Genomic DNA, 60730 nt, shown 5'->3' with positions numbered 1-60730 from the left:
TAAACAAGGCCAAAAACCAACATGAAGTTGATCCTAGGAACATCCCGTTTAGGACTTGCGAACGCCACCCTACGTGCCACCGGATCCTCCCCCCATTGTAAGGCCAAACTATTGCAGATATTAAACTAATCCTTGTAGAACAAGGAGCAATCGTAACGGACCAGCATCTACTAAATAATGATCAAGCGGGTGCCGCCCCACACCCGAGATAGGCGTGAGGACGGCTAGATATGCAAGGGTTGCACTACGTAAGCATGCTTAAACGAAGAACAATGCTAACCCTAACACATCTAATGATAACTACGTTGCTCGCCATCAAAAGCGCTTCAAGTACGAGCAACGCATGAACAACGTGGAGCTTGTGCTGCCTAGATCGCAAGATGCGATCTAGGCAGCATGTCGCTTACCTGATAGAAACCCTCGAGATGAAGGAGTTGGCGATGCGCCGAGATTGGTTTGTTTTTGGGGTTGAACGTGAGTTGTTGTTTATTCCATAAACCCTAGATACATATTTATAGTCCAGGGGACTTTCTAATGTGGGCGTGCACTAAACCGTGCACGGCTAAGATTCTATCTCTAAACCAAAATAGATCTAATATGTTACAGATACACGGGCAATTAAGCCCAACTTGGTATAACAGGCCGATTCACATAATTCTCCACGTATATTCCCTTAAGCCCATCTTGACTGCGGCCCACCTCTGACTCGGTTAAATTCTGGTGATAACACTTTGAGAAGTAGCATAATGAATTTTAAGCAATTGGATAATGAACATGTTGCCCAAGCATGGGAGAGAATGAAATCTTTGGTAAAGAATTGCCCTACCCATGGACTAACTACTTGGATGATCATCCAAACCTTTTATGCAGGATTAAATTTTTCTTCAAGGAACCTATTGGATTCAGACTGCTGGAGGTACTTTTATGTCCATCACTTTGGGTGCTGCAACAAAGCTTCTTGATGATATGATGATCAACTACTCTGAATGGCACACTCGAAAGGACTCCTCAAGGTAAGAAGGTAAATTCTGTTGAAGAAACCTCCTCCTTGAGTGATAAGATTGATGTTATTATGTCTATGCTTGTTAATGGTAGATCTAATGTTGATCCTAATAATGTTCCTTTAGCTTCATTGATTGCTCAAGAAGAGCATGTTGATGTTAACTTCATTAAAAATAGTAATTTCAACAACAATGCTTATAGGAATAATTTTGGTAACAACAACTATAGGCCATATCCTTCTAATAGTGGTAATTCTTATGGTAGATCTGTTTTGCCTAGTGAGGAAAAGATGCTAGAAATTGAAAGAGCTACTAAGAGCTTTATGCAATCACACTATAAGCAAAATCAAATGTTTACTAAAACTATGAATGAACAATCTGCCTTGTTCAAAAATATAGGGGATCAACTTGAAAATTTGAATATGAAAGTTTCTGGTTTGCAAACTAAGCTTTCAAATGCTGAAAACCGAATCTCATACATGTATGAGTCACAAGCTTCTTTAATTAATAAAATGGCCGCTAAACCTAAGGATAATGATAACAAAATTCTTACTACAGCAAACGCTATACAAGTTCGAATTAATGACAATATTAGAATGATGGCTGAATTGCATGCTAGGTGGGAAAGAGAAGAAAAACTTGCTAAAGAAAATAATGTAGCTAAAGTTTGGACTATTACCACCACTAGTAATGTTGATGCTTCACATGTTGCTAAACCTCCTACTATCAATGATAAAATAATTGGTGTTGGCAATATTTCTACTTCTAATACAAAGCATGCAAAATTGCCTGAAACTGCTGAAACTGTTTGTGATAAAAGTGCTGAAATTTTTCAGAGTATTGGGGACAATGATCCCATTGCTTTAGATCATAATGGTTTTGATTTTGATAAATTTCATATCTCTGAAGTTATTAAGTTCTTGCAAAAACTTGCTAGAAGTCCTAATGCTAGTGCTATAAACTTGGCCTGTACAAAACATGTTACAAATGCTCTCATTAAAGCTAGAGAAGAGGAATTAAAACTTGAAGCTTCTATTCCTAGGAAGTTGGAAGATGGTTGGGAGCCCATCATTAAAATGAAGGTCCATGATTTTGATTGTAATGCTTTAAGTGATCTTGGTGCAAGTATCTCTGTTATGTCTAAGAAACTCTATGATATGCTTGACTTGCCACCTTTGAAATATTGTTATTTGGATGTTAATCTTGCTGATAATTCTATAAAGAAACCTTTGGGGAGGATTGACAATGTTCACATTACGGTTAACAATAACCTTGTCCCCGTTGATTTTGTTGTCTTGGATATTGAATGCAATGCATCTTGTCCTATTATTTTGGGAAGACCCTTTCTTCGAACCGTTGGTGCTATTATTGATATGAAGGAAATATTAAATACCAATTCCCTCTTAAGAAAGGTATGGAACACTTCCCTAAAAAGAGAATTAAGTTGCATTTTGATTCTATTATTAGAACAAATTATGATGTTGATGCTTCTTCTCTTGATGTTACTTGATTTACACTTTCTGCGCCTAGCTGAAAGGCGTTAAAGAAAAGCGCTTATGGGAGACAACCCATTATTTTATTTCTGCAATTTTTGTTTTATATTTGAGTCAAGGTGCTTTTTACTACTGTAGCAATACCTTTGTATCTTTACTTTATTGCATTGTTGTGCCAAGTAAAGTCTTTGATAGAAGGTTGCTACTAGATTTGGATTTCACAGTGAAACAGATTTTTAGCTGTCACGAATTTGAGCTATTCTCTCTGTAGGAGAATCTAAAAATTCTGCAAAAATTCATGAGTAATCCTCAGATATGTACGCAACTTTCATTCAATTTGAGCTTCTTCATCTAAGCATGTTAAGTGCCTCGAAACAATTCGTCTTTATGGACTGTTCTGTTTTGACAGGTTCTGCCTTTTATTTCACATTGCCTCCTTTACTGTGTTTGAGTGGATTTGTTTGCTCCATTAAATTTCAGTAGCCTTGGGTAATGTCCAGAAGTGTTGGGAATGATTGTGTCCTCGCTGAACATGTGAATTTTTGATTATGCACTAATCCTCTAATGAGATTGTTTTGAGTCTGGTGTGAAGGAAGTTTTCAAGGATCAAGAGAGGAGGATGATATAATATGATCAAGAAGAGTGAAAAGTCTAAGCTTGGGGATGCTCCCGTGGTTCATCCCTGCATATTTCAAGAAGACTCAAGCATCTAAGCTTGGGTATGCCCAAGGCATCCCCTTTTTCATCAACAACTTATCAGGTCACCTCTAGTGAAACTATATTTTTATTCCGTCACATCTTATGTGCTTTACTTGGAACGTCTGTGTGCTTTTATTTTTGTTTGTGTTTGAATAAATTCGGATCCTAGCATTCCTTGTGTGGGAGAAAGACACGCTCCGATTTTTCATATTGAACACTGGTGTTCTTAGTTTTACTTTTAATGTTCATGGCGAAAGTTGAAAGCCGCTTCATTTATTGCTATTTGGTTGGAAACAGAAAATGCTTCATGTGGTAATTGATATATTGTCTTGAATAATTTGATACTTGGCAATTGTTTTGAGCTCTCAAGTAGATCATGTTTAAGCTCTTGCATCATGTGGTTTAAACCCATTAGTGGAGAACTACCGTAGAGCTTGTTGAAATTTGGTTTGCATGATTGGTCTCTCCAAAGTCTAGATATTTTCTCGTAAAAGTGTTTGAGCAACAAGGAAGACAGTGTAGAGTCTTATAATGCTTGCAATTTGCTGTACCGGTTCATACTTGTGTTTGCTTCAAACAACCTTGCTAGCCAAAGCCTTGTACTGAGAGGGAATGCTTCTCGTGCATCCAAAACCTTGAGCCAAAACCTATGCCATTTGTGTCCACCATAACTACCTACTATGTGGTATTTTTCTGCCGTTCCAAAGTAAATTGATTGCGTGCTACCTTTAAAAAATTCATTCCTTGTCTTTGCAATACATAGCTCATGGGAAAGTAGCCTAAAAAAACTATTGTGTAAAGAATATGTCGCTTATGTATCTTAGTTCTTATAAGTTGCTTGTTGAGCGGTAACCATGTTTCTGGGGACGCCATCAACCTGTCACACCTTTGTTGAATATCATGTGAGTTGTTATGCATGTTCGTCTTTTCTGAAGTAAGGGAGATTTGCCATGAGTTAAATGGTTTGAGTATGCATATTGTTAGAGAAGAACATTGGGCCGCCAACCAAAGCCATGTATCATGGTGGAAGTTTCAAGATGGACATTAATCCTCAAATCTCTTATGAGAATATTATCTGTTGTTGAATGCTTAAAGCATTAAAGAGGAGTCCATTATCTGTTTTTTATGTTGTCCCGGTATGGATGTCCTCAAGTTGAGATCAATTAAAATCGAGAAATCAATTGCGATTTATCTCCTTGGACCTTTGTACAGGTGGCATAGAGGTACCCCTTTGTGACACTTGGTTGAAACATATGTAATGCAATGATACTCCATGGAAATCCGAGCTAGTTAGGACAAGGAGCAGTGCACTATTAGTATTCGATGCATGAGGCTTGCAACTTATAGGAGGTTTTATGCATAACACATATGAATTATTACTACCGTTGACACAATTGTTTCCATGTTTTCAAAATAAAAAGCTCTAGCTTCCCTCTGCGAAGGGCCTTTCTTTTACTTTATGTTGAGTCAGTTTACCTACTTCTTTCTATCTTAGAAGCAAACACTTGTGTCAACTGTGTGCATTGATTCTTACATATTTGCTTATTTGCACTCATCATATTACTTTGTGTTGACAATTATCCATGAGATATACATGTTGAAAGTTGAAAGCAACTGCTGAAACTTAAATCTTCCTTTGTGTTGCTTCAAAACCTTCTATTAAGAATCTATTGCTTTATGAGTTAACTCTTATGCAAGACTTGTTGATGCTCGTCTTGAAAGTACTATTAATGAAAAGTCTTTGCTATATGATTCAATTGTTTAGTCATTATCTATTTGTTAACAAACTATAGACCATTGCTTTGAATCACTTCATTCATCTCATATGCTTTACAATATTATTGATCAAGATTATGATGGTAGCATGTCACTTCAGAAATTATCCTTTTTATCGTTTTCCTACTCGAGGGCGAGTAGGAACTAAGCTTCGGGATGCTTGATACGTCTCAAACGTATCTATAATTTCTTATGTTCAATGCTACTTTTATGACAATACCCACATGTTTTATATACACTTTATATCATTTTTATGCATTTTCCGGTACTAACCTATTAACAAGATGCCGAAGCGCCAGTTCCTGTTTTCTGCTGTTTTTGGTTTCAGAAATCCTACACAGGAAATATTCTCGGAATTGGACGAAACAAAAGCCCACGGCCTTATTTTCCACGGAGTCTTTCAGAACATCGAAGAGGAGACGAAGAGGGGCCACGAGGCGGCCACACCATAGGGGGGCGTGGCCCCACCCCTGGCCGCGCCGCCATATGGGGTGGGCCCATCGGGCGTCCCCCGACTCTGCCCCTTCGCCTATATAATCATTCCGTCGCGAAAACCCTAGTACCGAGAGCCACGATACGAGAAAAGTTACTGAGACGCCTGATGTCTACGGGAGCTTCTATTCTTGTAGACAGTGTTGGGCCTCCAAGAGCAGAGGTTTGTAGAACAGCAGCAAGTTTCGCTTAAGTGGATCACCCAAGGTTTATCGAACTCAGGGAGGAAGAGGTCAAAGATATCCCTCTCATGCAACCTCGCAACCACAAAGCAAGAAGTCTCTTGTGTCCCCAACACACCTAATAGGTGCACTAGTTCGGCGAAGAGATAGTGAAATACGAGTGGTATAAATAAGCGGTAGCAACGCAGCGAGTAGTAACGCAGTAAAACAAGTAAACAAGCAGACGATAGCAATATTTAGGAACAAGGCCTAGGGATTATACTTTCACTAGTGGACACTCTCAACTTTGATCACATAACGGAATAGATAAATGCATACTCTACACTCTCTTGTTGGATGATGAACACATTGCGTAGGATTACACGAACCCTCAATGCCGGAGTTAACAAGCTCCACAATTCAATGTTCATATTTAAATAACATTAGAGTGCATGAAAGATCAACACGACTAAACCAAGTACTAACATAGCATGCACACTCGTCACCTTCACACCATGTAGGAGGAATAGATCACATCAATACCATCATAGCAATAGTTAACTTCATAATCTACAAGAGATCATAATCATAGCCTACGCCAAGTACTAACACGGATGCACACACTGTCACCATTACACCGTGTCGGAGGAATAAACTACTTTAATAACATCACTAGAGTAGCACATAGATAAATTGTGATACAAAACACATTGCAATCATAAAGAGATATAAATAAGCACTTCACTACGCCATTCATAACTGTGAATAAGTACTCTGTGAAATATAGCCTAAGAGACCCACACGGTGCACACACTGTCACCTTTACACACGTGGGACAAGGAGTCTCCGGAGATCACATAAGTAAAACCCACTTGACTAGCATAATGACATCTAGATTACAAGCATCATCATATGAATCTCAATCATGTAAGGCAGCTCATGAGATTATTGTATTGAAGCACATAGGAGAGAGATTAACCACATAGCTACCGGTACAGCCCGAGCCTCGATGGAGAACTACTCCCTCCTCATGGGAGACAGCAGCGTTGATGAAGATGGCGGTGGTGTCGATGGAGGAGCCTTCCGGGGCACTTCCCCGTCCCGGCGGCGTGCCGGAACAGAGACTCCTGTCCCCCGGATCTTGGCTTCGCGATGGCGGCGGCTCCGGAAGGTTTCTCGTACCGTGGCTTTTTCGTATCGAGGTTTTAGGTCTGGGACCTTTATATAGGCGAAGAGGCGGCGTCAGAAGGTCGAAGGGGCGACGACACCATAGGGGGGCGCGGCCAAGGCCTGGGCCGCGCCACCCTGTCGTCTGGGGCCCACAGGGCCCTCCTCTGGCGGCTCTCGGGTGTTCTGGATGCTTCCGGGAAAAATAGGAACCTGGGCGTTGATTTCGTCCAATTCCGAGAATATTTCGTTACTAGGATTTCGAAACCAAAAACAGCAGAAAACGGAACCGGCACTTCGGCATCTTGTTAATAGGTTAGTTCCAGAAAATGCACGAATATGACATAAAATGTGCATATAACATGTAGATATCATCAATAATGTGGCATGGAACATAAGAAATTATCGATACGTCGGAGACGTATCAGCATCCCCAAGCTTAGTTCCTGCTCGTCCCGAGCAGGTAAACGATAACAAAGATAATTTCTGGAGTGACATGCCATCATAACCTTGATCATAATATTTTAAGCATATGTAATGAATGCAGCGATCAAAACAATGGTAATGACATGAGTAAACAAATGAATCATAAAGCAAAGACTTTTCATGAATAGCACTTCAAGACAAGCATCAATAAGTCTTGCATAAGAGTTAACTCATAAAGCAATAAATCAAAGTAAAGGTATTGAAGCAACACAAAAGAAGATTAAGTTTCAGCGGTTTCTTTCAACTTATAACATGTATATCTCATGGATAATTGTCAACATAGAGTAATATAACAAGTGCAATATGCAAGTATGTAGGAATCAATGCACAGTTCACACAAGTGTTTGCTTCTTGAGGTGGAGAGAAATAGGTGAACTGACTCAACATAAAAGTAAAAGAATGGCCCTTCGCAGAGGAAGCATTGATTGCTATATTTGTGCTAGAGCTTTGGTTTTGAAAACATAAAGAGAGCATAAAAGTAAAATTTTGAGAGGTGTTTGTTGTTGTCAACGAATGGTAGTGGGCACTCTAACCCCCTTGCCAGACAAACCTTCAAAGAGCGGCTCCCATGAATTATTTTTATTTTTGGGTGGCACTCCTTCCAACCTTTCTTTCACAAACCATGGCTAACCGAATCCTCGGGTTCCTGCCAACAATCTCATACCATGAAGGAGTGCCTTTTTATTTTAGTTTTATTATGATGACACTCCTCCCCACCTTTGCTTTCTCAAGCCATGGCTAACCGAATCCTGCGGGTGCCGTCCAACAATCACATACCATGGAGGAGTGTCTATTTAGGTTAATTAATTTGGGACTGGGAATCCCATTGCCAGCTCTTTTTGCAAAATTATTGGATAAGCGGATGAAGCCACTAGTCCATTGGTGAAAGTTGCCCAACAAGAATGAAAGATAAACACCACATACTTCCTCATGAGCTATAAAACATTGACACAAATCAGAGGTGATAAATTTTGAATTATTTAAAGGTAGCACTCAAGCAATTTACTTTGGAATGGCGGAGAAATACCATGTAGTAGGTAGGTATGGTGGACACAAATGGCATAGTGGTTGGCTCAAGGATTTTGGATGCATGAGAAGTATTCCCTCTCGATACAAGGCTTAGGCTAGCAAGGTTATTTGAAAAAAACACAAGGATGAACCGGTGCAGCAAAACTCACATAAAAGACATATTGTAAACATTATAAGACTCTACACCGTCTTCCTTGTTGTTCAAAACTCAATACTAGAAATTATCTAGACTTTAGAGAGACCAAATATGCAAACCAAATTTTAGCAAGCTCTATGTGTTTCTTCATTAATGGGTGCAAAGTATATGATGCAAGAGCTTAAACATGAGCACAACAATTGCCAAGTATCAAATTATTCAAGACATTCTACCAATTACTACATGTAGCATTTTCCGATTCCAACCATATAACAATTTAACGAAGCAGTTTCATCCTTCGCCATGAACACTAAAAGATAAAGCGAAGAACACATGTGTTCATATGAACCAGCGGAGCGTGTCTCTCTCCCACACAAGCATGTATTTATTCAGAGAATGAAAATAACAAAACAAAAATAAAAGCACACAGACGCTCCAAGTAAAGTACATAAGATGTGACCGAATAAAAATATAGTTTCAAGAGAAGGAACCCGATAATTTGTCGATGAAGAAGGGGATGCCTTGGGCATCCCCAAGCTTAGATGCTTGAGTCTTCTTGAAATATGCAGGGGTGAACCACCGGGGCATCCCCAAGCTTAGAGCTTTCACTCTCCTTGATCATATTGTATCATACTCCTCTCTTGATCCTTGAAAACTTCCTCCACACCAAACTCGAAACAACTCATTAGAGGGTTAGTGGACAATAAAAATTAACATGTTCAGAGGTGACACAATCATTCTTAACACTTCTGAACATTGCATAAAGCTACTGGACATTAATGGAACAAAGAAATTCATCCACCATAGCAAAAGAGGCAATGCGAAATAAAAGGCAGAATCTGTCAAAACAGAACAGTCCGTAAAGATGGATTTTATTGAGGCACCAGACTTGCTCAAATGAAAATGCCCAAATTGAATGAAAGTTGCGTACATATCTGAGGATCATGCACGTAAATTGGCTTAATTTTCTGAGCTACCTACAGGGAGGCAGGTCGAAATTCGTGACAACAAAGAAATCTGAAACTGCGCAGTAATCCAAATCTAGTATCAACCTTTCTATCAAAGACTTTACTTGGCACAACAATGCAATAAAATAAGATAAGGAGAGGTTGCTACAGTAGTAAACAACTTCCAAGACACAAATATAAAACAAAGTACTGTAGCAAAATAACACATGGGTTATCTCCCAAGAAGTTCTTTCTTTATAGCCGTTAAGATGGGCTCATCAGTTTTAATGATGCACTCGTAAGAAATAGTATTTGAAGCAAAAGAGAGCATCAAGAGGCAAATTCAAAACAAATTTAAGTCTAACATGCTTCCTATACATAGGAATCTTGTAAATAAACAAGTTCATGAAGAGCAAAGTAACAAGCATAGGAAGATAAAACAAGTGTAGCTTCAAAAATTTCAGCACATAGAGAGGTATTTTAGTAACATGAAAATTTCTACAACCATATTTTCCTCTCTCATAATAACTTTCAGTAGCATCATGAGCAAACTCAACAATATAACTATCACATAAAGCATTCTTATCATGAGTCTCATGCATAAAATTATTACTCTCCACATAAGCATAATCAATTTTATTAGTTGTAGTGGGAGCAAATTCAACAAAGTAGCTATCATTATTATTCTTATCAAGTGTAGGAGGCATAGCATAGTCACAACAAAATTTACTCTCCATAGTAGGTGGCACCAAAAGACCACTATCATTATAATCATCATAAATAGGAGGCAAAGTATCATCAAAGAAAATTTTCTCCTCAATGCTTGGGGGACTAAAAAGATCATGAAAACCAGCTTCCCCAAGCTTAGAACTTTCTATATCATTATCAACAATGGTGTTCAAAGCGTTCATACTAATATTACTACCGAGCATGCAAATAAGGTTCCATAGGTTTTTTAATTTTCGCATCAAACCATCCATGTCTTAAATCAGGAAATAGAATAAGAAGCTCATTGTCGTCCATTATGCCAAACTAGTGTAAACAAGAAACAAAAAGATGCAATTGCAGGATCTAAAGGAAATAGCTTCGAGTACTTACAACGGCGAAAATAGCTTAGTAGCCGAGATCCGGAGTGTGAGTACCTTTTACCTTTCCTCCCCGACAACGGCGCCGGAAAATAGCTTGATGTCTACGGGAGCTTCTATTCTTGTAGACAGTGTTGGGCCTCCAAGAGCGAGAGGTTTGTAGAACGAGCAGCAAGTTTCCCTTAAGTGGATCACCCAAGGTTTATCGAACTCAGGGAGGAAGAGGTCAAAGATATCCCTCTCATGCAACCCTGCAATCACAAAGCAAGAAGTCTCTTGTGTCCCCAACACACCTAATAGGTGCACTAGTTCGGCGAAGAGATAGTGAAATACAGGTGGTATAAATAAGCAGTAGCAACGCAGCAGTAGTAACGCAGTAAAACAGTAAACAAGCAGCGATAGCAGTATTTAGGAACAAGGCCTAGGGATTAGACTTTCACTAGTGGACACTCTCAACTTTGATCACATAACAGAATAGATAAATGCATACTCTACACTCTCTTGTTGGATGATGAACACATTGCGTAGGATTACACGAACCCTCAATGCCGGAGTTAACAAGCTCCACAATTCAATGTTCATATTTAAATAACCTTAGAGTGCATGAAAGATCAACACGACTAAACCAAGTACTAACATAGCATGCACACTCGTCACCTTCACACCATGTAGGAGGAATAGATCACATCAATACCATCATAGCAATAGTTAACTTCATAATCTACAAGAGATCATAATCATAGCCTACGCCAAGTACTAACACGGATGCACACACTCGTCACCATTACACCGTGCAGGAGGAATAAACTACTTTAATAACATCACTAGAGTAGCACATAGATAAATTGTGATACAAAACACATTGCAATCATAAAGAGATATAAATAAGCACTTCACTACGCCATTCATAACAGTGAATAAGTATTCTGTGAAATATAGCCTAAGAGACCCACACGGTGCACACACTGTCACCTTTACACACGTGGGACAAGGAGTCTCCGAAGATCACATAAGTAAAACCCACTTGACTAGCATAATGACATCTAGATTACAAGCATCATCATATGAATCTCAATCATGTAAGGCAGCTCATGAGATTATTGTATTGAAGCACATAGGAGAGAGATTAACCACATAGCTACCGGTACAGCCCCGAGGCTCGATGGAGAACTACTCCTCCTCATGGGAGACAACAACGTTGATGAAGATGGCGGTGGTGTCGATGGAGGAGCCTTCCAGGGGCACTTCCCCGTCCCGGCGGCGTGCGGAACGGAGACTCCTGTCCCCGGATCTTGGCTTCGCGATGGCGGCGGCTCTGGAAGGTTTCTCGTACCGTGGTTTTTTGTATCGAGGTTTTAGGTCTGGGACCTTTATATAGGCGAAGAGGCGGCGTCAGAAGGTCGAAGGGGCGACGACACCATAGGGGGGCGCGGCCAAGGCCTGGGCCGCGCCACCCTGTCGTCTGGGGCCCACAGGGCCCTCCTCTGGCGGCTCTCGGGTGTTCTGGATGCTTCCGGGCAAAATAGGAACTCGGGCGTTGATTTCGTCCAATTCCGAGAATATTTCGTTACTAGGATTTCGAAACCAAAAACAGCAGAAAACGGAACTGGCACTTCGGCATCTTGTTAATAGGTTAGTTCCAGAAAATGCACGAATATGACATAAAATGTGCATATAACATGTAGATATCATCAATAATGTGGCATGGAACATAAGAAATTATCGATACGTCGGAGACGTATCAACGCCGCCGCCGTCAACCCCATCTTGGGGGGTTCTGAAGATCGCCTCCGGCACCCTGCCGGAGAGGGGAATCATCACCGGAGGGCTCTACATCACCATGCCCGCCTCCGGACTGATGCGTGAGTAGTTCATCCTTGGACTATGAGTCCATAGCAGTAGCTAGATGGTTGTATTCTCCTATTGTGCCATCATGTTTAGATCTTGTGAGCTGCCTATCATGATCAAGATCATCTATTTGTAATGCTACATGTTGTGTTTGTTGGGATCCGATGAATATGGAATACTATGTCAAGTTGATTATCAATCTATCATATATGTGTTGTTTATGATCTTGCATGCTCTCCGTTGCTAGTAGAGGCTCTGGCCAAGTTGATACTTGTAACTCCAGGAGGGAGTATTTATGCTAGATAGTGGGTTCATGTCTCCATTGAATATGGGGGAGTGACAACAACCCCTAAAGTTATGGATGTGTTGTTGCCACTAGGGATAAAACATCAATGCTTTGTCTAAGGATATTTGTATTGTTTACATTACGCACAGTACTTAATGCAATTGTCTGTTGTTTGCAACTTAATACTGGAAGGGGTGCGGATGCTAACCCGAAGGTGGACTTTTTAGGCATAGATGCATGCTGGATAGCGGTCTATGTTCTTTGTCGTAATGCCCTAAGTAAATCTCATAGTAGTCATCATGATATGTATGTGCATTGTTATACCCTCTCTATTTGTCAATTGCCCAACTGTAATTTGTTCACCCAACATGTTATTTATCTTATTGGAGAGACACCACTAGTGAACTGTGGACCCCGGTCCATTCTTTTGCATCTGAAATACAACCTACTGCAATCATTGTTCTCTATTGTTCTTTGCAAGCAAACATCATTCTCCTCACCATACGTTTAATCCTTTGTTTACAGCAAGCCGGTGAGATTGACAACCTCACTGTTAAGTTGGGGCAAAGTATTTTGATTGTGTTGTGCAGGTTCCACGTTGGCGCCGGAATCCCTGGTGTTGCACCGCACTACACTCCTTCACCAACAACCTTCACGTGGCCTTCATCTCCTACTGGTTCGATAACCTTGGTTTCTTACTGAGGGAAAACTCGCTGTTTTACGCATGACACCTTCCTCTTGGGGTTCCCAACGGACGTGTGCTTCACGCGTTATCAAGCAACTTTTTCTGGCGCCGTTGCCGGGGTGGAATCAACACTCCATCAAGCCCCATCACGCGCCATCAAGGACTCTCCGCCCGATGGCCCCTACTTCTTCTTCCCTCCATGAGGATCCCTCCTATGGAGTATCGTCGAATAGGCAACGACAACCATAGAGAACCAAATTGACCAAGTGAATCGTAGATTCACAAATGATCCACAACAATAAATTAATCGCAGTTTTTATCAAACCACCCTCATTTATGAAGCAAAGTAAGGAAACTAGACAACAACAATAAACTAAAAAGTAATCCATGTCAAGATCAAACTCATTGGAGTAAAGCAAAAGGAAAACAGAGCAATGGAAAGTAACCTTGAGACTAACAGTCAAGACTAGTTGCAATAATCATAGGTTTCCATTCAAGATAAATAGTAAAAAAGTATAATGGCAGCAATACATAAATAGACAGTAATTGTATTTACACATCAAACAAAATAGGCTAGCCAGTGAAGCAAGTAATCAACCGAGCCAATCTACGCTTACTAATACGGAGAGGGTTCCGAATGATAAAGACCAATCCAAAATGATAAAGATCAATCAAAAAATTCTATGTTTCGTAAGGGGATACATACATAAATGGTGGAAACTTGAACCAAAGGAGGACCACATGGAAGCAACATAGTCACAATATGCATGCAGTGAGGTGTCAAGGCCAGAACAACAGTTAAAATGGTATAACGAGAAACAGTCGATAGCTGAACCAAAATAAGTACAATTTTCACCTATTACTTGTCAACCAAGGCAACCGGAGCACCAGAACCACTATTGGTTTACTCAAGAACACATCTCTAAATCTAGAGATTATTTCCCAAACACAGCTAGACCAAACAACCAACCAACATGGTTACATGGATCATAGCAGGTAAAGCGGCTAGGAGGAGCAGGCTATCCACAAGAAGCAGGTTTACTAGAGCCACAAGACTTGAGATTCTCTAAAAAAAAAAGGCATGTTGAACTCAATCTAATAGGAATAAAGGCCATGATGTTGATCAAATGGATCACACACCATGAAATAGAGGCATAGTACTTTTCCAACCTATCTGGTGGTTGGAGAGGTATTTTGTTAGCATCATTTGATCATAAGAATCAAAAGCAAAGCAATGCAATGCAAATAAAATCACCTACTAAAATTATTTAGTAAAGCACTAAAAGCTTGTAGCACATTATTCAAAGGCATCACAAGCAACGAAGCACCAAATATAAGAAAGGCACGACAAAAATATAAGCTAAGTTAAGTTTATCACCTTATAAATCATCAACAAGTTATTTCTTATCAACATGATTAAGCAAAGTTGTGTAAATATTTTATAGAGGCCTTGTAGAGTTGCTAATATTTGACAAAAGAATTTGCACCTAGTGAGAAAACCTCACTAGCACAAACACAAGTAAAAGGGGCACATGACAGTGAGCTAAGCAAGCTCAACATTTAAGGAAGTAATAGCACAGTAGGGCAAATCAAGATTTACAGTGACTGTGCATTCGAAGCTGTTGATCTGAACAGATAGGCAAAGGAAAGCTGGATAAAAGCATCACTAAATCAATTATGCAGCACTTCGGAGATGGAGATATACTAGATAGACAAGAGTTATCATATGAGCTTTAACCAGATGAATCAATGAAGCATATGATCAGCACCAAGAGCATAGAAGGAAATTAAAGCTAAGTAGGGAGCTCAGCATATAAGCATGAGTTAACTAACGAAACTGAAGAATTCACACTTGATGTAATGAACACATGGGGCCACTTGAGCACGTCATCAGTTCATCAAATGGAGGCACTAGGATAAATTAAGCAGAGAGGTAACACAAACCAATCAAAGAGACAAGGACAAGCATAAAATATAAGTTGTTGGTGCACATAGGTGAACCCTAGCTTACATGTTTTGTGATTGACAAATTAAATGCTAATTTTATTCTGCATTTGTTTAAGCCCATCTCGTAAAAGTTTTAAACCGCCTATTCACCATCGCCCCCTCTAGGTGGCATGTTTCTGTGTGTAATGTGGTTCTCCTCTTGTGTTGTTATATCTTAATTCCCATACTTTTTTTATAACTAGATCTTAATTTTCATACTTGGTAATTAACTACATATAGGGACTTTCATCATCAGGTTTTATTGTCATATATACAGATAATTGGGAGCATGGGCCTCAAAGACGACCATCTTGTTTTCGCTTTGGGGCCCATGGAGCCCCATAGAGTATGAGTTTATCAATGGCCCATAAAACAAACCATATCCCCACTCTCATTCCTATATAGTACAGGGAACACTGCCCCATGGCCACACTACCAATTGCCGCAATCTCCTCTTCCTCCTCTGATCCCTAGATCTCAGGCACTCATCTATCATCTTCAAACCGCACATATGTGTGGATATCCTCTCCTCTTAGTAGTATAGATATGCCCAAGCGGGCACTGGGAGGTCCCTAACACCCGATTTGCTAAAGATGCACAAGATACCTCCACCTCTCAGGTACATGTTCGTTAACCATCGTGTTTTTTGTTTCTTCTTTCATGTTTTAATCGCGCTTGTCTTTCTTTTAGATCCACCTAAACAAAGTTGGCACACCAAACCCCATAGCAAGTACAGTAGACCAAACCCCTGCATGAAGGACGACAAACCAAAGCCTGCACAAAGGACATCGGGTGGGTCATCGGTGAGATCATCAACTCATGTCAAGTTGAGAATGGCGGGCATAACTGCCTCACCGGGAAAAGCGGGCAGGTCGTCGGCCAGGTCATCAACGCATGGCAAGTTAAAGCTGGCAAGAAATAGAATAGGAACTAATATATATTCTAAAGAGGTTGTAGAAGATAGATAAGTTGATGCAGAAACATTCAGTTTAGTTTCATGTTTCAGTAGCTTAGCTACCCTATATTAAAGATTAACAGCATTTGGAGTGTATTGTAATGATTTTTGTGTAAATAAAATATATTTTCTTATCTAAATGACATGGAAATCAGGCGTGTGCCTCGGTGTTTAAAACCTCCTAGGTCGGCATGTGTTGTTATGTTATAGTGATCCATATCCATTGTAGAAAGTTAAAGAAGGGAGAATAAAAACACGTGGAAGATCGTTTTGCGATTAAGCCTAGTAGTTGGATAGGTAAGACTGATAATTATGTTATATTTTCTACAATTGCCTAATGGGTACGGAACAGATCAGATTTCTACAGGTCTTGCTTCTTTGGGCAAAGTGATGGCCACACAAAAAAGTACGTACATACTAAGTGAAACATCATTTATCGTTCTAAAGAGCAAGGAGGTTTGGGTATTTAAGTATTAGAGTTAAAATATAAATGCTCTCCAGGGCGACGCTAGGGGCTCCAAACCCTAGCGCCGCCAGCGCTTCCCCCGCGTCCTCTCTCCCTCCGATGCTGCCGTCGGTGCTATCCACGGTGGTGGCGGGACCCAGCACCAGGGGTGATGGAGGTAGCGACCGACGGTGGCGGTTGGGGTGGCGGCCACTGGCTTCGACGGGCTCTGCCTCTAGGGTGGCGACCCTGGACGAGCGGCGGCAGCTCCTCCTCCATGGCCTCCGGCAATGGATGGTGGCGTCGGTTGTTGGATGTTGTGCCCGCCGAGATCCATCGTTGGCTTCTGTTGGCGGCACGAGGAAGGGGCAGCGATTTGCGGGGCGAGGATGGTGTGGTTGCGGCGGCCATTGTCCACCGAGTCCTCATTCATCGTCGTTGGCCAGCGGAGCGGCGTGGGGGCATGTTCATCTGCTTCGGGTTTGAAGATGGTGGTTCTAGGGTTCTTCTTGTGCGAGGATGAAGACCTAACGGATGCCGGTCCTTTTTCATATAGCCGGAGTGTTGAGTTCCAGAAGGCTCCATCGGCGAATGGAACATCGCATCTTTTGCCTGGAGTTTGCTGAGTCGGGTGGCATTCGGTCGCGCCCACCCATGCTTTTATTCCGACCGTTTGGTTCTGGAGGGAGCGGCGCGAAGTTCTTTTCTGTGTTGACACCAAGTGACATTGGATCCATGGTGAAAGTCAGAAGAAGAAAATATCATGAAGGCCGGATGGGAGGACTAGCTAAGGGAGGTTCAAGTCTCCTCGTTGTTGAGTGGCTTGCTTGGTGTTCCGGGCTTCACAACAGTGGTATGAAAGTGGGGGCGACATCACATGTGAAGTTTAGAGTCTTACCTTTCAGGGTGAAGAGCGGGGACTGTCCAGGGTGAAAACCTAAGATTGTTGGTCGGGCGACGACGGTGTTGGAGCACTGTTTCCTTCTTGGAGACGCCGCTTTTGGAGAGTCTGTATTTCAGGTGTTATCTTGGTGGTGGATGTATTGCTGTTGTTAGGTCTAGGATACTGTAGCCAGACTTTTGTTTCTTAGTTTTCTTTTCTCTTTTTTTAGTTGTGTACATCCGTACTAACATTAGGGTGTTAGGTTATTGCAGAGGCTGGATGTAATTGATATCTATTTTAATATTAATATATTCTCTTTATCGAAAAACATCTCGTACAAAGCAAACACATGCGCTCGAAATCTCTATCTCAACTTACTACACAAGTACACAACCAACCGACTCACCTTTTTTTGGAAAGATCTAATAAAAGTAAAGGAAGATTTATCTAGAGATGCAAGTGGGATCCCGGCAAAACCTCACTTCTAGTTCATTTCGTGATGTTTTGTTCTAAAGTTTGTCCCGAATTTTAAACTAGAAAATACAAAATAAACTATAGGCGTGACGATGGTGATATCTCACTTGACACCTTAGACCACATACGAGGCCCGCCAAAATTGTCACACGACCTCGTTCAAGCGAGGGTGGAGGTGTCACATGCTTCAGTACTCGCCAACGATAATTGCATGCTGCAATTAGTTGCCCATTAAGTAAATCACGTGTAAACAACGCTGTATTTCCAGTTTCAGTTATGAGTGGATAATGACGAGGAACCTGCCTGCCCTGCAAAACCATGTACCGCTATGCTGGCAACATTTACTAGAACGGCAACGACACGATCCGGCCACCTTTGTACACAGATCCATGGCGCTGCTGCAGGTACACGTGCTCACTATGTTGCTAGCCTACACATAATACGCCACACGCGAGGACCAGCTGGTTGGATGTACATGGTCCCAAGCATGGCCACGTAATTCGTGGCATTACCGGCCATGATATCCATGATCCATGATTATACCGTACCGGACATCGCTCGCGTCTGGGTAAAGAGGCCAGATTTTCTTCGAGATCGACGCGTGCAACGCGATTTCTTCGGGAGCTGTTAGCCGTGCCGGCCGGACTCCCGTGTGCCAACGCCGAGAACTACCGGACGATCGGTCACGCGCATCGCCCGCCCGGGAAACGAGGACAATGCTCTTTCCAGGCAACGGAAACGGATCACACACAATAGCCTGGCCAGCTCCCGTGTGGGCAACCACACGTACGTCCTAGCCGTGATTATACCGTACAAACATATTTCAAAATTTTAGAAACGAAATAAATTGTGGATGTAGTCAACCACAAACATGCAAAATATTCTTTGAAAAATGCAAAATCTCAATGATAAATACTTTATATTCTATGTAAGACAAAAAAAAGACAAAATTGTGAATTCATTTTTTTTAAATAGTGCACATTCTAAAACTATAAGTTTCCTTATATATTTTTTTCGTTTTTTCTAGCCCTAATTATACAGATTTTCTTTGAGATATTGCATACTTGTAGGATACATCATTAATTAAATCCACATTTTTAGATTTTTTTAAATTGTAAATATTATTTTCATTTGAAAATGAAGGGCTCCTAGAGCTCGGCCTCCATTTATCAATTCTTTTAATAAGGTAATATGCATGTTATTCACGATCGTAGCAAGAGCTAAGAGAAAATCTAACATGGTCCCCTGAAAACAACCTCCAACAAAGTTTTTCAGTCAAGACCGGAAAATCCACTCGAAGAGGGGGATCCTCCCAAGCCCTACTTGGCCCATCTCCTTCCTCCATGACCTCCCAACGCTACCATACACCTTCCTCCCGCTTGCTCCCACACATATGCCTACCTCCCACCACCCGACCCTCTCCTTGGTGTCGAGCCACATATGTCCCCCTCCTATGCTTCTTGACCTCCCCGAATCCTTCGGCTACCCCACACGTCTCATGGGGCTCCCCTACTCTACGAGGCGACTGGCTAAGAGCTCTTATGAGGTGTTCTTTTTCCCCTTTTTCTTTTGAATCAAATTTGACATTTAATTTGTATGAACAATGTATGTTGTATGTCGATGAATGTGTAGGTTGTGCAGTTCTTAAAGTGAAATTTATGAAAATAATTTTTTTGTAATTTCATGCAATAGTATATTGTAAAGATGGTAATGCACTACAAGAAATTTGTTAACTAGTCACCCTTCATACTGGTTTCCATTTTTTGACCTTTTTGTGACCAAAAACAGTTGGCCACCAATCACTAGGAAGACTACAACAACCTTTTATTTTGAAATGGTCATAGACTATTATGACCAAAAGTTTAGTCACTGGCGATTTACCTTGTCCACGTCAATTCAAACATGGTAAATCCTACGTGGAAAATTTGTGACCAAATCAAATGATCTTAAATTAAAGTCAGCTCTATCCATCTGTAGGGTCTACATGGGAAAGCCCAACAGTTCCGACCTTTTATTTTTTAAGATTTGGCTTTACAATCCATTCATTTAGTGGGCCAATCCCGAAACTTTAGCCCATATATTTTTGGGTCATCACATTTTCTTGGGCCTAACATTTTTGTTTTTTCGTTTTTTACTTACAACATCTCCCACATGTCAGATGGTTCCTAGTTATAAATGTTGATTTCCTAGTGGTCCCACATGGCAGGTACAATTTTCTCATGGGTCCTACTCGTCAAAATTCGATTTCTAGGACTAATCGTCATATTTCAATTTCCCATATATCAATGTTGTTAAGTTTTACTGTAGTTTCCATGATTTGAAAGTAAATAACCAATAATTCAAATGTACAAAGAAAACATAAAAATAAATTTGAATAATAACAAATCAATGTATATTACATTCATTCGAGGGCTCCTGTCAATCACGGTACTGTTGCAACCTCTAAATATCTCTAAAAATACATTATATTTGTTGTGTGGCGCTACGGGCTTCTTCGAACTTCAGCCTTGAGTTCACATGGAAGAGGAACAACAATCCATATCTGGTAACAACAAAAGAATAAAGTACGAAAAGAACAATACAAGTACTCGAGAGTAAGATCTATGAGGAACAAAGTTCACAAAAATGAGTGGTGTATATGTTCATAATATATCCATAGTCCAAAGTTTTACCGAAATCACTTAAGAAAAAAAGATAGAAAAAATGAAGACTAAGGTTTTAGCTAAAGAGCATCAGCTGGCCTGAGTAAGATTGACAACAGAAAAATGAAGAGAGCACAAATGAAAACTTGAAAAGTTTAATCAAGATAAACTATTCTAGTTGGAATAATATACAATAACTGGTGAACGGCTCAATGTATGGGTTCATCTGTCAGTGGTAAGTCAAACCTAGCGCTATCTAGACACGTGAGAGGTAGTTGACACATGGACAACACGCATGCGAAACTACTGAGGTGGCCACCTATTCATTTCAGGTCATCAAAATCAGCAGTAACGACCATTTAAATTGTTCGTAATCGGTTAAATTTAAGGCTGTAAATTGTATCATCTATTTTATGACCATTTGTGTAATAAAATTACAACAATACTGACTAAAATGATTGTAATGATTTAGAGTTTGGACCCTTCCAAGCTGCTTATGATTGTTTGTTGCTAAATGATCATACATTTATGAACAATTCACTCACTCTCACTATAAAAAGGTCACTAGTTAACACATTTCTTGTAGTGATGTTCGACTATCTGACCACATTGAGCAATGTTGAGGAGGATTCTAGAGATAATGATTACTACATTTCATCTACTCTATTTTTAACATTGAGCAAAAGATGGGCAGAAGGAAGCTGAAAGGATCACGTGCGAATAGAGGGGGTCGAATGTGTGCTACCAAATTTTAAGTTCCTTCTCAACTTAAGGCTTTGACAAGAATATAGATTGTCTAGATATGCAACAATATGGACAATCCTATATGGAAAGATACAAGCAAGCAAGTAAATAACAAGATACAAGAAATTAAGGACGGTAAAGAATAGAGGTAACATGTAAAGCACAAGGAGACACAAGGGTTAATTCCCATAGTTTCTTCCTTTTTAGGGAAAGTATGTCTAAGTTGAAGGGGTGTGGTGACACGAAGGCCAATCAACACCACAAAGATCTCACCCTATTCTCCAGTGAGCATTCCACAGAGGTGAACTCACGCTCCACTACACGATGACATTTAAGGTGGAAACCAAAACCTTTACACAAGGTCGAGGCAATCTCCATAACTCAATTGGAGGCTCCCAACAAAGACCACAAAACTTTACAACCAAGCTCAAGCTTCAGGGAGACCTCTTCCATCTAGGGCACCAAGGCACCCAAGAGTGAAAAGATAGACAATGAATTCAGATGGAGTTTAGTAGGATTATATATCAGGGGCTTTTCCCTCACCTCTCAAAGATTCAAGGTGTTTGGGTCGCTAGGGAGAAAGATTTACAAGCTTTGGGTGGTGTATTATTGGAGGAGGGAGGTAGGCAAGGTAGTCAGAATCCCGATCCTACTACCGAAATCCTATGATTTGACGATCTTACATCACCGTATCGATCCAAATTCCACTATGAATCCCAATCACGTAGAATCCATGTTGAGTCCCGATCCAAATCATAGAATCCTTTAGAATAATGTAGAATCTCGATTCCTTTTGTGGATTTTTCCGATTCTACTAACTCATTATTTTCCCATCCGCAAAACCATACAAGGATACTACTTAAACATCTCTAGCCCTTTTCACTTGATTTACTACCTTTTATTTACCTACCAAATCTCAAATGATCTATTGCTAGAACATTATTGCTAGAAACTTTATGTATTATAATTTTTTATCTCCATTATACTATTACACAAACTTTCTGTGTGATATAAAGATCTTCTCTGAGTAAGTATGTTAGGATCCCAAATTCCACGATTCGATACTACGACTCGATTCTGCCTGACGAAAATCAATCCGAATCCGAATCCCAACTCTGACTACCTTGGAGGTAGGTAGGTTGTCCAATTCGAAATGGGGAAGAAGGAGAATGTTAGTTATAGGTGGAGGCAACTACTAGCCATTAGGAGGCAAAACAAGATTTTTCTCGATGCCCAGACTGGCCGACCTGGCAAGAACACTCCATCTAGGATAGTCTGGCTGGTGGGTAATGTACCTGGCTAGCCTTGACCACTCCGACGGGTGTTCCATGGGAAGGCAGGGGTGGCAAACCCTAGTCAGAGGTAGCCCATACTGGGGTTGGACCTCTCTGGCTAGGCCAGACTGGTTAGCCTTGGTCGGACCACTCTGGTGGCAGGAAAGCGACCTTCCTAAAAAACATATTTCGCGACGCCCAACAACATGAAATCGCGTTAGACTTTTTGTGTGGTGGCAAAAAGAGTATATAAGATTTTTACCGATCATGAACCAGCATCCCAAAACCTTTATGCGACCTTCTTAATAGTACGGGAAACCTAGGTACAAACCCATAAGAAAAACATTGGGCTTCCTTCTTCATTTCTTCTCAACTTAGGAGATCCTCCATTCCATTTGCTATTTTAAGATCAGTCTATGGCACGCTGGCAAACAATTATTATCCAAGTGTTGTTATTAAATACCAAAACAAGATTAGGGGACAAAATGCCCTTTTATAAGTGTATGGATCAGTCTATTGAGTACATATAGTTTGAAGGGGCATGTTTGATGATAGTCAGCACTTTATGGATAATTAATTTGCAAGATCGTCCTATGTAACCATCAAAATACTTTCACGTGAGGTCCGTGAAAAGAGAGAGGAATGCGGTTGGGAGAGCATCCGGTGTTTTACAAGCTTGCTTTGCAAAGGTGAGAGTTCTTGCAAGATTTTGGAATAAAGAGATCCTAGACTGTACATAATGAAAACTTGTGTTGTCTGAACAACATGATCACTTAGAAGGAGTGAAGTGCCAAGGAAGGACGACAACCAAAAATGCAATCCACTTCCTTCACAAGAGTTCCTTCAGATACATCAATGTATTGAAAGTAGGCAGGCACATGAGCAACTTCGAGATGATCATGTGGACTATTTTATGGTGCTTAGTAGTTTGTTTATTTGCATCTTGCATGAACTATTTGTCTTGAACATCTTGTTGGTCATTTCCATTTTAACAATACCATAACATTAAGCAAGCTCTTAACGACTGCCTTCGAGCAGCCATCCAACATCAAGATCATTTTAATACGAGTGGAGACTTTTGTTTCACTAAACCACTGATATGGGGGGATCATGCGTAGTAGATCCAGGATTTAGTTATGGGAGGTGCATATATACTTCTCACACACATTTTGTTGGAAGGGCGGCAGATTTTGATGGGTTCTACAAAATTTAGGGAGCCACACGTACACTTTAGGACCTAAAGTACTAAACATGTGGCACCTCACAAGCTAAGGTACCATGAATGGCCAACCTAAATGCATTTTTATGCTTATAAAATACCACATCAGTTTCTAAAACAAGGCGTATAATTTTTTTCCCGAAGTCAAACCATGTAAAATATGATTAAATTTATAGAAAAAATTATCAACACCTATGACACTATATAGATATAGTATGAAAACATAGTTGTCGTGGTTTTAGTTCAGATTTCGGTATGTTTAAACTAAAACTATGACATTTATTATGGATCGGAGGTAATGCTACTTTACAAGAAAACGCCCCGCTGAAGCAGTCAATCACTCAATAACGGACCACCCATATAATTCAGTTGAGTCAGTTGGTTTTTGGGGACATGGTATTATTTCTCCACGTGTTCTCAACTAGTTTTCGTGATTGTGTATTTGTTATTGAGATGTTGGGCTAGATTAAACCAAGCATACACGAGTATACACGAATTAGTAAATTTCATTTTGCAGACTGTATGGACCACGTTGAGCAGGAAGGCCCGACGATCTGCTCTGATCGATCTAGGCATCTTGCCTTGCTAGCCAGGCAGTCAGATCTCTGTAGAAAGTAGTAAGCAGTTTATGTCTGCGGCCGATCGATAAAAGGATGAACCAACCAATCGATCAAATGGTTGGCATTTTGCCGGCATGTAAGACCATAATACTGGGTGTTTGCCCCGGATCGAACTCCATTCCACTCATTTTCCTGCAGACCACAGGTACAGCAACAGTCGCTTCTTTGTCCCCGTGGATTAGATTAGCCCACAATTCTCCTCAACATTTTAGTACTGCTCCTATATGAGGAAGTTAGTTGGGGATATTGGCAGTTGTTGACTCCCTTGCTGTCTTGGCTTTGCTGCATCTGCAGGCCACTGCCCTGGATCATAAAATCCTACCCAGAAATCTTAGCAACGCCACACACATGTTGCAGTCCATAATTCAGGGACTTCGAGGGTGGTGCTTTATGGGCATTGAATCGGAGCACTGCAAAGTCTGCAATTGCATCGCAAGGACAGGTTGCAGCTGCATTGCTTGTGCACCTGCTTTCTTCTGCACCCATTTAACCACGGTGGCAAGCTTTGCCTTGAATGCACCTGATCGACTCAACCAAAGAGGAGAAAAATAACTCTTGACTTGACTTGTCGTCCGTCGACTGCTTGCGGCCATTTGCTGGTGCTTACAACCATTGCATTGACCTCACAATTGCACTGGCTTTCATTGTGTGTAGTGATTTCATCACAAACCTAACCTATGAACTATTCAGGTAGCCAAAAAATGTAAGACTAACCGAAATGAATTGAACTAAATTTAGGTAGCCAAAGATTTTGCTCAAATGTTGGCAAGAAGAATGAGGTAAAGTGAGCAGGGTGACATATGTATGACCAAACTTCGGCAATGAAAATGTATATTTAGTAGGTTGATTTTGGACACCAACCAAACATAAGCTCAAAAGCCCCTTTCCTTTAGGTAATAATAATTCAGGCATATTGAAACTGGTGTGTGTGAATTGTGAGCATGGTGCATGGCTTTGCTCTCCTTTTCTCCCCTGCCAACGCATGGAGGTGTTTTTAGGACTATTCTTCTCTAGCACATCTGCGAGCAACCTGCTGATACTGCTACGTTTCCTCCCGGTCGTTCTCACGGCATTGATGCGCCGCTAGAGCACATCGCCCTCACGCCTCTTTCCACAAAAGCAGAGGAGAAAAGGATGGCTCTTAATTCCTCCTGAGAGATGGAAAAGAATATTTCTTTTTTTGGATCACAGAACGGTGTTAATGTCACGAGCATGCAGATGGCATATCACTGTGACCGCTCAGTGTAGCGTACGTCCGATGAAACGGACTGAGAGTGATTGGAGAAACTGGTAACCTAAGTAAGCTCTGATGCCTCAGCATCATGGGATCATGTTATAGAGAGGCAGCTGGATCTCCAACCACTGGGCAGTTAACAATCTCTGTAAGCCTTTTACAGGAGCTGGACTGGTGACATGAGTATTCAGCTTCACTAGTTTCATTCGTCAGTTATGTCAGCTGTAACAAAAACACGTGGGTGCTCACGATCTCGAGTTTGGAATCAGCCTGAAAAATCATATTAGTAAGTTTCAGAAAATTTTGAGATAAATCAAGCAGATAAATTATGCATACCAATTTTCAAGGGAAAATATTATGTATCTGGCTTCCACAAAAGAAGAGAAATTGAAAAACTTGCACTGTAAAATCCTTTAACTTGGATTGTTCATCTGCTACTTTATCTTTTTTACCTGTAACTTTTGAATTTAAGCTTGTAACTTGGTACGCACATACCTACATACATCCTCTACATGCAAAAATTGATTCCGTATTTTTCTTATTTTATTTAGTATCTGTTTCATTTTTACTATTCATGCACGTACCTATGTTCCAAATATTCCTTCTCAAGAAACAGCAGTTTTCAGTTTTTTTTTAAGAAAGGCAAAAGCTTTACTCAATTGTATTACTCCCTTCGTCTATAAAACGATGTCGAAGATTTGTTTAAATTTGAATGAATTTATACACCAAAGAGTGTCCAGATATATTTAAATTTAGAGAAATTTCCGACATCCTTTATGGACAGAGGTAGTAATTAAATTAAGGAGTTCTCAGTTTCGAAGCTCTGATGGAAGTAACTGCGAGGCAAACCAGCGCAGAAAAAGACGTTCGATCAAGCTCAGCAACATGTCACGGGATCATGCTATAGAGAGGCAACTGGATCTGCAACCACTGCTGACGAACAATCTGCGGGGCCTTTTTAGCAGGTTGGTGTACCTTGGGCGACCTACAATTAAAGCGGTGTGTCACGTTGATTATGCATGAATACGTTGTCTGAAGCATAAATATCTGGATGTGCACAATAACACGTGTACCTTTTCTCGAGAGCACAGTATTTTTTTAAAATTACAGTATATCCTTCTTATAAATCTTGATTATGTGTTGAGGTTCAGGTTCATGAGTACATTCAGGTTCAACGCCAGAAAGCATTTGGTTAGTCCGTCAGAAGTAGTGTGTCATGCCGATTCTGATGGATGAGCACAATAACATATACCTTCTCTACCGACAAGAGCAGAATGCAGTATTTAAATTACAACATAAGTTTCTTATAAATCTTGGTTATGCATTGAGATTCAGGTTCAAGACCAGAAAGCCCCTGGTTCGTTCATCAGTAGTGATGCTGCCATGTCGACTATAAGAAACAGCAGTTCTCAGTTTCCAAGAGCTTTGATGAAACTGCAACTAGCAAAGGGCACAGACAGCTCTCGCAAAAGAGTAAAAACACCTTATAATTCTTGTACTTTACTTGTATACAGTTACTAGGGATAAAGTAAAATTAAACAAGGGGTAAGGACCGGACCGAGAATTATGGAATGGGGCTGGATGGCTTTTATTCTACCCCAATTACCCACACTGACCAATTGCCATTTCCATTGGGCAGCTCCAGCATGGTGCGATTCTATATGACATAAAAACTACGAAGCATGGTCCTTTCAATCCCCTGAAGTAATCCCAGAAAAATTATATCGCCGAAAAATTGGACTTGTGCAGTTTGAATATAGAATGTATTTTTACTGTCTGGTGGGCTGTTACTGTACCATTCCATCGGTCACCAGTTGTTGCAAACCCCGCCTTAGCCTCTCGCCAGCGAGCTTCGTCTCTGCCTCCTTCAGCCCACCAAAGGAAACACGGATGAACCCAGGACCTCCGCTGGCGCTCCCAGGGATCACAGCGACCCCGTGCTTATTTGCGAGCCATCTGACAACTTCAAAATCATCTGAACAGTTGTCTGGTAGTTTAGCCCAGAGGTAGATGGCACCCTCCCCACCCCTGACAGCATCCTCACCAAGAGGAGACATTGCCTCCACAAGCAACTCGCGGTTTTTCACTAGATCTTTCACCCTTTCTCTGATCCACTCTGGGCCGGCCTCTAATGAGTAGAGCGCCAGGTGCTGCCCAATGATGGAAGCACATATAGGGATGTTGTCTTGCACTTTGAGGAGCTGCGCATGGAAACCATCGACTTCACTTGGATACGCAATCTGCAGCAGTCAAACTGATTAGCTCTTAAAAGACTAACTAATCATCTCCTTACTTCCATAGAGTGCACTCACTGGTCCAGAAGTATTTAGAGCAATATCAATTAAAGTGTATGGGGGAGATATATGAACCGAAAGGTTTCAGTAGTGAGCGTGAAACCAGCAATTGAAGCTTAAGCAAAAGATAGACAACGAGCATGACACACTTACATATCCTACCCGCCACCCCATCATTCCATAAGCCTTTGAGAATGAAAAAAGGTTGACAATGTGACTATCCTCTAAGCAGTAGTGCTCCATTCCATCATACATAAAGTATCTGAAAAACACCAAACAATTTTGCAACTCAGTTCAAGATCAAAGTCATACAAAAGCCAAACTGTAGATACGATAACTCAATTACGAGCATAATGCATAAAGAATTTAGAAGATCAGCCATTTTCTGTGCATTAATGAGTCCAACCATTGCAAGAGATAACATGTTTCGATTACATTATTTGCTATCGTTTTTAATTTCCATATTTGTATATCAGACGTTACAGGGTACAGATGTCAACCTCTTCAGTAAACGAAAATACAAATTTCAATCAGAAACGTTTTAATGTGCATGGAATACAAGCACTGTATAATATAACTTGTCCAAAAAAAAGGAGAGCAGAATTTTTCCATACGAAACGTTTTCTGTATATCAGAATATACAGAATACAGATGCCAACCTCTTATGCAATTAAAATATAATGGTGGTGTATTAACATATGGCAGTTCATGCATATTTTACTTGTTATCAGTTGAGGAGGAAGAATCTTTAACATCAACAGGGAAATGGCAAGCAAAACCAAGGATAATTTTCGTTAGTCAACTACTCAAGCCACTCAAGTAAAGCAATTGACATGATATGCAATGTAAAAAGGGACAGATGGATTGACAAGCACAGGGCTAAAAAAAGTTCATGTTCCTTCCAGTGCCACTTGGTGGTTACCATGCTGCTCGAAACTAAGTCTAATCTCGGATCACTTTCTGGAAGCTGAAAGATGAAGTCCTATATTAATCGCTCAATATTGTACTCAGGTTCAACCCCTCAAATTTTTGAATGCCACGCTGTAGGTTAACTTATTCTCCACTCCACCTTTAAGTGATTTACTGGGGCCTATTTCGGGTACTCCCATATTCGAGAGCGGTAAAAGAGACTTTCAAATGCTAGACAGGCTGAAATGGACCCACACCTAAAGTTGAGGACAAAAGCAGGAGTTTCCAAAGCTTATGAGCAGGAGAATATAATTAAATTTGACAAGCCATTGCACAAGATAGATTTCCCTTCTCTTAGCAGGTCCAGACTCTGTTGATCTGTTCTTCAACACTACAATTACCCAGAGATTTTACCAATAAAGTTTACAGTTAATTAGTCTGTGTATAAAATGCCATTTACAATCTGATTTTAATTTCTGGCGTATCCCAAAACGCCCTAATGCTTGGATGTATTCTATAACTCATCTCTGTATAAGCTATCAGCGGGATGCCATGTTGGAGTGAATTTCAACAAGCCGGTTATCAGTTGCTGATAATAACCTGTCTTCCTAAACTCTAACCATGATTTAAGGTTTTCGCCCCTGCCGTCGCCCGCGGGAGCGACGCGCAGGAGCCACCCACCTTGTATCGGTTCGGCCGTTGTGGCTTTATTTATAAAGCGGGGCGAAAGCCTATTTCGAGGAACCATGATTTAAGGTGACCATGTCCATGTGTGGTTCTTTGTTAGTTCCATGTCTGCACTTCCTTAAATAAAATGTGAGAGAGGATTGAAGACATTTAGAAGGAAAAAAAGGGAAATGGTCGCAAGTATAGCATTATGATAAGTACCGTATTAACTTACTCATAGGTATTGTCAACCACAAGCCATGAACCAGCACTCTTGCATAGGTCTGAAATTCTCTGAAATGATAATCCAATATTAGGAAATAGTCAACGCCAACTCCATGTGTAGGTGTGTGTGCGTGTACAAGAGAGGCCGGGTGAGCAAATGAGAGAGGAGGGACAGATGACCTGGAGCATTGGCTTTGGAACAAAAGATCCAGAGGGGTTTCCCGGATTTACAACAGTAACAAGTTTAGGGATAGGGCCATTTCCTTTCAGGACCTTCTCCAACCAATCTGCAATTTTAGGCATAATGTAAAATATGCTTCCAAAATGGGTTAATTTGCCAATTGACCTGTATAAAATTTCCTAGACCACATGTATAGGTCATAACAGAGGAAAGACATATGGATGGAATCATCACTTAATCTAACAAACTAAAGACATATTGACCTCGTATACTAAGCATGGAAATTTATTTTTGATTATGGATGTTAGTCATATTACCAACATCAGGATGAAGAGTCTTTGGATTGCTAGCACCAACTAATATGTCAGTGACACCTGTCATCTGGAATGACATGTAGGCATTGAAGTAGTATGGTGCAAACATGACAACAGAGTCCCCAGCATCACAAAGGGTGAGAACCAGGTTTACAAAGGCCTGCCAACATAAGTCGATGTAAGAGATCACTTCATTTGACAAACCTATTTGTGAACAAGATTTTGGTGTAGCAGTCATACAGGGAACTAAGTAAGAAGGTTTTTCACAGAACACAAAACACAGATAAATTGGGAGGATAACCTAGTCTGAAAGCTAAATAACGCAAAATGAGTAGAGGCACAATAAACTGAAAACTCATAATAACTCCCAAGCTCCAGGGACCTCTTAAAAGATCCAAGACAATCATAATGAAATCTCAAAAAAATCCGAATTAACTATAAATGTACATATATAGGTGTGATATATACATAGAAATTTTCATCAACATATCTTTTCACCTGTGATCTAAGACAAACATGTGGAGCAAAATAGATTATTATTTTTTGCCTCTGGAGCAAAAAAATTGTCTTCTTCGACAAAAATATCCTTTTGTGTGTATGCTACAATTTAATGTAATATTTAACAAAAAATTACAGATATGTAGGAGACATCTATATGTTCAATTTATTTTATTTTAAAATTTTATATTTTGATAAAATCTGGGCTCACTTTGCCCAGGAGCCAAAATGAGGCACTTCACAAAATAGCTGTAGTAAACCAGCTGAAAAGTATGTACCTGATTTGCGCCAGCGGTCACCATAACTGATGACTTGGTTAGCTTATTCTCTCTCTGAAGCTGCAAACAACTTTTAAATATCAGCAAAGGATATGCTAGTCATTCATAATTCCAAGAAAAAAATAAAGAGAAGTCAAGGATTGTGTTAATGTGATTCAAGTTAAATTATAGAAATGCTTCTAAATTTTCATATACAAAACTTATCCCAATAATCAACAACAATGAAATGAACTCTGAAGATATCTCCACAAAGGGAACAATTTGGCTAGTGGGTATCATAGAGGAACTCGGGATGAAGAGTGCCATGCTTTCGTTTGAAAAAGATAAAATGGTAGCATTGCATTCGAAGTCCATTTGATACTGTATAGACCTCAACTCCATGATTTAACGTATCATACTTTCATCTGGATCATCTATAATCAATTGATCTCTTTTGATTCACACAAATAGTCATCCTATACACAATACTTAGTGAGAGGATGTAGCTCACCCTCCAATCCGCTGTAATGAGAAGACAAACGTACATTTCGAAACCTGCTGCTTGATAAAGGCTAGACATAGCATCGGTTACATGCAATTCATTATATTACTCCCAGCACTACGATTAAACATCTCTAGTAAAAAATGGTCACATGCACATGGGTGGTGATGGCATTGTGGTAAGGCTTGCTAGCATGGCATCATGATCTAATGTAAGATATTCAACCCGAGATGAAAAGATGTACCTTCTCGAGAAGGGCTTCTCGAAGTTCGGGGAGGCCATCATCAGCGCCATATTTACTGCAAGATGGTTCCCGTACGATTTTTTCGACCTTGCTCAGAGCTGCCTCAGGAGGTTGCCAATAAACAACTCCCTGCATTCAAGATTTAGCATAAGCATCGTTTTAGGACATCCAACCTGGGGAACTCCTGAAAAGTATTTAGCATCTACTCCCTGCTCGATAGACAGCCAATCTATGGTTGTTAATATAGTAAGTTAATTCACATGTACCGCAGTCCTGAACTAAATTGCAGGTTGGACGAGTTAAAGATGCCAAATGGGGCAATTCTCAACAGAAATGACGACGAATTCACTTATCTTTGAAATGCAGAGAAATATTACTGCCACTAACATACAAACTCAATGAACAGGTCAAACCAAGAATCGCAGGCAGTCAGTTTTACCTGCGCAAGCGACATCACATCCGTGGCCCCTCGAAGCAGTTCTTGTATCTGGAAGACGGGGAAAGAAGGGCACCAGATTAGACCGGGAAATTAGGGAGAAGAGAAAGAGTCCGACGAGGTGGGAAGTGGGAACGGTAGCAGGGGCTGTATCACCTTGACCATGACCGGCGCCTCCGTCTCCAGGGCCCTCCTGGCCAGCTTCGCGATGCTGCCCATGTCTTCCTCCTCTCCTCCTCCAAGAACCTAGAACTGGAGAAGAGGGAGACAAATTTGAGGCGGAGATCCAAGAAGACCAGAGAACAGCGGGAGGGGTGAAGCCTAAATAATTCCCGGACAACAACCTCAGAAGGGAAGTCGCCAACTGATCCCGAGCTCACCAACCCTTGTCACTCACACGACCCCAGAGCCAAGAGAGAGCCCAAGACACGGGAAAAACTAGTGGAAGATTCGACGGGGAGTATACTATTTTCCGGTTCTTTTTCTCTGTCTCTTTCTCTGGGCTTTTTTGGCTTACGTTACAGGACGAGGACGTGGTGGGGCCGCTAATCTGGAGCGAGAGGATAAACATTGAGCTCTCTCACTACAAGGACTAAAATTATAGAGCAAATTATAGAGCTTTTTTTTTTTTCTAAAGAGCCTTAAAAAGACAGGAACTTGTGGACACAATTGTATTTTTAGCACCGGTTTTTATTTACTGTTTTGCTATCTTAGTTCTTAGTTGACTTCTAAACCATAAAATTGCATCGTGATACGTACTAGTATGAGTTGCAACTGAAATTTTTCTATCCAAAAATGGGTTAAAAGTTTAGAAAAAGTATCGTGTCAGATTGTCTTGTGATTTGTGCTAATTCTGAGTTGTTGCAACTATCCCGACCATTGAATTGCTTCCTAATTTGTGCTACATATGGCACCAGCAGCGGTGGCGTAGCTGTCCCATGTAAAAAAGTTATCAGAAGTAGTATGATTAATTTTATCTCTCCGATAAAAACTGCAACTTCACACAAAAAAAGGATCACACATATAGAGCAACGCATGCATGCTATGTAGTATCTCTTTCTTTCTCCAAAACCATGCCTATTCTTGGAGAGGAGGCTGCCTCCTCATCCAAGCCTACCAGTTGCAACTAACATTCGATGATATCATAAAATTAGCTCCATTGTCAGTTAAGTGAGAATGAGTCACAACTTTTTATATAATCTAATATCAAACTAATAAGAGGTCGGCCACCGGGCACCCGCTGCTTCAAGATCCCAGGGTACCGCGTGCATTAATAGACGAGTAAACTTTTTCAGTCATCCAAGTAGCGTCTGGCCTGTATCCTCCGACTAGTGCGGCTAATGTCTTTGGCAATTGGTTTCACGGTATCGATTCAAGGTTCAAGTTGCTTCTTAGGGTGGGGACGCTAGCAGTTATCTGGGCGCTTTGGCTAAGTAGAAATGGTAAGATTTTTAACGATAAAAATTGCTCTTTGTTGCAGGTCATCTACAGATGTACATGTATTCTCCGTTTGTGGTTACCTCTTCGGCGAGTGGAGAACCGAGATCTATTTATGGAGGTCTGTACACGGTTGGAGGCTACGGCGAGGGATATTTTTTTCCCACATGGGTGGCAGTATAGTCTACGGATTGAAGCCCCACTCACTCCTTAGGCGTTATATGTTTCATCGCTTCGATATGTATTTCGCCTTGTTTTTTATCCTTCTTTGGACTTGAGACACTTAAAACGGTTGTGTGCATCATGGTTATGTATGCAGAGGCTGGATGTAATTGCTCTCAAATTAATAAAATATCCTTTATCGAAAAAAGATAAGGGCCCAGTTTGGTGGTCGGAGGCGTTTCTGATCGGGACGGAACGAATGGTCGACCGACAGCACGACGAGATGAGGTTCTCCGTTCGAAGAACCTTTCCTCGGGGTGTGAACGTGTGATGAACGAAGAGGTCAAAAAGAAGTAGAACCCAAGAAGAGAAGTGTACTGGCGCTAGATCTCTGGTGAGGGCTTCCAGTTTCCAATGGAAAACGCAGGAGTAGACTAATTAATCCAGGTGCGAACATAAAAATAGCTCGGGAACGGAGGCGGAAACCACTCCGATCTGGGATCAGATCCCCACGCACGCGCTCGCATCCACTAGCCCACGCGACGACACACGAGTAGAACGAGGGTGGAGTGTTCTGGTTCGCGGGGGCTCTTACCGCGCGCGGGCCACACCGGGAGCCAGGTGCCAGGTCAGGTGACGACGACGCCGCCGTTCGTCCAGGTCGGCGGTCTCCCCTCTCGGCTGCGGCTGCCTGCCTTGCTCGCTCGTCTGCCTTTTGTAGTCGACCTTGGATCGGGTCCCTGTCGCTGCGGTAGTGTGCATGAATCGAGCTGTCTCGGAGGCAGCGGTGACAGCACGACGACGGGCACATGATGCGGCACGAAACTAGAGGTTGGAGAAGTGTGGCGAAATGGCTTGGAATTTGAGGTTCAAGCAATGTTTTCTACTCCAAGAATCAATGTGAACCCTTTTTTTCTCCATGGAATTAGAGGTTGGAACCACGGAAAGTGCTTCTAGCTCCCGAGCTCTAGTAATCTCCTCATTTTCAAATAAATTAAAAATGTTTCACAATTTATCAAAAAATATGAAAATAATTTCGAAGATTGTCAGTGATACATCCCGCACTCATGGAAAATCTCAACTGAAATTCTTTTTATTTTGTGCTGGACAAAAACGACAAAATCTAATATGTTTTGGAGATTTGAAAATGACTACTCCTACACTTTTATCATTTTTTTGTAGCTCAAAATATAAAGTATTTTAGATTGTTTTTGTTGAAATACTGCGCAGCTGAATCCAAAGTTCCAAAGGTCTGCAGAGGCCAGAGAAAATCTTGTCGTGTATGAACTGCGTTGTCTATGAGGGATTTCAATTATTGGCACGAACAGTGAGAACATGTATAAGATGCGATGCAATATCAAAGGATGGTGATTTTTTGGGATCAAGCCTCGTTTCCTTATAAGAGTGAAACTATGACCTCAGTCTATTAATTAAGTATAAGAAAATTATCCACTTAGTTAGCACGACACAATGGCGAAAGCCACTGCAAATCTACAATAGGGAAGTTATTAGAATCCTAGTACAAAACCCTCTCCAAGTTGTTGTTATTGTAATACATGATAGCATCGGTTGAACTAAATACATGATGTCTAGAAGAAGACAACAGTTGCTTCCGCGACGGTCTCTTCATTTTTCTTTTCCTCTTCAATTTCATTAATTGGAGACGACCAACTCAATTTAGTCTTCACAACAACAAGCTCTCAAAAGCCACACCTACCATGCAAACCAATTTGCTACCTCAGTCAACGATTTTGATGGAGAACAATGTCAAAATATGCAAGGTTCTCATCGAAGATGATTGACGCATTTGTACCTCCATTGTTATTGCCTTAACGGCGTGCACATGCCACAACTTCGACGCCGTTGCAATGCAAGCCACCAATCACCAGTCCCCCTTCCCCTCAACCGATACTGGCCATGTTAACAAGGCCTTCGTACGGGAAGAGGCGCAAGAACACCACCATTTTCTGATCAGTGAAGACTTCAGTATAGAATTTTTTTAGTTTACTTACATATGTTCACGAATATTCCTAAAGCTTGGTTGATCTCAACACACCAGGAGGCGCCACATAGAGACAACCATGGTAATGTTTAAGGTTTAACTAAACAAAATAACATGGTTGGCAGCAAATCTGCTTTGATTGTCCCATGTAGATTATTTGATGTTATTTATTGATGATATGTATATTGGATCCGCTAAAATTCATCAAGAGTAAAAAAAACGAATAGTGCATCATATATGTTTGTCGATAATAAAATCACATTTCACATATATTTACCAATTCAATATTTTTTCAAACAGACTATAGTTTGTCGAGTCTATTTACCGATGCAATCTATCATTTGTTATGTATATTTTCGCCACTGGTTAAGCCATAAGTGAACTAGTTCACTTTATATTATTTTCACCACCACAAAAATTATAGGTAGACTTTCGCAGAGATAAAACATGACAAAAGTTATGACTCAAATCAAACACATCACACGCTGAATCCCTGCCTGAGTTATAAGATGGACGGTAACTAAGCTTTTCTTTTTAGTTACAGTGGGATTGTAACTAAGATTTTTTTGTTTCAATTGTAAATATGGATGCAACTAATAAAATGCTCCAAACTGCTATCGTGATTTAAGCTAAATACTAAGAGGTCGTTTGGCATCCATCATTTGAGCCTGGAATTCTGGAATTCATTTTAAAATTTCATAGGTGGCTGTTTGGTTGCCACAGAATTGGACCATCATTTCATTTAGGAAATCCAGCAAAATGATGCCATGTGTAATCACAATTCAGATTTGAAACCGCATCATTCACAATTCCTGTGGCAACCAAACAAATTCAATATTGAATTCTACTGTCATTTACAATTCCTGTGGCAACCAAACAAGTGTCTATTTCTGGAATTACAATGTAAATGAAATGAAATGAAAACCTGGCTTCCAAACCACTTCTAAGTTAATTTTGAGTCGGGAGAACTAGTCACAGGCTTTACAGATTTCCTTAACCCGCTTTCGCTCTTCGCCCGCGGTAACATTATTAGAGCGCCTCCTCGTGTCCTAAGCTTCCAAGTGCCTAGCCGTGACGCAAACCCGCTCGCCCTGACCTCGCCGCAGAGAAGTTCACTCCGCCGGCGACGATGGCGGCGGAAGCGCCCAGCTCATCGGCCTCCCCCGAAGAGGAGATGCTCCTGCGCTCCCTCTCCGCGCGCGGCTGGCACTTCCGTGACACAGCGGACGAGTCCATCCAGGCCCTCCTCCACGCCTCCCCCTCCCCGTCGCCGGAGGCCGTGGAGGCTGAGCTCCTCGACACGGACCTGAGGCTCTTCGGTGGAAAGACCCTTCCCGACCGCGCGGCCGCCACCTCGGGGAAGCGGCTCTCTTATCTCCACGGCCCCATCGTCCTGCAGGTTACCACTGAAATCACCAAATCCCAACGCCTGTTCTTAGTTTTCAAGTGGGGGAATGTCTCATTTAGAAGCCGTTCTTAGTTTTCCTCTCAATTACATGTGGCTGGAATGTCATTGGCTGCTCTATGGTCGCCAGGGGGCAAACTTGGTGTGGAACAATGCAGTGTATCTTGTCGAACAGTGATCCCATTACCTTTGCATCTAGGATGAGTCTGCATTCTCCTACTGTCTGAATTGAGCATCTGCTGTTCTTCCCTCTGGGATGTGTAGACGTATTTTCTCGTTTGATCCTCTTCCCGTTTTAACCTGTTCCGTCGAATTTATGCAGGTAGTTTCTGTAAGAGATATATATAGCAGCAACGTTGATGCTTCCTTTAAGAACCCGCAGCAACGGCGCCTTCTCCGGTTTGCTCTCACTGATGGTGTTTCTGAAGCAGTGGCCATTGAGTTTTTCCCTATCCCGTTCATCACTGAAGAGATAGCTCCAGGTACCAAGGTCAGTTCACCGTATTCTGTCTGGACGGTCTAGTTGTTTATCCGCAATTTCTTTTGGCTTTGTTTTATACTAGAGGCAATGTGCACAGTTAGTTTAATCTTGTATTTGGATTGTCCCAGACAGCTAGTTCAATGTTGTGTATCAATGCAATTTGGATTAAAGGCTGGAGACAAGCCTGGCAAATACTTCATCAAACACTGGGGAGAAGCAAGATGCTTAGTGACTCATTGCATGTAGTTATTCCACTCATCTAGCATGAATCATAAGCAATCATTGGGAAAAACAAGATACTACTCTATGTGAGCAGTGTGAAGTAAAACACTTTGTAGTGATGTGGTGCAGCATGAGGTTGGGCTTGGGATGTAGTATTCTGATTCCCATTAGTTCTCTGTCCCACATCCTGTTCGAGTTTGCTTCATTAGTATTTTTAGTGTTACATCTTAAGTTTTGACTTTTGGTTAGGGAATGGTCGAATATGATATTTGCCACTTTGCTGGACATTATTTATTTCTCAAATCTGCTACACTTAAAATAAAATGCAATATCTGCCACTTGGATGCTTTGGATATCTGTTAAATACTGACATTAGTCTGCATTTTCTCCTTTTCTTTCCCACTCTAGATTCGTCTTGAGAACAAGATTCCAGTAAATCATGGCATATTGTGCTTGAGTGCAAAAAATGTGAGTGTCATTGGGGGAACTGTTCAATCTTTGTATGAAGAATGGAAAATGAACCAAAAGTACTCAGGCATATCACGCCCGTCGTTGAGGTTGTCCCAAAATGACGATGGAGTTGGGCCTCCACCGTTCGAGAAGTTAGATACCGAAGCACGTCCAAACAGGACATTCCAGTTGCAAGCATATCCCGGTAACAATTCATATTTCTTCTCTCTGTTTACACTTGTATTTGTTTGTTTACTAGAAAGCTGCCATTTTGTGCAGTTGTCTACTTTCAGGAAAGGATAGCATCTTAAGTAAATACTAGTTGAGTGCCCATGTGCTGCCACGAAACAGACTTTAGAAATAGACATTGATCAAAACATCATTGTTCATTGACAAGTGATAATAGAGCTACAAATTGTCGTGTAGTAGATTAAAGGATTGCTTGACTTCATCACAACTAATGGGTCTTCCTCTTGCCTCTTATATTTCTGTTTACACTTGTATTTGTATGTTTACTAGAAAGCTGCCTACTTTCAGGAAAGGATAGCATCTTAAGTAAATACTAGGTGAGTGCCCGTCCGTTGCCACGAAACACCAACTTTAGAAATAGACATTAATCAAAACATCATTGATCATTGACAAGTGATAATAGAGCTACAAATTGTTGTGTAGTAGATTAAAGGATTGCTTGACTTCATCACAACTAATGGGTCTTCCTCTTGCCTCGCCCTTCTCCCACAACCATATTGCGCACATTTATCCCTTTCTCCTTGCTTGTCTACTCCAGCGCTCATGGAAGAAACCAAGTAATTAGTTTTCCAAAACGAGGATTTTGTGTAAGATATTATGCATTTGAACGATAAGGGGCTCTAACACGTTCATTAAGAAAATCCTTATTTTTGGAAAGAGACAAGCATAATAGTATGTAACAAATTGCAAAAACGAAAAAATAGGAATAACAAATTGCAACCTTGTACTAAAAGAACATACAGAATCGAAAAGTAACATCCCATTATATATCTTTTTTTAGCCGAAGGGGCGAAACTAATACCGATCAATCGCTAGAAGCTACTGTATATCAGTATCTCCTCGTACCAGCAACACAGCATGAGAGGTCAGAGACGCAACTACAGCGAAAGAAACTGTTATTTCAGATTCAGAACTCAAAGCTTGTGGACAGCAACCGTATCAGATCGATTAGATCACCGATGTGTTGGTGGCTGGTTAGATAGGGCTCTCACCTGACGGCGCATGAGGTATTTGATCCCAAAGGCGAGGTCCCCGATGGGCCACTTCCCGAGCGCCTAGGTGAACCGCAGCCGGTGGAACACGGAGCAGCATGAGACCGCCCTCCAGCGTCCGGCACATGCCGGCCAGCGCCTCGGAACTCTCCTCGATGATGGATTCCTCCAACCACATCTTCCTCCGCAGGGGCGTTGTTATCATCGGCGATCTTGTCCAAGAGGATGTTGAGCTCTGCGCGATGCGCTCCACTGTTTGCATCTCGGCGAGGAAGATGAGCAGAAGTGCAGAACCCCTCCTTCTCCCTCCACTTAGACTCCTCGACTGTATGCTTCTGAGCGCCAAAATAGACGTGGCATGGTCAATGTAGGACTGTGTCGAGTGACGGGAAACGGGAGATGAGGGAAAACACGTGTGCCAGGGAAGGGGGAAAGAGAAAAGTCAACCGGTAAGTTCACTTAGGCGTGGCATAGGCTGTTTCAATTTAATAGTAAAGATAGGCGTAATATTTTTTATTGGACTTGGCTTGTGAAATCCTGAACTATTTCCTCTAAAAGGATTCCTCTATGTTAGCAGTGAACTTTTTTGTCCATGTACATAGTTGTCACTTTTTGCGTTTTCTGGATCTGCATATTAAGTAACCTGTGAGGCAATTGCATGTTTTGCAAAACTTTTGGTGATGTACCTGTTATTTGTGAACCATTCTGACCTATTTCTTATGTCATCGAAGATCGTAAACCTAGGGATTTGGGAGTCGCTAATGACCGTGCATCGATTAATCCTATTGGCAAACCCATGAATGAAGCTTCAGCTGATGTGAACAAGGAGAATACAGCAAGCAAAGTTGAACCCAAACAAGCCAATTCAGATATCAGACCAAAAGAAGGTTGGCCTCCCAAACCCTCAGTTTATTTCATCCAAATTTGTAGACATAATTTTTTGGGCACAGCTAGAACTTACAAACTTCTTAATCTCCGCTACGCAGTAAGTGAAGCTGTCCCTGTTCAAAACCAAGCTGCCGCACAGAAGCTGCTGCAGAAAATGGCAATGCCCGAAGATAGGCATGGTAGGGGTCATAGATTCAAGGGCAAGAACAAGCAGGATGATGCTCCAGTCTTTACCCTCGAGGAATGGGAGAGGAGAAAAGCAGTTGGTTCAGTGTCCACAGCAGAACACCATATACAAGATACTAGTCGAGATGAGGAGCTGGCAAGACAGCTCCAGGAACAGCTAGATATGGAAGATTCCCATGTTAGTTTTCACTCCCACCTCATATTACTTTTTCTCTTAAAAGCATTCAGTAACACCAGTCTGACAACATTATTTTGGCATGGCAATGTGACACTTTTCAGAGAATTCCGGTTAGTTCAGAGGCGGAGCGCTTACGGATGAACATGTTCAGCTTCAATGGCCCCGAAGAAATGGGTGGTGGCGGGAGAAGAGATTTCCGAGGGCGCGGGCGGGGAAGGGGCCGAGGGCGAGGGCGGGGCAGGGGGAGATTTTAGAGCTATTCCGAAACTTCGGATTTGTGGTGCTCCAGAGATGCATGCTGGTAGTAGCAGTGTTATGATCATTATGATTTATTTTTGAACTGGTCATCATGGTCTTTTGAAAAGGAGGTAGCAGTATGATGTTGTTCATCTTAAAGTGTAGTACTAGATGTTTTATGATGATGACGAGCTTATTAACTCTTCAAGCATTTTCGTTTCCCTCTTTTCACCCTCCTGATGCTAGCAAATGTCCGGGTTGAGAAACAGCATGTACATTTTCCATGGAATTTTGATTTTACCCGTATATCTCTGGAATTAGCGTATGCTCTGAAGTCTAAACTTATAAAAATCCTATCGCACACGACCCTCTGGAACATTTTCAAGGTGGGCCCTTACTTAAAAATCTTGTCATGGGTTACAATTCTAGACAGCGTCAAGGTGTTTCCTGAGAAAGTCCCAGACATAACGACTTCCGGCTCTGAATTCTTAAACCTGAAGGAATCTCAGAACAGCGAGCCACGAACGCGAGCAGCAAAGCCACCTTCGCCTCGCGCGCTGCTCCAGAATTCTCGCCAATCGATCCCGCGACCGGCTCCAGAGAGCAACTGGGAGTCGGGGAATCGGCGGCGTTTGTAGGATCCCCACGACGACGGCGGCGAGGTCGCCGCGATGGATCAGGGCGGCGGCGGCGTCTGGATCCGCGGGGCGGTGGCTGTCGCCGCGGGCGGCGCGATCGCGGCGCGCGCGGTCCGGCGGAAGTCCGTGGACTACACCGCCGTCTTCGTCGGCGTCCCGGCCATGGTGGCACACACCGTCGCCGGGTACAGGTGAGAGCGCGCTACCCAAGCTCGGAGATCTTTGTCTCCGGCGAGAGGAGTCGTTGGTGAATCGTCACGGGATCTCTCTGGCTCGAATGTTTGCAGGTTCGCGGGGCTACTGCTGGTGTTCTTCTTCACGGCGTCGCGGGTGACGAGGGTCGGTGAGGCAAGGAAGCGCGCGCTTGATCCCGAGTTCAAGGAGGGCGGCCAGCGCAACTGGTGAGCGAGATCGCTGCTTCGCTTGTTCCCTTTTTTATCATCTACCCCATTGACCTAGGACTAGGAGATGCAGTAGATCGATAGATGCTCTGGAGAGATGGGAATTTCTTGAAAAGCTGGTGTCTGTGTTCTTAGGGGTGCTTGATTTTGATTGTTTAGTAGTATAATTCAGTAACAAGTTCGTTGCAGGATCCCGAGATGTGTATGGTGGGTTTACCTGGTTTGCGATGGCCTTTGATGGGATGGTTGAAAAAAAATTAGATGGTCTACCTTGACAGAGGAAACTTGGAATGTGCTTGGTTGAGATTGTGTTTGTAGAGTAGGGTGATGATATAATCTCTCTAAAGAGAATTCACCGCCAGGTGCGAAACGTCTGTTGAACAAAGGAATTGACAGAATATGAGTTGTGTTATAGATTATGTCAATGTGAGTCTGATCATAGAGATAAAAGAAATCAAATATTATGAGAACAAGTCAGCCTTCTTCTACGGAGAACTTAATTAACTTGTATAGTCCAGAACTTACGAGGCCTTCAATTATGCTGGTTTCAGTTGAAGAGTAATCTTGAGGCGTGGCTATTCTCTTTCAGCCCAGTAGCTATGTTATTGATTGCTGCACAATTTGAACCTTGCATGAAATTTTGGCAGAAAACAGACCAAAAAAACATGAACATTTGCTACTTTGTTTCTGTTACACCTTCCCTGAAATTTTCTCCAGTTATTAGATTTAACTAGATATTTTTAATGAAGAAAAGAACTCAACATATGAAATGAGATGAGGAAGATACTTGTGTTTCTATATTTTCTAAGTTTGATAAATGTTGCGACCACCGTTGTTGAGATGGATAATATGACTTTCATCTTCAGAAAATTGCTTCTGAATCTTTCTAATGCAGGTGCGCACCACTCTTATTGGCAGGAAGCAAGTATTGTCAAACAGCGGTATTGCGACTGTCTTGGCAGTCCTTATAACACTAATTACTGGAGGTAAAGACAGATGCTTGGATTCAAAAGAGTCGGGTCTTGTAACTGCCCTTATCGGTGGTGTTATCGGACATTATTCTTGCTGCAATGGTGATACATGGTCTTCCGAGCTTGGCATACTTAGCAAATCCGAACCACGAATTATCACCACATTCAAGGTATGCACTAAATCTTATTTTCTAATTGAACAACGTCATTATGAACATAATCTCATGTTTTCTTTTGACATGAAACTTCATTAGAGGGTGCGGAAGGGGACCAATGGCGGGGTAACCATTGATGGACTTCTTGCAGCAGCAGCAGCTGGATGCTCGATTGGGCTTGCATTTGTGTTAATAGGATTCTTAACCACTCAGTGTGCTTCTGATGTATTTTGGAGGCAGCTGCTTGTTATACCCTTAGCTACAGCTGCTGGCCTATGTGGAAGTCTGATTGATTCGTTGCTGGGCGCAACGGTTCAGTATAGTGGGTACTGCAGTGTTCGCAAAAAGGTATGAAACTCTAAGCAACGTAGATAGCAACATGTTTAAATACTCTATTCACTTACGATCCATAATTTTGTTATTTTATCTTATTTTATGATTATGTAGGTTGTTGGAGTAGACGGTCCTACCGTAAGGAGGATTTCTGGAATGAACATACTGGACAACAATGGTGTCAATGTAGTGTCTGTGTTCTTTACAACTCTACTTACTGCCTTTGCATGTACATTCATCTTCTGAGGTCTAGATGAGTGGTAGCGTTAGCAACGCATGACCAGGATAACTAGGAACACAAGTAGTCAATTAGAACACCAAATCTTGAATAGTGCCCTTGTCCATTTTAACACTTCTTTTAGCATCAGTATTTCATGGTAAGCGCTGATTTTTTTAATGTAAAAGTTCACTTGTAGTTATCCCATTCAGATGTTACATTGAATATTCGGATAGAGGAATGTTTGTATCATAATACTGATATACTATAACTATTTATTTTCTATGAGCCATTTTATCAGTTCATCTTATGGATTCTGTAAGCTCGCCCCTTAAGTTAACCATAGCCCAAGTTACTTAATTTATATTTACAACATAGCCAGAGGATTGAATCCTGCTTAATCTCAACCAAACTCTTCATCTACCAAGTGTTCAGAAAGTTTGCACCTACCTTGAAGTGGTTGCACTACTCCAAGACAAAGATAGTTGGAGGCTTGTAGCCCACTGGTTAATGTAATTAACAAAATCACAAGACCAAATAACCACAAGAGTTCATTACAGATACAAGTAGCCACAAGAACTTCAACTAAACACAAATATTCGTTGTGATCAGGAGCAAGGTTCATTTAAGCCGCCGCAGCAGAGGCACTCCAGATAATAACAAGACCTTTAACTAAACACAAATCTTCATCGTAGTCAGGAGCAAAAAACATTATTAGCCGCAGTAGCAGAGGCACTCGAGGCAGCACTCCGCAGGTCTCTTAGCAGAAGAAACATCAGCATACAGTGAACAGGCTGCAAAACGAAATCACACGTCTCTGTGAAAAACGAAATTAAAATAAAAACAGAAGGAAATAACATGTTAAAGTCAATAATGCCCTTTCTCACATGAACCCTACAAGTAACTAATCCTCTTCTTAGCCTGAAAGAGTGAATACTAGAGCTCTACAAGAAATAGTGCCATGGATTGCACCCAAGTGAGAGGAAAAAGGAACCAAATTTCAAAAAAAAAAAAAATGGTAGAGACACCATTGGAAAACTGAAGCATAAAAGTGAGGAGCCAGAGCATGTAACAAGAAGAACGATATTACTCCTACCAAGAATAGATGCAACCTTTTTCCTCATGGCGCTTCTGGACATGGCCGTAGTAGCCGGAGGGTTATACATATCCCAATTTTTCTCCAAAATATCAAGCTAGAAAAGGTAGAAAATGTAGGGGGGCACACGGCACATGGTTGATGCCTTGATGCTTATTATATAGTGAGCTCAGCTCAAGCTCAAGTGGTTAAAGAAAAAGCTCGAGCTCAAACATTCCAAAAATATCATGTGAATATTGGTTTCTGCTCTGCAGAGCTAGGTGGGTAAACTTGGCTATAGCATATTCTATTGAGAATGATAGAGCTTCTTCTATGATAAAAAGAATCATATTCTATTGAGAATGTGCTTGTCATGTGTTTTCCATGAGATCACATGCGCACACGAAAGACACAAGGGTAGAGCAAGTAGATAACCTAAAACCCAACAGTTCAAAAGTGATTTTTATGATATTTCAGCAACTCTTGTTTTCTTCATCTACTCTAGATTGTTTTTTGTTTACAGTATATATTCTACACGATATTGCTAATTGAGTAGAAAATAATAGAAATGAACATGCATAGGTTGTTAGACAAGCCATTTTGTTCACAATCAAGTGAATCTGACACTATATTACACTGTCAAGAAAGAAAAGATGCAATTCTCACATACAAAAATTGGCTGCCCAATTGCCATCCTCACGTACAAAATCACTAGTGTTCACTCTTGAAAGAACACTAAGGTAGAATCAACCAAGATTTTGCCAAGAAGGCAATGCCCATTACTCGAGAATTCGCCGCAAAAAAATCAAGGAATTCATTGTCTTCAAATCGACAACTATTAATTACAGACTTTGGCACGGTGGGGTTTACAAAGGTAACAAAATGCCTTCTGTATCCCAGAGAAGCAAACAACTTCATCTAGCTAGCTAGGGAACAAAGGAACTGGGGATGGAGTATATTTGGACGTGTGTCATGTAACTGTGGGAACTACTGGAGGGGCCGAAGAAGGGGCTGCTGGAAAGCTCGTGTTAGCTGGTTGGAGTGCATCAGCATTCCGCTCCAGCTGCTCCCATGTAAGCCTTCGACGCTCCTCCGTTGCGGCTCGCTTCTCTTCTTCCACTTGGAAGTTGCTCTGACAAGCCAGGAGCAATCTCTCGTCCATGTCGAAGAACATTTTTCTCACATTCATCGTAACATTGAGCACTGATTGGTTCCAGTGCAATCGGGCATTTCTCTCCAGTGCTGGGTATACGAGTGGCACGATCACCTGACGGTTTTGGGAGATCATATCGAACAAATGTTCATTATTCCACAAGAATAAGGCTCTCTCAGCAACCTGCCAAAGGACAGGAAATAAATTAACCCTTTTGTTGGGAGAAATGAAATAAAAAAGAGAGCTTGGCCAACAACTGCAAGAGCGAAGACCTGCAATAATTATTCAAGAACATAGACATGAACCAAGAAGACAGTATTAGTGCCACGTCACTTAATCTTACATCTACTGTACATTTGTACATCTCCAGTAAGAAAGAGGGAGAGGGGTGACATCGTACATAAAAACAAACATATTGTGATGTTCTCTCCAGAGCAACCGATATTGCCCCATTTTTAGTAGTTAACCATTGATTTGTTTCCTTTCAAGCGTTGACCTATCACAGGATGTTCTCTTTTGTGATTTTTTTAGTCCAAATGACACTCTTAATCAATTGATGGTTTTATTATCAGCTTAAAACAATGCCACCAAAGTTACTAAAAGGTGGATAGAAGGAAACAGGATACATATTGAAGATACATGCCTGTGGTTGGCATATTCCATACATTTGATTATAATCTCCAATGAAAAGCAGAATTCTACCTAACTAATTGTGAAGCTCTGAAGAAACCAGGTTTCTAATTTATTTGGGCGGTTGCATAGTCATAATTCATACATGACAGCAAGTCCAAAACTTTAATTCACCCAGTAGCATGTTATCTGCCTTTGGACTGGGGATTTAGCGTTTTTGTGACTTGGGCACACACCGAGTACAATATATAACTGAACAATAGCATGGTATTTCCTATATTCAAATGTGATAGTACTAGAGTATATAGCTTTCCAAAGTAAAGTGCAGACCACCAATTGCACTAGAACCGACAACTGAGGTGTTTGGTCCCACTTTAGGCAACAAGGAATGAGTTGAAACACTGATCAAATATCTTAAAAATAATCACTATACCATAAAAGCTGCAGGGACCATGCAAGTGGCATTAACAAATTAAAAAGGTACAAAGAAAAGGAAATAGAACAAGAAAATTGTTCTACTAAAATATAAAACAGGCAATAGATTGGACCAGTATACAACTTTGAGACTACTCTGTAAAACAATGGTGATGATAACTTCCTACCAGAAGGGACTCATGCTAAATTCCCATACTCATGTTTCTGAAGATTTTTCTTGTTTCTTGTTGGTTTTTCTAACCCTAGCAATTGTTCTAACACAAAAGATCATGCAACGGCGATACAGTTTAGGGAGAAACATCAACCAATGGCTTGGGCAAGAAACTTACCTGAAAGTGGGAGCTATTGAGGCAATTTGCAATCCTACGGAACAATGGTACCATGCACTTCTGGAACTCAGCCATATCAATCAACTCAAGCACCTCTTCCAACTCCCCCAAGAACATCATCTCCTTCTGACTATTTGTAACTGGCCAGTACTTCAACAGACCTCTTATCACAGTTCCTGCAAGCTTTGGTTCCTTCTCAATAAATTGAGTTATGCAGTACGTCAGCTGTGGCAGATATACACCCACTGTCTTAGGCTTGTGAAGCGGAATTAACGCTTTCCATAGGAACAACTTATGCTCCTCCTTCAATGGCTTTGCAAACCCGCTTATTACACTGCCAAACACCTCCAACAGCTCGGCTATCCCATTGTGATGATCTGCCTCAGAGACGAACCTATAGAAGATATTGCTCACAGCCTTGCGGATGAACGGTCGATTTCCCATGAACTTTCCATATATCCTGTGCAAGACTGTCTTCAAGCAGTCCCTCTCTCTTGGATCATCGGAATCAAACAGGTCAAGCAGCTTCGAGACAAATGAACTGTCCACATACTTCCTAGCCACCTTGGGATCAACAAACGGCGAGGTCACAAACCGAAGAAGCAATTCATACACAACTTGCAGGTGGTACCAAGAGGGGTCAAAGAATGGCTCGTCCTCCTCTGTCTCTGATGCCCCCACGGTGGCTGATCGGACCTTGGGGGGGAAGACCCTGAAGAGGTTAACACGGAACATGTGCACGCATGCCGACATCATCGCCTCCGTAAGGGGCTCCTCGGCGGCGCCAATGGAGTCGACGAGGGACATCAGGACCTGCCGCTTCCTCTCTTTCTCCGGCGAGTCCTTGCCCCGGTCGGCGAAGTCGTACACCGTGCAGCAAATATCCACCTTCTGAATGAAGGCGTCTTCCCTGGATCTCCCCTCGCCTCCGGCGACCCCTGAGGGCGACCTAGGCGAGGCGTTCGGCTTTCCCACGCTCCCATTTTCCCTGGGAGACATGGGATGCGACTTCGCCGTAGGCGAGCCCCCTCCGCCGCCGCCCCCGGAGCTAGATTTCAGCGATTTCCACGACAGCTTGCCAATAAATTGCTTCCACATGGCGGCAGAATTAGGCAGCACCAATACCACATCAAATTCCCCGCAATCAAAGAACCAAGGCAAGAATCCGGCCTCCCGAGAACGAATCCGTGCTTGCAGATCCTCGGAAAAAATATGTAAAAAACGCACCTTGCAACAGCAACAGGAGATTGCAATGACAGGGGGATTTCGACAGCAACAGCAAAAGGTAAGCAGAAGACGAAGGGAACGGATCAATTTCTTGCCCTCGGACAGCTCCACGGTCCAAATGCGACGGATCAAGAACCAATGAAGGCACCGGCCAAAAAAAGGGAAAGGACAGGCGGCCTCAATAAACGGGGTACATATAAGAGACAGGGGACGCGACGGCGCGGAGGGGGGATGATACCACCGGAACGGATCCAGCAATGGCGGCCTTCAGGGCCAGATCCGGGGGCGGGAGGCGGCCATGGATGGGATCTCGGGAGGAGGGAGGGGAAAGGAGTGGGGAGAAGTGGGGAAATTTTTGGCGTTTTGGAGGGTGTGGTACATACCGGACGACGACAGTGCAGGTCTGCGTGAGAGAGAGCGAGCGAGCAGGGAGAGGGAGAGAGATGCATGGATCAAATCTGGTCCATATTGACCGTCAGATCAAGGGGGTCGAGGTGTCCCAGCCGTCGGATTGTTGTGCGGCTGGTGTTTCCCTTAATTGTTTACATTGTGTGATGGAGATATTATTATTGGATAATGGGAGATCAGATGCAACGGTCGTGAGATGTCGTATCATTCTGTAGTTTAATTTTCATTTATTAATATGAATGTGATTATGATTAGCTTAGTTTATATTCATTAATTTTAAGATTGCTTGATCATTATCCCATGGATTATTACTTGGTGATTAATCCTGATTTCGCGGTGGTAACCAAAAACGTTAAGTTTATTATTATGTGATTCTCATGTTTCATGCTTTTGCATGTTCTTGGTCTTCTCGCCGATTCAGCGACTAAGGGGCGGTCCGACATCTCACGGCATTCCATGTGTTCCTAACCACATTTCCCTTTGCGGTCCGACATCTTGGAGTGATCATGTGAAGTTTTAAGATCATTGAGGTAAATGTAGTTTGTGTGAATTTTGTGTCATATGGATCTTTTGTTGGATGTTGGTAAGACTAAGATGCATGGGATGGAGCAAAAAATGACTGAGTTCATAGATCATTGTGTTGTGGGAGTAGCTATTCCATCCACAGGTCCCACTTAGTCCTACAAAATCAAGTCAACGAAAACCTGAACACCTAGCCATTGAAAAACATGTAAAAGAATAATATAGAATGAAACACAAGTTCAATATGAGGGCTAAATAAAAAGGGGCACACGACCGTAAAGTGATGAGTGGTTTAGTCAACCAAGGGGTATGCACCAAGTGTACTTATGAAACAAAGTTTATCTATGTTCCCGTCCTATCTACCTCGACTTGGTCATTTGTCAAGAAACACTAGCCCATAAATAGCTGGATTGACATGTAAATTAGTCAACTGTATTTGAATCAAATGAAAAGAGATAGGTATAGAGTGAAATATTGAGGTCTAACAACAAGAGGGAATGGATAGAGGGAATGTATAGGATATTACCAAATGTTAAGAAAATTATATCTATTAAACTAAAGCAAGAGGCAAAATTTGCAAGATCGAACACAAATAAATATCACAGTAAATCATGCAAGTAAGTAAAAAAGATAGAGGAGAAGACACCAAATGTTAGCCCAAAGTTCAAGGCGTTGGCATGACCTACGCGGTCTTCATTAGAGAGCTTGGAGATGTAGCACTGCAATCACTTGGACTTCATTTTCTTCTTTTTAAGATAAGTTCATGAAGAACTCACCCAATAACTCATGGTGGAATTGAGTTAAATTCATGAACTTCTTGAGGGGGATACACATGATGGAGGCTCTCAATGGACGCCTAGTAGCGCACCCACACCCAGTGCACCATTGCTAAGGTGCTTACCTGTAAAAGGCCTTGGACCACCCCTTAGCAGTGCGCCATAGCTAGGTGAGATAGCAATGGCGCACCCCACTACTAAGTTGGAGGAGAGGGGTGGGATCTGGTCGCACTTTAGGGATGGCGCACCCCTTAAGCAGTGCGCCACTGCTATATTGTTACCAGTGGAGCACCATTTTTTGGTGTGCCACTGCTAACTAGCAGTGGCGCACTACTTTTGCGTTGCGCTGATACGTCTCAAACGTATCTATAATTTCTTATGTTCCATGCTACTTTTATGATGAACTCACATGTTTTATACACATTATATGTCATTATTATGCATTTTCCGGCACTAACCTATTGACGAGATGCCGAAGAGCCGCTTGTTGTTTTCTGTTGTTTTTGGTTTCAGAAATCCTAGTAAGGAAATATTCTCGGAATTGGACGAAATCAATGCCCAGGGGCCTATTTTTCCACGAAGCTTCCAGAAGTCCGAAGAGGAAATGAAGTGGGGCCACGGAGCGCCTCCACACTAGAGCGGCGCGGCCTAGAGGGGGCCCGCACGGCCCTAGCATGTGGGTCCCCCGTGACGCCTCCTGACCTGCCCTTCCGCCTACTTAAAGCCTTCGTCGCGAAACCCCCAGTACCGAGAGCCACGATACGGAAAACCTTCTAGAGACACCGCCGCCGCCAATCCCATCTCGAGGGATTCAGGAGATCGCCTCCGGCACCCTGCCGGAGAGGGGAATCATCTCCCGGAGGTCTCTTCATCGCCATGATCGCCTCCGGATCGATGTGTGAGTAGTCCACCTCTCGGACTATGGGTCCATAGCGATAGCTAGATGGTTGTCTTCTCCTCATTGTGCTATCATGTTAGATCTTGTGAGCTGCCTATCATGATCAAGATCATCTATTTGTAATGCTACATGTTGTGTTTGTTGGGATCCGATGAATATTGAATACTATGTCAAGTTGATTATCAATCTATCATATATGTTATTTATGTTCTTGCATGCTCTCCGTTGCTAGTAGAGGCTCTGGCCAAGTTGATACTTGTGACTCCAAGTGGGATTATTTATGCTCGATAGTGGGTTCATGCCTCCATTAAATCTGGGACAGTGACAGAAAGTTCTAAGGTTGTGGATGTGATGTTGCCACTAGGGATAAAACATCGATGCTTTGTCTAAGGATATTTGTGTTGATTACATTACACACCATACTTAATGCAATTGTCTGTTGTTTGCAACTTAATACTGGAGGGGTTCGGATGATAACTTCGACGGTGGACTTTTTAGGCATAGATGCATGCTTGGATAGCGGTCTATGTACTTTGTCGTAATGCCCCGATTAAATCTCATAGTACTCATCATGATATATGTATGTGCATTGTTATGCCTTCTTTATTTGTCAATTGCCCAACTGTAATTTGTTCACCCAACATCTGTTTATCTTATGGGAGAGACACCACTAGTGAACTGTGGACCTCGGTCCAATTCTTTACATCTGAAATACAATCTACTGCAATTGTTCTGTTCTTCGCAAACAATCATCATCATCCACACTATACATCTATTCCTTTGTTTACAGCAAGCCGGTGAGATTGACAACCTCACTGTTACGTTGGGGCAAAGTACTTTGATTCTGTTGTGCAGGTTCCACGTTGGCGCCGGAATCCCTGGTGTTGCGCCACACTACACTCCGCCGCCATCAACCTTCAACGTGCTTCTTGGCTCCTACTGGTTCGATAAACCTTGGTTTCTTACTGAGGGAAAACTTGCTACTGTACGCATCACACCTTCCTATTGGGGTTCCCAACGGACGTGTGTAAACTGCACGCATCAAGCTCTTTTTCTGGCGCTGTTGCCGGGGAACGAAGAAAAGTTACACCACAAAGATTTTCAACTCCCACGTCAACAGCTCTTTTTCTGGCGCCTTTGCCGGGGAGATCAAGACACGCTGCAATGGGAGTTTCCCACATCCAATCTCTTTACTTTGTTTTTGTCTTGCTTTGTTTTACTCTATTTACTGCTTTGTTTGCTCTTATATCAAAAACACAAAAAAATTAGTTGCTATCTTTACTTTATTTACTGTCTTGTTCTCCATATTAAAAAACACAAAAAAAAATTTACTTGCACTTTACTTTTGTTACCATGTCTAGCTCTGCACCTGTTACTTCTTCACCTGAGGAATTAGTCTTCACTTTTAAACAAGGGGATGAGGAGAGTTTTAAAGATGCTTGGTCCCGAATTTTTGATTCTTATCGTAAAGCTGAACCTCAAATGACTCTAAGTTTGCTCCTAGGTAACTTTTATTTTGGGCTTATGATTCGCTATAGATATGCCTTGGATGCTGTAGTGGGAGGAGATTTCCTTCATTGCGATGGGGATCAAGATTTTAATGCCATAAAAAAGTTTGTTGCATCACATAGTTCAGCTAATAACTTTGATTCAGCTCTTATTAGCATTTATAATAGATTAAACACTCTTGAGACAAGTGCATCTTGCTTGAAAGAAAATTATAGTTATGTTCATAACCGTCTTGATCAAGTTTTAGTGAACTCCGAACCTTCAATATGGGACCCTACTATTAAAGTTGTTATTGGTGGTGAAACTTTTCATACCCATTGTGATATTATGTCTGAATTTTGCCTTATGCCTAAGAGTATTTATGAATCTTTGACACTTTGGGGACTCGTTGAAGGGGGAGAAGGAATAACTCTTACTGATAACTCGTTATAATTCCTAAGGGAATAGCCGAGGGTGTGCATACAACCATTCTTGGAAGAACGAGTATCCACTGATTATCTTGTTATTGAATGTGTAGGAACAGGACAAATCACACTCGGAAGATCCGTGCTCTGAAACTATTGGGAGCGAGTCATAGATGTGGGAGAAGGCACCCTAAAATTCACCTCTACACCGGGAGGTAGACATGTATTCCCTAAACCAAAGAGTAAGAAAAAGAATAAGAAGGGTAGGCGTAAAGCCCGAGGTAATGTTGATGCTTCATCTCTCGATAATACTTGATACACACTTTCTGCGCCTAGGCTGAAAGGCGTTAAAGAAAAGCGCTTATGGGAGACAACCCATTATTTTACTTCGCACTTTATTTTATATTTGAGTCTTGGAAGTTGTTATTACTGTAGCAACCTCTCCTTATCTTTATTTTATTGCATTGTTGTGCCAAGTAAAGTCTTTGATAGTAAAGTCAATACTAGATTTGGATTGCTGCGCGAGAACAGATTTCTTGTCGGCACGAATTTGAGCAGCGAGTCTTCGTAGAAAATTTATAAAAATCTGCCAATTTACGTGCGTGATCCTCGGATATGTACGCAACTTTCATTCAATTTGGGCATTTTCATCGGAGCAAGTCTGGTGCCTCTTAAAAATTCGTCTTTACGGACCGTTCTGTTTTGACTGATTCTGCCTTTTATTTCGCATTGCTCGTTTTGCTATGTTAGATGGATTTCTTTGTTCCATTAACTTTCAGTAGCTTTGTGCAATGTACAGAAGTGTTAAGAATGATTATGTCACCTCTGAATATATGAATTATGCACTGAACCTCTAATGAGTTTGTTTTGAGTTTGGTGTGGAGGAAGTTTTCAAGGGTCAAGAGAGGAGGATGATACAATATGATCAAGAAGAGTGAAAGGTCTAAGCTTGGGGATGCCCCCGTGGTTCATCCCTGCATATTTTAAGAAGACCCAAGCATCTAAGCTTGGGGATGCCCAAGGCATCCCTTCTTCATCGACAACTTATCACGTCACCTCTAGTGAAACTATATTTTTATTCTGTCACATCTTATGTGCTTTACTTGGAGCGTCTGTTTGTTTTTGTTTTTGTTTGAATAAAATCGGATCCTAGCATTCTTTGTTTGGGAGAGAGACACGCTCCGCTGTTTCGTATGAACACATGTGTTCTTAGCTTTATCTTTAATGTTCATTGCGAAAGTTGAACTACTTTATTCATTGCTATATGGTTGGAAACGGAAAATGCCGCATGTGGTAAATGGTATAATGTCTTGAATAATTTGATACTTGGTAATTGTTGTGCTCATATAGATCATGTTTAAGCTCTTGCATCATGTACCTTGTACCTTGATGTCTACGGGTGCTTCTATTCTTGTAGACATTGTTGGGCCTCCAAGAGCAGAGGTTTGTAGAACAGCAGTAAGTTTCCCTTAAGTGGATCACCCAAGGTTTATCGAACTCAGGGAGGAAGAGGTCAAAGATATCCCTCTCATGCAACCACTGCAACCACAAAGCAAGAAGTCTCTTGTGTCCCCAACACACCTAATACACTTGTCGGATGTATAGGTGCACTAGTTCGGCGAAGAGATAGTGAAATACAAGTGGTATGAATGAATATGAGCAGCAGATATCGGCGCCGGAAAAGTGCTTGTCGGCGTATAGTTGATGGTAGTAATATTGCAGGAAGTAAAGATGCGATAAAACGATGAAACAAGCGATGATTGCAGTATTTGGAAACAAGGCCTAGGGATCATACTTTCACTAGTGGACACTCTCAACATTAATCACATAAATAAATAAGTTCTCTTCCTTTGTGCTACATATACTCTTGTTTGATAATGAACACCATTCGTTGTGTAGGGCTACGAGAGCACCTCAATGCCGGAGTTAACAAGCTCCACAACATTCGACATTCATATTTAAGTAACCTTTAGAGCATAATAGATCTTTGCAATTTAAACCGAGTACTAACATAGCATGCACACTGTCACCATCACACTACGAAGGGGGAATAAATCACATCAATACTATCATAGTAATAATTAACTCCATAACCTACAAGAGATTATGATCATAGCCTACGCCAAGTACTACACGATGCACACACTGTCACCATTACATCGTGGAGGAGGAATAGACTACTTTAATAACATCACAAGAGTAGCACATAGACTAATAGTGATACAAAACTCATATGAATCTCAATCATGAGATCATTGTATTGAAGTACATAGGAGAGAGATTAACCACATAGCTACCGGTACAGCCCTTAGCCTCGATGGAGAACTACTCCCTCCTGATGGGAGACAGCAGCGTTGATGAAGATGGCGGTGGTGTCGATGGAGGAGCCTTCCGGGGGCACTTCCCCGTCCGGCGGCGTGCGGGAACGAGACTCTGTCCCCCAGATCTTGGCTTCGCGATGGCGGCAGCTCTGGAAGGTTTCTCGTACCGTGGCTTTTTTCGTATCGAGGTTTTAGGTCAGGGACCTTTAAATAGGCGAAGAGGCGGAGTCGGAGGGCTGACGAGGCGGCGACACAACAGGGGGGCGCGGCCCAGGCCCTGGCCGCGCCGCCCTACCATCTGGGCCCACCAGGGCTCCCCTATGGTGGCTCTCGGGTGTTCTGGAAGCTTCGTGGAAAAATAGGATGCTGGGCATTGATTTCGTCCGATTCCGAGAATATTTCCTTACTAGGATTTCGGAACCAAAAACAGCGAGAAAACGACAAGCGGCCCTTCGGCATCTCGTCAATAGGTTAGTTCCGGAAAACGCATAATAATGACATATAATGTGTATAAAACATGTGAGTATCATCATAAAAGTAGCATCGAACATAAGAAATTATAGATACGTTTGGGACATATCAAGCATCCCCAAGCTTAGTTCCTACTCGCCCTCGAGTAGGTAAACGATAACAAAGATAATTTATTAAGTGACATGCTATCATAATCTTGATCATACTATTGTAAAGCATATGAGATGAATGCAGCGATTCAAAGCAATGGTAAAGACAATGAGTAAACAATTGAGCCATATAACAAAGACTTTTCATGAATAATACTTTCAAGACAAGCATCAATAAGACTTGCATAAGAGTTACTCATAAAGCAATAAATTCTTAGTAGAAAGGTATCGAAGCAACACAAAGGATGATTAAGTTTCAGCAATTGCTTTCAACTTGTAACATGTATATCTCATGGATAGTTGTCAACATAAAGCAATATAACAAGTGCAATAAGTAAACATGTAAGAATCAATGAACGGTTGATACAAGTGTTTGCTTCTGAGATAGAAAGAATAGGTGAACTGACTCAACAATAAAGTAGAAGAATGGCCCTTCGCAGAGGGAAGCATTGATTACTATATTTGTGCTAGAGCTTTTCATTTTGAAAACAAGAAACAATTTTATCAACGGTAGTAATAAAGCATATGTGTTATGTATAAGATATCCTATAAGTTGCAAGTCTCATGCATAGTATACTAATAGTGCTCGCACCTTGTCCTAATTAGCTTGGATTAACACGGATTATCATTGCATAGCATATGTTTCAACCAAGTGTCACAAAGGGGTACCTCTATGCCGCCTGTACAAAGGTCTAAGGAGAAAGCTCGCATTAGATTTCTCGCTTTTGATTATTCTCAACTTAGACATCCATACCGGGACAACATAGACAACAGATAATGGAATCCTCTGTAATGCATAAGCATTCAACAACAGTTAATATTCTCATAAGAGATTGAGGATTATTTGTCCAAACTGAAACTTCCACCATGAATCATGGCTTTAGTTAGCGGCCCAATGTTCTTCTCTAACATTATGCATACTCAAACCATTTGATCATGAAAATCGCCCTTACTTCAGACAAGACGAACATGCATAGCAACTCACATGATATTCAACAAAGGTGTAATAATTGATGGCGTCCCCAGAAACATGGTTACCGCTCAACAAGCAACTTATAAGAAATAAGATACATAGCTACATATTCTTCACCACAATAGTTTTTAAGGCTATTTTTACCATGAGCTATATATTGCAAAGACAAAGAATAGAATTTTAAAGGTAGCACTCAAGTAATGTACTTTGGAATGGCGGAGAAATACCATGTAGTAGGTAGGTATGGTGGACACAAATGGCATGGTTATTGGCTCAAGGATTTGGATGCACGAGAAGAATTCCTCTCAATACAAGGCTAGGCTAGCAAGGTTGTTTGAAGCAAACTCAAGTATAAAAGGTGCAGCAAAGCTCACATATGAACATATTGTAACTATTATAAGACTTTACATTGTCTCCTTGTTGTTCAAACACCTCAAACACAAAATATCTAGACTCTAGAGATCAATCATGCAAACCAAATTTTAACAAGCTCTATGTAGTTATTCATTAATGAGTACAAGGTACATGATGCAAGAGCTTAAACATGATCTATATGAGCACAACAATTGCCAAGTATCAAATTATTCAAGACATTATAACAATTACCACATGCAGCATTTTCTGTTTCCAACCATACAATAATTAACGAAGCAGTTTCACCCTTCGCCATGAACATTAAAAGTAAAGCGAAGAACACAAGTGTTCATATGAACCAGCGGAGCGTGTCTCTCTCCCACACAAGCATGAATTTATTCAGAGAATGAAAATAACAAAACAAAAATAAAAGCACACAGACGCTCCAAGTAAAGTACATAAGATGTGACCGAATAAAAATGTAGTTTCAAGGGAGGAACCTGATAAATTTGTCGATGAAGAAGGGGATGCCTTGGGCATCCCCAAGCTTAGATGCTTGAGTCTTCTTGAAATATGCAGGGATGAACCACCGGGGCATCCCCAAGCTTAGAGCTTTCACTCTTCTTTATCACATTGTATCATCTTCCTCTCTTGACCCTTGAAAACTTCCTCCACACCAAACTCAAAACAACTCATTAGAGGGTTAGTGCATAATCAAAAATTCACATGTTCAGAGGTGACACAATCATTCTTAACACTTCGGACATTGCACAAAGCTACTGGAAGGTAATGGAACAAAGAAATCCATCCAACATGACAAAAGAGGCAATGCGAAATAAAAGGCAGAATCTGTCAAAAACAGAACGATCCGTAAAGACGAATTTTAAAGAGGCACCAGACTTGCTCAAATGAAAATTCTCAAATTGAATGAAAGTTGCGTACATATCCGAGGATCACTCACGTAAATTGGCATAATTTTCTGCGTTACCTACAGAGAATTAGGCCCAGATTCGTGACAGACAAGAAATCTGTTTTGCGCGATAATCCAAATCTAGTATGAACCTTACTATCAAAGACTTTACTTGGCACAACAATGCAACAAAACTGAGATAAGGAGAGGTTGCTACAGTAGTAACAACTTCCAAGACTCAAATATAAAACAGTTACTGTAGCAAAATAAACACATGGGTTATCTCCCAAGAAGTTCTTTCTTTATAGCCATTAAGATGGGCTCAATAATTTCAATGATGCACTCCCAAGAAATAAGAGTTGAGGTAAAAGAGAGCATCAAGAAGCAAATTCAAAACACATTTAAGTCTAACCCACTTCCTATGCAAAGGAATCTTGTACACAAATGAATTCATGAAGAACAAAGTGACAAGCATAAGAGGATAAAACACGAGTAGCTTCAAGATTCTCAACATAAAGAGGGAAACTTAATATTATTAAGATGCCTATAACCATGTTTCGCTCTCTCATAATAACTTCCAGTAACATCATTGATGAAATCCACAATATACCCATCACTTAAAACATTCTTATCATGGTTCATATGCATAGAAGTATCATTAATTTTGGCATAAGAAGAATTCTTCTCATTAATAGTAATTGGAGCAGGATTATTATCAAGAATTTGAACATGGTAAACAAGTTGCATATTAAGGGAATTGTTTTTGGCAATCCAATCATAACTATGACAAGTTTCATAAGGATAGTTATAACTTATATCATTAGCAACAATGGTATTCAAAGTGTTCATATATATGTTCCATGGGTTTTTTAATTTTCACATCGAACCATCCATGTCTTAAATGGGAAATAGAATAAGAAGCTCATTGTTGTCCATTATGCCAAACTAGTGTAAACAAGAAACAAAAAGATGCAATTGCGGGATCTAAAGGAAATAGCTTCGAGTACTGGCAGCGAAAATAGCAAGTAGCTAGAGATCCAGGAGTGTGAGTACCTTTTACCTTTCCTCCGACACGGCGCCGAAAAATAGCTTGATGTCTACGGGTGCTTCTATTCTTGTAGACGGTGTTGGGCCTCCAAGAGCGAGAGGTTTTAGAACAGCGACAAGTTTCCCTTAAAATTGGATCACCCGAGGACATCGAACTCGGAGAGGGAAGAGGTCAAGATATCCCTCTCTCATGCAGCCTGCAGTAACCACAAAGCAGAGTCTCTTGTGTCCCAACACACCTAATAGGTGCACTAGTTGTGAAGAGATAGTGAAATACAGGTGGTATAAATAAGTATGGCACCGTGCTTAGCGGCACTGGAAAAGATGCTTTGCCCGGGGACGAGTAAACAAGCGGTAATGCTTAGCATTAAAAAGCAGTAAACAAGCGGCGATAGCGATATTTAGGAACAAGGCCTAGGGATTAGACTTTCACTAGTGGACACTCTCAACATTGATCACATAACGAGAATAGATAAATGCATACTCTACACTCTCTCTTGTTGGATGATGAACACCATTGCGTAGGATTACCACGAACCCTCAATGCCGGGTTAACAAGCTCCACAATTCAATGTTCATATTTAAATAACCTTAGAGTGCATGAAAGATCAACACGACTAAACCAAGTACTAACATAGCATGCACACTTTGTCACCTTCACACTATGTAGGAGGAATAGATCACATCAATACCATCACTTAGCAATAGTTAACTTCATAATCTACAAGAGATCATAATCATAGCCTACGCCAAGTACTAACACGGATGCACACTGCTTGTCACCCATTACACCGTGCGGGAGGAATAAAACTACTTTAATAACATCACTAGAGTAGCACATAGATAAATTGTGATACAAAACACATTACAATCATAAAGAGATATAAATAAGCACTTCACTATGCCATTCATAACGGTGAATAAGTATTCTGTGAAATATAGCCTAAGAGACCCACCACGGTGCACACACTTTGTCACCTTTACACACGTGGGACAAGGAGTCTCAGGAGATCCACATAAGTAAAATCCACTTGACTAGCATAGCGACATCTAGATTACAAGCATCATCATATGAATCTCAATCATGTAAGGCGGCTCATGAGATTATTGTATTGAAGTACATAGGAGAGAGATGAACCACATAGCTACCGGTACAGCCCCGAGCCTCGATGGAGAACTACTCCTCCTCATGGGAGACAGCAGCGTTGATGGAGATGGCGGTGGTGTCGATGGAGGAGCCTT

General features: G+C 41.4%; 4 protein-coding genes across 5 annotated transcripts; 2 read left to right on the top strand and 2 right to left on the bottom strand.

Annotated features, from left to right (window-relative positions):
• Nucleotides 1–27238: 27238 nt before the first annotated feature.
• LOC124661045 (aromatic aminotransferase ISS1-like) lies at nucleotides 27239–32762 on the bottom strand. Of its 2 annotated transcripts, none has more exons than XM_047198904.1 (10): nucleotides 32638–32762; nucleotides 32450–32545; nucleotides 32297–32344; nucleotides 31858–31986; nucleotides 31133–31192; nucleotides 30360–30516; nucleotides 30042–30148; nucleotides 29872–29930; nucleotides 28215–28323; nucleotides 27239–28007 (listed from the first exon to the last, which is right to left on the bottom strand). In XM_047198904.1, the coding sequence occupies exons 2-10, from the start codon at nucleotides 32510–32512 to the stop codon at nucleotides 27555–27557; spliced, it is 1185 nt and encodes a 394-aa protein (XP_047054860.1). In that variant the 5' UTR covers nucleotides 32513–32545; nucleotides 32638–32762; the 3' UTR covers nucleotides 27239–27554. The 2 variants fall into 2 exon arrangements, with proteins under 2 accessions (XP_047054860.1, XP_047054861.1); XM_047198905.1 differs by having other exon boundaries at nucleotides 32450–32539; nucleotides 32638–32749.
• Nucleotides 32763–36403: 3641 nt separating this feature from the next.
• LOC124664017 (tudor domain-containing protein 3) lies at nucleotides 36404–41199 on the top strand. The gene is made up of 7 exons (XM_047201630.1): nucleotides 36404–36410; nucleotides 37001–37293; nucleotides 37622–37789; nucleotides 38411–38657; nucleotides 40425–40580; nucleotides 40680–40945; nucleotides 41047–41199. The coding sequence occupies exons 1-7, from the start codon at nucleotides 36404–36406 to the stop codon at nucleotides 41197–41199; spliced, it is 1290 nt and encodes a 429-aa protein (XP_047057586.1).
• A 654-nt stretch (nucleotides 41200–41853) lies between these two features.
• LOC124666014 (protein PGR-like) lies at nucleotides 41854–44197 on the top strand. Its single transcript, XM_047203362.1, has 5 exons — nucleotides 41854–42011; nucleotides 42108–42221; nucleotides 43140–43362; nucleotides 43447–43695; nucleotides 43795–44197. Exons 1-5 carry the CDS (start codon nucleotides 41854–41856, stop codon nucleotides 43924–43926), a joined length of 876 nt encoding a protein of 291 aa, XP_047059318.1. The 3' UTR covers nucleotides 43927–44197.
• Nucleotides 44198–45715: 1518 nt separating this feature from the next.
• On the bottom strand, nucleotides 45716–49133 carry LOC124661108 (serine/threonine protein phosphatase 2A 57 kDa regulatory subunit B' kappa isoform-like). Its single transcript, XM_047198964.1, has 2 exons — nucleotides 47520–49133; nucleotides 45716–46308 (listed from the first exon to the last, which is right to left on the bottom strand). The coding sequence occupies exons 1-2, from the start codon at nucleotides 48615–48617 to the stop codon at nucleotides 45943–45945; spliced, it is 1464 nt and encodes a 487-aa protein (XP_047054920.1). The 5' UTR covers nucleotides 48618–49133; the 3' UTR covers nucleotides 45716–45942.
• Nucleotides 49134–60730: the final 11597 nt, after the last annotated feature.

The sequence above is a fragment of the Lolium rigidum genome, chromosome 6 (genome assembly GCF_022539505.1).
Source record: "Lolium rigidum isolate FL_2022 chromosome 6, APGP_CSIRO_Lrig_0.1, whole genome shotgun sequence".
Classification (NCBI taxonomy): Eukaryota; Viridiplantae; Streptophyta; class Magnoliopsida; order Poales; family Poaceae; genus Lolium; species Lolium rigidum.
Note: the sequence above shows the minus strand (reverse complement) of the source record. Positions and strands in the feature narration are given on the sequence as shown.

Bases quoted from the DNA above. Each gene is read 5' to 3' on its own strand.
- LOC124664017 (XM_047201630.1), top strand. The intron at 37,294-37,621 runs GTTACCACTGAA...GAATTTATGCAG, and splicing joins ACGGCCCCATCGTCCTGCAG to GTAGTTTCTGTAAGAGATAT. The intron at 40,946-41,046 runs GTTAGTTTTCAC...GACACTTTTCAG, and splicing joins TAGATATGGAAGATTCCCAT to AGAATTCCGGTTAGTTCAGA.
- LOC124661045 (XM_047198904.1), bottom strand. From the start codon at position 32,512: ATGGGCAGCATCGCGAAGCTGGCCAGGAGGGCCCTGGAGACGGAGGCG. The intron at 32,345-32,449 runs GTGATACAGCCC...CCCGTCTTCCAG, and splicing joins AGGCGCCGGTCATGGTCAAG to ATACAAGAACTGCTTCGAGG. The intron at 28,008-28,214 runs GTAAGTGTGTCA...TGACTGCTGCAG, and splicing joins TGGGGTGGCGGGTAGGATAT to ATTGCGTATCCAAGTGAAGT.
- LOC124661108 (XM_047198964.1), bottom strand. From the start codon at position 48,617: ATGTGGAAGCAATTTATTGGCAAGCTGTCGTGGAAATCGCTGAAATCT. The intron at 46,309-47,519 runs GTAAGTTTCTTG...GTCCTTTGGCAG, and splicing joins TCAATAGCTCCCACTTTCAG to GTTGCTGAGAGAGCCTTATT.
- LOC124666014 (XM_047203362.1), top strand. From the start codon at position 41,854: ATGGATCAGGGCGGCGGCGGCGTCTGGATCCGCGGGGCGGTGGCTGTC. The intron at 42,222-43,139 runs GTGAGCGAGATC...TCTTATTGGCAG, and splicing joins GAGGGCGGCCAGCGCAACTG to GAAGCAAGTATTGTCAAACA. The intron at 43,696-43,794 runs GTATGAAACTCT...ATGATTATGTAG, and splicing joins ACTGCAGTGTTCGCAAAAAG to GTTGTTGGAGTAGACGGTCC.